This window comes from Mixophyes fleayi, chromosome 4 (genome assembly GCF_038048845.1).
Source record: "Mixophyes fleayi isolate aMixFle1 chromosome 4, aMixFle1.hap1, whole genome shotgun sequence".
Taxonomy (NCBI): Eukaryota; Metazoa; Chordata; class Amphibia; order Anura; family Limnodynastidae; genus Mixophyes; species Mixophyes fleayi.
The window spans coordinates 342,353,427-342,425,515 of record NC_134405.1 but is presented as its reverse complement, the minus strand read 5'-3'; the positions used below and the strand labels follow the sequence as shown (position 1 = coordinate 342,425,515).

At 43.5% G+C, this 72,089-nt stretch overlaps 1 long non-coding RNA gene across 2 annotated transcripts; it reads left to right on the top strand.

Annotated features, from left to right (window-relative positions):
- Nucleotides 1–31,055: 31,055 nt before the first annotated feature.
- LOC142150336 (uncharacterized) lies at nucleotides 31,056–56,654 on the top strand. 2 transcript variants are annotated; one of them, XR_012691091.1, is made up of 3 exons: nucleotides 31,056–31,183; nucleotides 32,189–32,261; nucleotides 56,477–56,654. It is a non-coding gene; the product is annotated as an uncharacterized LOC142150336 (long non-coding RNA). The 2 variants fall into 2 exon arrangements; XR_012691090.1 differs by lacking the exon at nucleotides 56,477–56,654 and adding an exon at nucleotides 37,668–37,748.
- The last annotated feature ends 15,435 nt before the right edge of the window (nucleotides 56,655–72,089 follow it).

The window sequence follows — 72,089 nt, the reverse complement described above, 5'->3', positions numbered from 1 at the left end:
AGGCCGAACGTCATTGTGACGTCGTCGGATCTCGGGACTCGGTTCTCGCGATACTTCAACTTTATAAATACACGCCTCCACAGCAATCCATCGCCATTTGACAGAGGGAGAGAGCAGGGTGTAGTCATAGGCTAATTAGAGCAGGGACAGAGAAAGAATACAATATTGTTCTTGCAATTGCTCTAACCAAAATCGCTAGTGCAGAGAGGAGGATAGAGGTTTATTATTTTTTCTTCATATTTGGCACTCCCCAGCGCTTTTGGGTTGTCCCCCATAATTGTGCATTAATATTTCTGGCTGTCAAAAGTCATATCTGTCAGCAGTATCTACTCAATAAATGTTAGCACTCCTCAGTGTTTTTGGGGTGTCCTCTCTAATTGTGCATTAATATTTCTGGCTGTCAAAAGTCATATCTGTCAGCAGTATCTACTCAATAATTTTAAGCACTCCTCAGTGTTTTTGGGGTGTCCTCTCTAATTGTGCATTAATATTTCTGGCTGTCAAAAGTCATATCTGTCAGCAGTATCTACTCAATAATTTTAAGCACTCCTCAGTGTTTTTGGGGTGTCCTCTCTAATTGTGCATTAATATTTCTGGCTGTCAAAAGTCATATCTGTCAGCAGTATCTACTCAATAAATTTTAGCACTCCTCTGTGTTTTTGGGGTGTCCTCCCTAATTGTGCATTAATATTTCTGGCTGTCAAAAGTCATATCTGTCAGCAGTATCTACTCAATAAATGTTAGCACTCCTCAGTGTTTTTGGGGTGTCCTCTCTAATTGTGCATTAATATTTCTGGCTGTCAAAAGTCATATCTGTCAGCAGTATCTACTCAATAAATGTTAGCACTCCTCAGTGTTTTTGGGGTGTCCTCTCTAATTGTGCATTAATATTTCTGGCTGTCAAAAGTCATATCTGTCAGCAGTATCTACTCAATAAATTTTAGCACTCCTCTGTGTTTTTGGGGTGTCCTCCCTAATTGTGCATTAATATTTCTGGCTGTCAAAAGTCATATCTGTCAGCAGTATCTACTCAATAAATGTTAGCACTCCTCAGTGTTTTTGGGGTGTCCTCTCTAATTGTGCATTAATATTTCTGGCTGTCAAAAGTCATATCTGTCAGCAGTATCTACTCAATAAATGTTAGCACTCCTCAGTGTTTTTGGGGTGTCCTCTCTAATTGTGCATTAATATTTCTGGCTGTCAAAAGTCATATCTGTCAGCAGTATCTACTCAATAATTTTAAGCACTCCTCAGTGTTTTTGGGGTGTCCTCTCTAATTGTGCATTAATATTTCTGGCTGTCAAAAGTCATATCTGTCAGCAGTATCTACTCAATAATTTTAAGCACTCCTCAGTGTTTTTGGGGTGTCCTCTCTAATTGTGCATTAATATTTCTGGCTGTCAAAAGTCATATCTGTCAGCAGTATCTACTCAATAAATTTTAGCACTCCTCTGTGTTTTTGGGGTGTCCTCCCTAATTGTGCATTAATATTTCTGGCTGTCAAAAGTCATATCTGTCAGCAGTATCTACTCAATAAATGTTAGCACTCCTCAGTGTTTTTGGGGTGTCCTCTCTAATTGTGCATTAATATTTCTGGCTGTCAAAAGTCATATCTGTCAGCAGTATCTACTCAATAAATGTTAGCACTCCTCAGTGTTTTTGGGGTGTCCTCTCTAATTGTGCATTAATATTTCTGGCTGTCAAAAGTCATATCTGTCAGCAGTATCTACTCAATAATTTTAAGCACTCCTCAGTGTTTTTGGGGTGTCCTCTCTAATTGTGCATTAATATTTCTGGCTGTCAAAAGTCATATCTGTCAGCAGTATCTACTCAATAATTTTAAGCACTCCTCAGTGTTTTTGGGGTGTCCTCTCTAATTGTGCATTAATATTTCTGGCTGTCAAAAGTCATATCTGTCAGCAGTATCTACTCAATAAATTTTAGCACTCCTCTGTGTTTTTGGGGTGTCCTCCCTAATTGTGCATTAATATTTCTGGCTGTCAAAAGTCATATCTGTCAGCAGTATCTACGCAATGGATTCAAAGCAGTCCACATATGATCTAAATGAGCAACCAGGTTCTGTCACCAGTCCTGATGTTAGTGTTCCCAGTACGTCATCTGGCCAAGGCGATGTCAAACAACAGAGTGTTTTCAAATTAGTGCAAAAAACAAAAACCAAAAAACAATTTACTGTATTGAAGCGAAAAAGAAGTGTAACTGAGCAAAAGTTAAGTGACGATAAAAAAAAAATTGCAAGCATGCCATTCTACACACGCAGTGGCAAAGAGAGAATGAGGCCTTCACCTTTGGCTATTAGTGGCAGATCCCAAAAAGTTACCCAGCCTACAATTGGTGCACAACTACTGTTACGCGTCAAAGCCGAGCTGCAAGATAACAGTGAGGCATTACAGGAGAATATTTGCTCTGATTCACAAATGACAACAATCCCTGTGGAGAGTCCATCCAACAGTGGGATGTCTAATCGTGAGCATTCTGCTGATGTGTGCCTTAATAGCCCGAGTGTAGCCGGTGATACAGAAATTGAGGATGCCACTTTGGAATTAGAAGAGGATGAGGGGGAGATTTGTGTAGGCGACGAGGGCGCTAATGATGATGTTGATGATTATGATGCAGACAGATACCAAATTGCCTTTCTCAATTTCTATTTATATTCTAGATTATATAACGGCTGAATAGTTTTCTATTTTACTCCTAGTGGAGAGAGGATCTGATGCAGACAGATACCAAACTGCCTTTGTCCATTTCAATTTATATTGTACAGTATATAACGGCTGAATTTGTTAGTATTTTATACAAGTGGAGGGGGGCCTAGAGAGGTGGAAACCAAACTGGCTTTCTCCATGTCAATTAATATTGTACAGTCTATAACGCTGGATTTTTTGGTATTTTATACAAGTGGAGGGGGGCCTAGAGAGACAGAAACCAAACTGTCTTTCTCCATGTCAATTAATATTGTACAGTCTATAATGGCTGAATTTTTTAGTATTTTATACAAGTGGAGGGGGGCCTAGAGAGACAGAAACCAAACTGGCTTTCTCCATGTCAATTAATATTGTGCAGTCTATAATGGCTGAATTTTTTGGTATTTTATACAAGTGGAGGGGGGCCTTGAGAGACAGAAACCAAACTGGCTTTTTCCATTTCTTTACATATTTAACTATAAGTGTAGGGTGTAATATACATTCAAAGACGATGGCTGCATTGCCAATATGCATAGATGGAGAGGAAGACAATCTGTTTTGTGTGTAGAATAGGCCTACCAACGAAGAATTAAACTGTTTTTTTGGATGATTTATTACCTCAACAATTAGATTACTTGTCTCTAAAACAGTTGGAGCACTAAATTGGGTTAATTTAGGCCCAAAAACATGGATTTTCCAAAAAAATAGCAAAACAAAACCAAACAAAACCAAAACCAAAACCAAAACACGCAATGGCAGTTTTGCAAAACCAAAACCAAAACCAAAACACGACGTTAATCCAGATCCAAAACCGAATCCAAAACCAAAACACGGGGGTCAGTGACCATCTCTAGTCTCTACATTGGCTGCCTGTATTTCAACGAATCCAATATAAAATTCTTCTACAAACATACAAGGCCATCAACAAAATTGCACCGACATACATTTCCTCACTTGTCTTGAAATATCTCCCTACTCGACACCTCCGTTCTGCACAAGATCTACGTCTGTCCTCCACTCTCATCACATCCTCCCATTCTCGGTTACAGGATTTTTTCCGGGCTGCACCCACTTTGTGGAATTCCCTCCCACGCACAGTAATACTTCCTCTAGTCTTCAAACCTTCAAGCGTTCACTGAAAACCCAACTCTTCAGACAAGGTTATGATATTCCTCAACCATCATCTTATATATACCTAGATTACCCTATTACCATCCTCTACACTGCTAACACAAGACAACAACCTTCTGACCAACATTGCAACACACATAGCCCACTCAGTACTTTTACCTTTGCAGTCTGGCTGGTCCATTGTGCAATATGATGTAGCACATGCCCTTGTGTTTCTAACTCCCATTGTCCTATAGATTGTAAGCTTTCGAGCAGGGTTCTCTTACCTCTCTGTATGTATTACCCAGTAATGTCTTTTTAATGTTAGTTCCCAATTGTAAAGCGCTACGGAATTTGCTGGCGCTATATAAATAAATGTTGATGATGATGATCAGCGCTGGGCTCATGAGTTCAATTCCCATCCAGGGCCTTATCTGTGTGAAGTTTGTATGTTCTACCCTCTGGGTGCTCCGGTTTCCAGGTATGACCATCGAAAAGGACTCAGAAGTCCATGTTCAGCAGATTTACATTAATGGTGAGAACACGTTTTCATGATTATTATCATTAATAAGCATCTGTTTTCCCCAGTAAGCTGCCTCTGCTAGAGGGAATGAAATCCAGCATCAAGCTGCCCCCGGGTCTGCCAGAAGCGAGGTAGAAAAAGCAGCAATGTCTGACATTATATAGAAGTCTAAACAGAGCAGTATATCATCATCATCACCATTTATTTATATAGCGCCACTAATTCCGTAGCGCTGTACAGAGAACTCACTCACATCAGTCCCTGCCCCATTGGAGCTTACAGTCTAAATCCGTAACACACAGGCAGACTAGGGTCAATAACTTGTTAGCAGCCAATTAACCTACCAGTATGTTTTTGGAGTGTGGGAGGAAACCAGAGCACCTGGAGGAAACCCACGCAAACACGGGGAGAACATACAAACTCCTCACAGATAAGGTCATGGTCGGGAATTGAACTCATGACCACTACCTGTGAGGCAGAAGTGCTAACCACTGAGCCATCATGCAGTATATTAGGTGAAGGATGTAAAAGTAGTGGAAATTAATGAATAGGGGGAGGGGGGGGGGGGGGTTAGTTATGTGTTACAAGTTTGGATGTTTCTCTCTCCACCTTACACAGGTGAATCTGTATACCTGAAAACAGTGCTTTTATAGGGGCAGTTCCAAAACCCAGAATAAATGGAGCACTGTAGGAGTGTTCTTATGTGAAGGGGGACAAATGGAAATGTATTACACCCCACATAGTCTGCAGTTTGTAAACAATGTTTATTGTCAGACATCCCCGCTCCCCAATCATTGATAATCATTCCTTCTGCTTTCATCATCATCATCATCATTTATTTATATACTTTCCTCGTGATAAAACTAACTACGCCCCCTATCTACGCAGCCATGACTCTGGTGGGGACTGTCCTACATAACCAGGGACTGCCGGGGCATATGGGTAAGGCCATAGTTGTCCTTCCCCTTTGGAAATGGGCCCATATAGAGTTCTCTAATGTGGTGGATTAAACCCTGTGGACTCTGGGTGGAGATAACGTCACCCCACTCCATGTGTCTCACTCTGAATTCCATAATATGTACTGTGGGCCCTTCCTGGACCTTAATTGTCATCAGGAAATACAGCAACCCCTTCACCTATGATATATATTCCATATATTCAACAATGAACATTCATCATCATCACCATTTATTTATATAGCGCCACTGATTCCACAGCAATGTACAGAGAACTCACTCACATCAGTCCCTGCCCCATTGGGCCCCAGAACTGTGAGGCAGAAGTGCTAACCACTAAGCCACCGTGCTGCCCACATTAAGAACATATCCCCATGTTCATTGGAACATGGGCTGAGCTCCACACTCCAAGGTCATTCTTACACAACTGAGCTTGGATGGGCAGCTCCTAAACACCCCCATTATAATTTGCCACAGCAGTGTCCCTATTTTATCAGGTCTGCCTCTTTCAACAGGATCTGGTGACATCACGCACTGTGATATCACGCACTTGACATCATAGTGAGTGACCACACTGCCCAGGGACAGTGCAGAGAGGCAGCTCAGAGAGAGCGAAGAAGTCATACACACAGTTGTGTTTTTCATAAGTCTCTCTATTGAAAGCTGTTTACAGGAGTTATGAGGTGAGGTCTAATTGTGAAGGTGCATGTGATAAGTATGAGAGAACCTGTTAATGTTTAGAGCACAGCACAGAGTATATCAGGAGATGAGTGATGTGTCAGTGAGGTCAGGACTGCATGTGACAGGGGCAGTGACATGATGTGTGGATGGGAATGGAGGCAGCAGGAAGCCACAGACTGAGAGTTATATAGTAGAAGGAGCAGGTGCCCCAGCAGCACAGAGTATTTAATTAGATGATTTTGTGGAAGTTGTGGTTGGCAGTGACCTGTCCTCTCCCTGATAATAATATATAGCCCACTGCCCAGTGTAGATTCTCCTTTCCTGTATGTAAGTTTAAATATTTGTTTTATTTTATGTTGCACATTTTAAACTGCATTGAATGTGAATAATTAAATGTAAATATTCCATCATTCGCTCTTTACAGAGATGATTTCTATTACGTGCTGTTTCTGAACCCTGCTATCATCTTATCGCAAAGGGGAAATATTTGTATTATCAGCAGACATTAAAGTGATAACGCCACAAAAAGCTAAAATTATATTATAATAAAAGAAAAAAATGAAACGTACCTGCACTCACCCAATCTGGTGCGTCCTGTGATGCCTGTAACGGCTGAAACAGGAAATCCCTTATTATGGTCGGGGTGGGATTTTTTTTCAAAGTTCTAGTGGTGTTGTCAAGGGCCCTCCCCCCGTAGTTGTCACACTCACAACCTGTAACTGATAGTTATTTGTAGCCACGGATCCCTTTTCCTGTTGCTCACAGATCGGAGTATGCCTGGCTGTTTGTCTGGCACTAGTGTACATTAAATAAGCAGGTAAATAAGAATGTATTCTCTACTTGTCTATCCAGGTCGAATAATGATGAGCTTGAGACCCTGTGGAAACAACTGAGGGAGAGCAAGCAAGTGGAGGCAGAAGAACTGTGGATCAAGCAGCAGTTGGTATGACAACTATCTATAACCATTTTTCTACATACAAACATACACGTACAGAGGTAATCACGACACGGAGTGGTCATGCCAGGCTGAGGGGCGTGTGACGGTCTCTGGGGCCGTGCTAAGCGCTTCTGAAGCATTAGGCTGTCTCCAATTCCCCTCCTCTAACAAACCCCCCAACTTGTCTGGGGACAAACGTGCCGACTGGTGGAATGGCGGCACAGTGGCGTCAATTCGTGACTGTCCCACCTAAATCAGGACATCTGGGAGGTATGATTGGAATATGGCCATTGTGATACTATGAACCATGTGTGTGACATGTCATTGTGCATGATCCCACGCTATATCTTCATGTGTAGCCTCCAGCTTTCAGGAGCGCTTTATATATTTATATATATACATATATATATATATATATATATATATATATATATATATATATATATATATAGCGGCAACATATACACATTACTCTTACGGAGACTATATACATTCACATCAGTTCCTGCTCCGACATCCGCGTGGAAGTGGGACACTAAAAGGTTAATATCCCTCACCATGCGAACGGCTGGAAACTGACTCACGGTACAGATTCAGTTTCAATTTTTCACATTATAGACGGGATTAATAATGTGATGCCCACTGTCTGTACTGAAAAATGAAAGTACGGAAAGTGTGACATACATTTATCTGTCTCTCTCTCACTCTCTGTCACTCTCTCTCTCTCTCACCCTCTGCCTCTCTCTCTCTCTCTCGCCCTCTGTCACTCTCTCTCTCTGTCTCTCTCTCACTGTCTGTCACTCTCTCTCTTTCTCCATCTCTGTCTCTCTCTCTCTCACCCTCTGTCTCTCTCTCACCCTCTGTCTCTCTCTCTCTCTCTCTCTCTCTCTCTCTCTCTCTCGCCCTCTGTCACTCTCTCTCTCTGTCTCTCTTTCTCTCTTATTTCTCTCTCACACTCTAAAACTGACCTTATATCTGCATTATTCCCTGGACAGGAAAGAAAATGCGACATCCTTGAAGGAAGAGAGGAGCTGCTATCAAGCCTGGTCAGTCCATCATTATATCACTTAATATTCCAATGTGATGATAGTCACAGCCGTGGTGCACTCTCTCCTCGCAAGTGTCCCATAAGACCAAAACTGAAGCTTTGTCCACACACTTTATTACTGTAGTATATACAGCAATCACCCCGGGTGTATTATATACCCAGCAATCACCCCGGGTGTATTATATACCCAGCAATCACCCCGGGTGTATTATATACCCAGCAATCACCCCGGGTGTATTATATACCCAGCAATCACCCCGGGTGTATTATATACCCAGCAATCACCCCGGGTGTATTATATACCCAGTAATCACCCTGGGTGTATTATATACCCAGCAATCACCCCGGGTGTATTATATACCCAGCAATCACCCCGGGTGTATTATATACCCAGCAATCACCGTGGGTGTATTATATACCCAGCAATCACCCCGGGTGTATTATATTATATACCCAGCAATCACCCCGGGTGTATTATATACCCAGCAATCACCCCGGGTGTATTATATACCCAGCAATCACCCCGGGTGTATTATATACCCAGCAATCACCCCGGGTGTATTATATACCCAGTAATCACCCTGGGTGTATTATATACCCAGCAATCACCCCGGGTGTATTATATACCCAGCAATCACCCCGGGTGTATTATATACCCAGTAATCACCCTGGGTGTATTATATACCCAGCAATCACCCCGGGTGTATTATATACCCAGCAATCACCCCGGGTGTATTATATACCCAGCAATCACCGTGGGTGTATTATATACCCAGCAATCACCCCGGGTGTATTATATTATATACCCAGCAATCACCCCGGGTGTATTATATACCCAGCAATCACCCCGGGTGTATTATATACCCAGCAATCACCCCGGGTGTATTATATACCCAGCAATCACCCCGGGTGTATTATATACCCAGCAATCACCCCGGGTGTATTATATACCCAGCAATCACCCCGGGTGTATTATATACCATGCAATCACCCCGGGTGTATTATATACCCAGCAATCACCCCGGGTGTATTATATACCCAGTAATCACCCCGGGTGTATTATATACCCAGCAATCACCCCGGGTGTATTATATACCCAGCAATCACCCCGGGGGTATTATATACCCAGCAATCACCCCGGGTGTATTATATACCCAGCAATCACCCCGGGGGTATTATATACCCTGTAATCACCCCGGGTGTATTATATACCCAGCAATCACCCCGGGTGTATTATATACCATGCAATCACCCCGGGTGTATTATATACCCAGCAATCACCCCGGGTGTATTATATACCCAGCAATCACCCCGGTGTATTATATACCCAGTAATCACCCCGGGTGTATTATATACCCAGCAATCACCCCGGGTGTATTATATACCATGCAATCACCCCGGGGGTATTATATACCCAGCAATCACCCCGGGTGTATTATATACCCAGCAATCACCCCGGGGGTATTATATACCCAGTAATCACCCGGGGTGTATTATATACCCAGCAATCACCCCGGGTGTATTATATACCATGCAATCACCCCGGGGGTATTATATACCCAGCAATCACCCCGGGTGTATTATATACCCAGCAATCACCCCGGGGGTATTATATACCCAGCAATCACCCCGGGTGTATTATATACCCAGTAATCACCCTGGGTGTATTATATACCCAGTAATCACCCTGGGTGTATTATATACCCAGCAATCACCCTGGGTGTATTATATACCCAGTAATCACCCCGGGTGTATTATATACCCAGCAATCACCCCGGGTGTATTATATACCCAGCAATCACCCCGGGTGTATTATATACCCAGCAATCACCCCGGGTGTATTCATATAAACACATCAAGTAGTAATATCTCCCAATTTCATAGAACATAAACACTCTCAACCATACTTGCCTACTTTTTAAATCTGTAATCCAGGAGATCCAGAGTACAGGTCATGTGACTGAGGGTAGGAGGAGGCGTTGCAACATCGTTACGTCACTATAGCCCCGCCCCTACTATAAAATACAGAAATTCAAGGCATTGAATAGTGGGACTTAATGACACGATTAAGCCCTGCCCCCGCTATTCAATGCCGTGAATTTCAACATTTTACAGGGTCCGGGAGGTTTGCCTACTCTTCCGAGAGCTTGGGAGGACTCCACGAAATTCTGGAGCCTCCCGGAAATTTCGGGAGAGTAGACAACTAACTATACTCTCAACCCAGAGCTTTATTTATCTCTTTTCAAGGTCTTCCACAGTAGTTTGCATGGAGAAGCTCTATCCTCTGGATTATTGCCCCAGTGTCCTAACTGCTATTGTATCAGGGCCCATCGTTCTCGTTATCCTACAAGACAGTGCACTGAATCTGTCTCCTCCATCTAATGCCCACATTGGGCCTTACTAGCATAAAAAAGTCATAATATCTGGAATAAATGGCTGCAGTGATTTATAAGTAGATATTTATATAATATCACATCAGAATATGCTACAGAACTCCAGATATAATAATAGTTGTACAGTAAAATTCTACAGTAAAACAGTGTTACAGTAAAATTGGTCAAATTCTGTCATTTGTTTAATAAAATAGAGGACATCCAGGTGGTCTTACGTTTACTCCGTCCAAAAAATCCCCTACGTAGTCTTCTGTTTGCCAAATAATGTTATACAGTGACAGAGAACGATCCGCACTTATTCTGTTCATTTATAGTCTGATTTATGGTACAAATGAAAGCCTCCTAGAAACTTGGACACAGCGGCGCAGCAACATAACCATACCTTGCAAATAAGCCCCTTTGTGCGAGGAGAGGGCACTACACAATGTGTTACACAAATATACAATATGGTGTGCGCTACGTATTCATATACTCAGATCTAAATGTAATTCTCTCTATATTGCAGCTCAGCAGCTATATGCGGGAGAATGATCTCCTGAAGAGTAGGCTCACCAGGCTGCGGCTGCTGGCCACAGAGCAGGAGGTACAGTATAACAGTTACTATAAAGAGGTGGCGCTCAGGTGGTGGCTTTGCTTACATTACCCGTGGTGCCGTCACTTCAGAGCTGAGGGTACATTTTACACGGCACTCAGTTCATAGGTGCAGAGAGAACATGACACAGCTGTGTGACCAGTAAATAACATGGACTCATGTATGTAGTAACTGATAGCCGGGCGGGATGGAGGAGCAGGTGCTTTGCTGCCGGAAATATTTTATTGTGTTTATTACATGTGTGCCCAGTGTAAAGTGTACAGACATGTAAATGTGTAATGTATTTATGTATAAACAGTAGAAGAAGTGGCGATATGGCGATACCCCCATATACACCCCACATCCACCTCTGTGTATACCACTTATGGATTCCACTCACCCAGTGGTCCAGTAGAGATCTGGGGGGCCCAGTGTAGATGGTGCTAGACATCAGGGACAAAATAATGTCAGTCTGGGTGAGAGATATTCTGCTCCATCTATAAGATCCAGCTGTGTCCTGGGACCAACAACTTACCATTTATTCCCTCTCCTGTCTACCTGCGTTCAGCTACCCGGCAGTACCAATCCAATGTAAACGGTCAGAAGGTTTTAGCAACCAGCAAAGAGGTGCTGCAGCAGCTACACCCCCCAGAGAAGTGTAAGTGGCTCCTGGTAGGCTGGTGATGGAGCTTGGTGGTGACAGTGATTACCCACCTAAAACACGGGATACGTTTAGTTTAGTTTGGCCAATGGGGAAACTAGGATTAATCAGTGACAACAAGTTGCTGAAAACCAGCAAAAATTATAAAGCGTAAAGGAGGACGGGGCGTCACAGCACAGACAGGGACTTGTCGCTTAAAGTTTTTGTGTAATCAATGGCGAAACGTTTTTCATAGTCTGGATTGGTTGTCCCACAATAGGTCCACGTTCCAGTATCTGATATATCAGATATAGAGATCATACTGGATGTCTGACCTGAGTGATATTTATATGGTTGTGTAATCCTGCATAATATCAGAGTGGGTTCTTGTTTCATGTTCTATATAAGTTGCTGTTAAATGAACTCTTCAAGACAAATTTCTAGACCAAATCAAAATATATTTTTTTTTATTAAGACCAATTTGTTAATTTTTCCATTAAATTATTTTCTCTTGTTCTGCTGTAAAATGTATAGTAACCTGGTAATAACCTGCGGGGACAGACTGTGGCCGGCTTATTCGAGTCCCATGGAACTTGTCCTAAAGATTTGTTGTGTATAATTTATTTCACTCTGTGTCTCTTTCCCTAGATTATCAACAGGAACCTGCGGGAGTGGCAGCCGCAGCCAGAAGCACCTTCTCTGTTAGTATCTATATGGTTTATTCCATGTACACATACATTCTATACGGTTCTAAAGAGGAACATTTGTGTATATAATCAGTGCTGTCCATACTGCAATAGAAATATCAGGAAGTCTTTAAGTCCTGTACTGGTGACTCCAGACAGGATCTGTCTATACTGTTCTATTAATTGCATTCAGGCTCTGTCTGTAATTTTCTAAAAACTCCAGAAATATCTATTATATACTGTTAAATTGTTGCTCATCCTACATTAAAAAAATCGTATAAGAGAAACCTCCAGATAGGAACTATGACCATGGACTGTGTCAGTAACTCTTGTGAATAGAAGACATAAGATTAAATAATAATATTTTCTGGTCCTTCAGGATGAAACCTGTGGAGGAGGCTGCGGAAGATCCTGCAGAGATGGTGAAGACTGAACTGGTGAGTCCATGTCATCAGCCCCTTTCTCTATGTTATATAAAGTAAGATCATATTTACTGTGAGCAGTAGGACATTTGTACCTGCCACCTCTGTCACAGGTCATCTTTTGTTACTACTAAACATCTTCTATCAGAAAGAAAGGTTCCCATCCCAGGAGAGGGACAGATAGCTAAGACGCTCTGTGTGCTAATAACATACGTGCTCTGACCCTACCTCACCAGGTCTCCTGCACCACACCAGAGCTCTCACTAGTATAGTGCATTGACGTGGAGCAGGAGGCCAGCAATGGCAGTGATTAGCATGATACCTGGTGGTTACAGTCATTACCATGAGGAAGGACTTCTCTTTCTTTTCCCTACAGGCTGTAAGCTCTCTAAGCTGGGCGTACATTGCAGCAAGACCACCATCAACAAAATTGTGGCCAAGATCCAGGCACTCTGGCCAAGCAGCCAGTTTACCTCTGGCTTACACTAGGGTCTGTTAGTACAGTTGTATGATGACTAGAAACACCTAACCATGCAGGATATTGAACTAGTTGATTTCAATTGGATTATTAGCAAATAATGTGCTGTTCATTTTGGGGCAACTTGCTGCAATATGGGACCAAATGGTCAATATCGTAGCATGGCCGGCCAACTCTGACTTCCCTAACTTCAGTGGCTGATCTTGTGTCGTACTCCTCATAATCCCACCACTGATTTTCCTTTAGGAGCGGCAACTGCAGATGAAAAGTGCTGTAAAACGTAAAGAGCAGAAAAGGAGCAGCATTGCAGGACTGAGGTAAATTATTCTCCTATTATTATTTCAAAATGATTGCAACTGTTCATCGCTATAACATAGTTTCTCTTTCAGATTGCTATTTAACATCATATGGAATCTCATGCGCTGGTCCTGCAAGCTGCTGCTCCTGTCTGGCATTCTGCTCCTGCTCTTCTATGTGCTTCTGCAGACATACGCGACCGTTACCACCAACTGCAGGAGCTGCACTAGAGGGATGATGGAGACTATGGAGTTAATCCTGAGGCCCTACCTTGCTATCAAGGTTGAGGGCCCAGTTCCCATATAATAGCTTGTCCCATCAGGAGAAAGGGTGCAGGCTCCTCTACCTGGTTGGTCTACTCCTTGTCCCCCAGTCCATACGGTGTAGATGTCCTGCTGCAAGGAGGCAGTGACCAACAGGAGAGGTTGTCGCTCTCTGTAGAGACCCATTCGTTCCAGCTCCAGCTGGGACGTATGGATCTCTACAGAGAGTGACGACCTCTCCTGTTGGTCACTGCTTCCTTGCAGCAGGACATCTACACCGTATCAGATGACTAAGGTAAGAACTGGACCTGTGAGTCAGACCAACCGGGTAGAAGACCCAGCACCCTATACTTTCTGCACCTCCCTCTAAAACATCTGCACCAGCATAGGAGATCCATACCATCTGCAGGAGCTCGCACAGGAGATCCATACCATCTGCAGGAGCTCGCACAGGAGATCCATACCATCTGCAGGAGCTCGCACAGGAGATCCATACCATCTTCAGGAGCTCGCACAGGAGATCCATACCATCCGCAGGAGCTCGCACAGGAGATCCATACCATCTGCAGGAGCTCGCACAGCAGATCCATACCATCTTCAGGGGCTCGCACAGGAGATCCATACCATCTTCAGGAACTCGCACAGGAGATCCATAACATCTGCAGGAGCTCGCAATAAACCCATTGAACCAGAGTCTAGTACTGTTTCTTTCATACTGTCATTTATTGTTGCAATGTCTAATTAAATATATAGATATACATTTCTTTAAAGAAGTTCCTCTCCCCAATCATTAACCAGCGCTACAGCTAGAAGCAGGCTCCCACTAGAGCAGGGGGGGGCGGGCAATGAGCATGGAGACCCCCTCTCATAATGTGAACCAATACCACCCCACTCTTTTTTTATTATTATTTTTTTTTATTTCCGAGGTACATGACTCGGAATCACCCGGTGCAGTGCAAACTGTGCTGGGGAATTGGGACTTTGGACCCTTCCCAAAAGGGAAAGGGCCCTGTGCCTCCCCATCCTGTAGAAGCCAAAAGGCCACAGAGAGGGAAAAAAAGGGAGATCTTCAGTCCCTCCTTTGCTGAAGCTAGGGAGGGCCCCTTTATATCACCGACATAAAAGGCTCCCTCCAAAAGGAGGGAGCCTCAGATGACTTGGGGAAAGAGGGTCGCCCATAAGATCCTATACCCAAACCCCTACCAAATGTGGCAAAAACAAAGACACATAATCAAAAGAGTGCTTGGTACCAAGTGTAATAAATAAATAAATAAATAAGTGCTATTAAAGTAATTCTATCGTTTTAAAATAAGCATTGCCCAATCAATTGAATGTGTGTCCAAAGCACAAAGTGATTTATTTTTAACAGATGTAAATAGTCAACAATTCAATACATTATTATATCATGATAAAGTACAGTACAGCACAGCCAATACCAAAAGATAAGTACATACCAAATGCAATCGCTTGCGCACGCTGCGCACCCACCGGACCCGATGGACAATATTCTGTATAGAATATTGTGTCAGAGTTGACTGAGGCCCCAGTGAGATGCAACTAATATATATACAGTCAGTGTTTCATTGTGAACAATAGAGATGACGTAGATTGTTTCTATAGGTCCAGACGTTGGGTGGGTCCAGGCCAGACAGGTAATAGGTTGATTCAATCTAAGGAATCCAAAGGTGGGGGTCTTCTCTCCAGGGGGTCTGCTCCTTTTCATAGCCAGTATCATACAAAGGTTTTACTCTCTAATATCAATAACTAAAGTATGCAATGTGCGATCTCTTCGCCGACTGCACCGGACAGCTGCTGATGATTAGGGCTTCAATATGATATCAGGCATGACACCTTTCCTATTACCTAAACCTTTAATAACACTACAATGTACATATAATCAACATATATATATATATATATATATATATATATATATATATACATATATATAGACTAATAATAAACCGAATACTATCTGCTCCTGAATTACAGTGTAACAGAACCAATATGAAATTATATAAATAACTAACTGTTGTAATGCGAGTGTGTGCGTGCGTATTTTACCGTGCGAACGCACCACGTCACGTAACACGTGGCGTACGCTTCGCAATACGCACGGCAAACCAATATTAAACCAATATACTTTCGTTCATCCAATTATACGACTTCAACAGTCCACCCTTTGATAGTACAATAAACTATCACCTTAAAGATGTTATAAGCAGGATCTCAGTACCACGTTTCATTGTTATGTAATACAAATCCCCTTTGGTGTATGTCCACACTGTTTGTAGATCTAAACAAGTTATCATAAGAGAGAGTCTTAATCCTCTAAACGACTTCTTCTTTTACTATAAACCGTACACTTCTGGAGCTTGGAGATAACCTTTTGTATGCCCTTCAAGGGTGCAATAAAACACTTAATACATTATTTGGAAAGGTACAAGGCACAGTAGAACGTGTATCAGCTATACAGAATTCTCTACTACAGTTCTTCAAGTTTAACAGGTTCTTCTGTCCAACGCATGTCTTTAAGCTCAGAATACATTTAAACACTTCATGTTCATCAATAGCATCATCCTATGTCTATCAATAATGTCATATGCAATCTCCTTCAGCTTACGTTAATATACACACATCTAATAATGTCACCAGTTCTTTTCATCAACACTTGTGGGCGGGCTATTGTCTGTTCGTTCTTCCCAGTCTCTCAATACTCAGATTTAACAGTGATCAGCTTGTAAAGCATTGGGAGACTTCAGACTAAGGGACCTAGGTGTCCTACTTTTTCCCCTAGTGACCTCCCACCCATAGTTCGGGTACCTCAAGAATATTTAGTGGAAAGAGAACTAATCCTACTTGATATAATCACTGAGGCACGCGTGAGCACGCCCAGCACTTTGTTTGGTCTAAAACCTTACCCTCCCAAGAATGATAATCATTCTCAAGGATGCCTGCTCGAGTCCGGATATTACTGGACTGGCATTGCTGGGTGTATCTCTTTTTTTTTTAACTATGGGGTCGCCGTACTTACGGACGTAATGCTACTCAGACAATAGCCCCTCGCACTTTCTCCAAGCTCCAAGGTTTCCAAATTTTCCTTTACCCCTGAATTGAATAGAGTAATTGGCCGGACTGATTATGCCACTAACTTCTTCCTCCCTAATACCTCCTTATCATTACCTGAACCAGTCTCTGTCACCTGCTAATAATCAAAAGAATTAACCGTCCTGAGAAGAGAGTGAAATGAGAGAACACAAAAGAGGAAAAACTACAACTTCATGCTGGACAACAGTCTTAGCCTTTGGCTCAGGTGCTACTAACTGCATCCGAGGCCTTCCAGTACAGACTCATGAGTGCCCTTAGACCCTTCTCTGAGTGTTGGCCCCTCTGCAGTGGGTGGTATGGGCACCAGTGTGTCTCTGCTACCCTTGAAGCCGTGAGGCTGGTAGCCTACACCTGGTACCTGTCTGGCAAATAACCTAAGCTTAAGAAATTTCTGCTCCACAACTTACTCTCCCGATCCAACATCCTGACAGTTAGTGTGACCTTTCAGGAAACAGTGTTTCGGACGTTCTCGGTTGCTGTCTCACTATTTACCTTCTCTCAAGGTCTAACCTAGCCTCCCAGTTACAATCTCATCTCACGAGGGGTCAAGAACATTTCAAAAACTGACAGGTTAGGAGTCTGCCCAGGGGTGATCTCTTGGTAGCGGAAAAGGACTAGTGGCACTTCAATCAAGTTCCAACTCTTATTCTATTCTATTCATTCTACCGAGTACCACTACTTTATGTTCACACTGGTTTATGGCTAATTGAAAGTATGTGATTTGTTACCACTACTCATACATTATACATCTATTATCAATAACATGAATACCCCTATCATCTATTATAACTCTAGGACTATCACATTGAATAACAAAAGCTTTGAGTATGATACAGTAATGCATTAGACACATTTCAATACACCTCTACCCAGACATTTTTCATTGGTACACCTGTGTATACTTGAGGATCCTGCATGGTGGTAATTGGATGACATGTATTTGTTTTACCTGGAGGAAAACCCATCAGCAGGAGGGATATGGGATGGCTCTATTGGTCTACCTTGTCCATCTCTCCAGAGTCCACCAGACTCCTCACCTTCCAGACAGTTTATCCCTCAGGTAACACAAATCTTCCTATATTAACCAATATGTGTATGCGTGCATGTGTGTGTGTGTTCACCTTTTTAAAACTAAAACAATACAACAAAGAACAAAACAAAACATAGATTTGTTAGCTGTCACATAAAACCCTGCTGTCTATTTGACAGCTATGTTCTCCCTGGTGTGACAGCCATGTATGGTTGTGCGTGTAAGTGTGGACCTTACTAGCAGCTACTTCCGTTGGTAACTGTGTCCCTGTATAAAGTCCTCTATGTAGTGTCCTAATCATGTGCTGGTATTGCTATAAAACGATTTCTCAGTCACCTCAACATCGCCCTCTAGACTAGAAAAATGCTAAAGACCAATGTATATCAATCGATTTTCCCGCTGCCAACTCACATGTCATTCTCAGTACCTCATATTCAGCTACTTGACTAAGTGGGAAAGGCAAAGAGGTCTCTTTCTATAACACTTTCTTCAAATATAACAGTATCCAGTACATGCCTGTCTAACAGTGAAAATTATAAAACATGAAAATTCTACATTTTCTAGGGTTTCACATTATGTCGTATCTTGTGGTAAAAATCCTACTCCAATGTTCTATACAGAGATGCATATCTGTATGCCTCACCTTTAGCATTCTTCTGTCCTCCTGTCCTGCCCACCCTTTGTGCATCCATATAAAGGCACATTTTTGTACAGGAGGCACGAGCCAAAACAAAAAAACAAAACAGATATGCAATCTATAACACATGAATCGTATTTCCACAACAGAACCTTTCTGCTTAAAATCAGCAGTTTCTATACACATGAAAACAAAACCCCTGACTGTTTCTGTAACTCATGTCAATCTAGTGTGTGTATCTCTGAATTTGTCTTATGTAAAAACATAAAAATATGTTTTAGCCCCATTGTTGAGACTGTGTCTGATTTTATCTCTACCAGAGCAGAGAGAGAGAGAGAGAGAGAGAGAGAGAGAAAGGTGGAGAGAGAGAGAGAGCGGGAGAGAGAGAGGTAGAGAGAGAGAGAGAGGGAGAGAGAGAGAGAGAGAGAGGTAGAGAGAGAGAGATGGAGAGAGAGAGAGAGAGAGAGAGAGAGAGAGAGAGACTAGCGTTTGTGTAAAGAATGAGAAATAGGAAAGCAATGAATGATGGGAATACAAAGGTTTGAATACAAACATACATGTAGAAAGGGAGATTTTTTTACAACAAAATGACAGCTGGATTGGACTCTGACTCTATGGGGAAATGGCTGTATTCATTCCACTGTTCCCCTTAGCTATTTGCTAACTATGACCCCTCCCCATACTTGACTAGGGGTTCTTAACAGTGCAATCCAGTGTCGTCCGTCATTTGTTCATTAAGAACTCGGTATCTCATTGACTACATACCTTTTCAACGGACTTTTCTAACTTATAATAGAGAAATGTGAAAATGTACTCTTAGTGACTCATATTTTCTCTGAGATACATAAAACGATATTTTGGAGCAAAGTATGTACATACTTCATTGTTGGATAATGATTCTCAGCCAAACAAATTATCATGAGTCACTGCAACCTAAAACAACAGAGTGTCCCAATTGTCTACTGTTAATTAGTCTTTCAAGAGTAATTCTTCTATTTCTCTATCTAACCCCTTTTAAACACTTGTCTATACTTCTTTTGTGTCCCCTCTATCTGTGAAAAGAAAAACAAGATAGTTATCTTAAAACAGCAAACAAAACAAACATTTCTATTCTTTGCCGTCGGCTAGCAATTTAGGACAACAAACATTTCACAACATAAATGAACAAACATAATCAACCAAGGTTACCTTTTAGAAATCAGTTTCTTGTACACTACTACTTACCACAGTTTAAACCCCACCTGTTTGTAGGACTACAGGTCTGACCTAACCTCCAGGGTTGACTATGGTTCTCCCCCAAGGCATTGGCTGCTATGAGGTGCACAGGAAACTGTTGAGAAGTCTCCGAGACTTGTGTGCGCCGTCTCTGTGGGTGTCTATGTGATTCCCCCTTAGGTGGGCCAAGTCTCTTTGCTTCGTGTCCCATTTTCTTAGCCTTGGCTCTAATATTTTCTTTGCAATCTTTCCTCAAATGTCCCTTTTTAAGACAGTTAAAACACTTCAAAGATTTCTGTTTCTTTCGTCCCTTATAGTGGTTTTTATAATTCTGAGGTTGTGGATGTAGTTTTTCTAATGCCTGGATACTCAACATCATTAACCTATCACTCTGTGCTTTTTCCTTTTTACATATATTTTTATCATGTTTTATAGCATGCTCTCTAATATCAGTTACCGTGCGACCTCTCCAATTAGGAAAAGAGGTTTGTATCCAGGTCCTTAGATCCTCCCGGAGGCCGTCCATTAGTACTGCAACAGTTACCTCCCTGTAATGTGGATTTACCATTATATCCCATATTCCTGTGTACTTAATAATGCCCGCTAGCGCCCTTGAAAAATAATCAGTTGTATTCTCATTACCTTTTTGTTTGATGTTGCATATTTTGCCCCATTCCACAGTCACTGGAAAATATACGGCCAACTCTTTGATTATACATCTAATATTATGCTGATTGTTATCCTCAGTTAAGGGTTTATCCTTCTCCAAATTACAACCCTCAATGAACTTCTGTATATCAGTATCGAGAGGAAGACAAGCTCTAAACAGCACTCGCCAATCTTTATTAGTAGGTTCATGTGCATTACCTAAATGTCTAATAAATTTCTGACACTTGGCCAAATCTTTTCTAGGATCAGGGAAATCAGACATAATTGTAAATAGTTCCGTCTTAGTCCATGGAGAATACACTGCTACTTGTTTCATGGGAACTACACCATCTCTGTCCGCTTTCCCATTGGGAACTGCTGTTCTGCGGATGGGATATAAGCCTACCAAATCACTCTGTTCTGACCTAGTTGCTGGAATTGCTGTTGCAGTACAATGAATGTCTCCCCCTGTGTTAACCTTTTCATTATTCTCACCACTTTCAGCAGCTGCCCCTGCTGGTGGGACCGTTCCTCTTCTTTGTCCTGAAACATTACTTTTAACATTACTTAAAACACCATACAAGTTACTAGTTACCATTTTTACATTTTTGGTATTAGCTGTACTTCCCGCCCCGACCGAATTTATCGGGGGCGTGTTTGCGCTCAGTTCGCCACGCTTTGCAACGCACACTTCCGGAATGCTTGTTTCCGGTACGCTTACTTCCGCTGAACACGTGTTTTTCCTTACACTCACTTCCGCTGTGCGTTCGCTGCTCTGCCACGTGTTACCTTCCATTTGCCACAATTTTAAACAGTCATCATGTTCAATTCTCGTTTTTGTTGATTTAATCAACCGCACTTTATCTCTAACATTATTTAACACCTCTGAGTCAAGAGTACCTATGTTTGGGAAAGGTTTCACACACTCCCGGGTCATCTTGACCCATTTGTCGCAATATGCCGTAGCATACGCACCGTATTTATTATACATAACATATTTTGCCGAACCAACCGGCCATTCATTAGGCAGCACAACATGAACTATCTCTAGCGTTTGCTTCATATCCATTGTGAAAACAACCTATTTCTCAACGCTACACAAAAAGACTTTTACCTGTTCTCTTTTGAAACAGAACTTACTAGAGATTTTTTTTTTATTCATGGACGTTTTCAACAGGCACGTCCCCTTAAGATATCAATGCCCTTCCTAGTTTGAGTACTTTACCACTGTCAGCACCAGATATCAATCAAGAATATCAGTGGTTGCAGCGTATTTCCTCCCACATCTCCCAAGTCGCAATCACGGCTGCACTAAATCAACCATGCGGTCCGATCGCACCGCCTACGGATACTAACTATCGGTAAGCTTTGCGATTAATATTTGGGAATGCCGCAAAAACCTGTTATTTTCGCTTTGAGTATACCTGCCAAGTATACTCTGTGGTGTCTCTTTATCACCTGCTCTTTGTTAGAACAGAACACCACTCACACAAAGGTTTCTTTATATCCTGCTCAGCCCTAGAACAGAACCTTTGTTGTCAGGTCACCTTTTTTTAACATGCCCCGTCAGACACACCTGAACTAAAGCGCTATCAATTTTCAAATAGTACCACACTGCCCTCCCAATACTCAATCACGGCCTTGCCATGCGGTCGATTTGCACAGCTCAATGATTCATTATGCGGACCACAGATAACACTGCCATGCTCTGTCCTTTCCAGCAAACAATACCCTTTATCAGTGAATGTCGTGATTAGTATTGGGTGCATGTGTGAAAACCTATAGTTGCCTATAGTTACCAGTATATTTTTGCCTTTATGTATTCATTCACATACACACACATAACCTTTGTTTTCTGTACAGAAAATAACTTTCCCAAACAATGGCACTATCTTTTCAGAGACTTTACCAAGTGCTTACAGTATGCATATAACAACTATCAAAACTATTGTTCAACCACGTGGCAAATCTACCGGAAGTTCGCGTACGCACAGCAGGAACTACACATACGCACAGCAATGCAATACACTTTTAAAACATAAAACGACAATAAAAAGAAACATTTTTCTTTCTTGTCCCTAGATTCTAATTAGCGTTCCTTCAGTCTATGCAACAACGGACATTCGGTTTCGCAACACACAGTGAACCACAGGTATTAGACGTATTACGTTCTTTCCTGCTTTATACGACGCGTCCGTCCATCCACCCTTTGTTGAGGAACCGAATTATCGTAAGCGTTGCATACCTGCCGGTAACGTAATTCCTAACTCACGAGCCCCCATATTATTAAAGTAATTCTATCGTTTTAAAATAAGCATTGCCCAATCAATTGAATGTGTGTCCAAAGCACAAAGTGATTTATTTTTAACAGATGTAAATAGTCAACAATTCAATACATTATTATATCATGATAAAGTACAGTACAGCACAGCCAATACCAAAAGATAAGTACATACCAAATGCAATCGCTTGCGCACGCTGCGCACCCACCGGACCCAATGGACAATATTCTGTATAGAATATTGTGTCAGAGTTGACTGAGGCCCCAGTGAGATGCAACTAATATATATACAGTCAGTGTTTCATTGTGAACAATAGAGATGACGTAGATTGTTTCTATAGGTCCAGACGTTGGGTGGGTCCAGGCCAGACAGGTAATAGGTTGATTCAATCTAAGGAATCCAAAGGTGGGGGTCTTCTCTAAAGGGGGTCTGCTCCTTTTCATAGCCAGTATCATACAAAGGTTTTACTCTCTAATATCAATAACTAAAGTATGCAATGTGCGATCTCTTCGCCGACTGCACCGGACAGCTGCTGATGATTAGGGCTTCAATATGATATCAGGCATGACACCTTTCCTATTACCTAAACCTTTAATAACACTACAATGTACATATAATCAACATATATATATATATATATATATATATATATATATATATATATATATATATACATATATATAGACTAATAATAAACCGAATACTATCTGCTCCTGAATTACAGTGTAACAGAACCAATATGAAATTATATAAATAACTAACTGTTGTAATGCGAGTGTGTGCGTGCGTATTTTACCGTGCGAACGCACCACGTCACGTAACACGTGGCGTACGCTTCGCAATACGCACGGCAAACCAATATTAAACCAATATACTTTCGTTCATCCAATTATACGACTTCAACAGTGCCATAAGGCCCCAGCCTTTCGGACGGAAATATAAAAATGATGCTTGCACTCGGCCAACAGGCTAGGGCGAAAAAAATGGTGCTGCCTGAAAATTAAAGGTGCAGAGGGCCTTACTCTGTGCACAGGTGCCTCTTTCTCCACAATGCATTTTTGGGCATGTAGCAACTCGGGCTCCAGGCAGCCGGCCTCTTGGCCAGAGGACCAGGTGACGGCCCATCGCCTACAGGGGGGTGTCTTTAAGCCCCACTGCATCCATGGGCATGTACACCTACTCTTAGCCAAAAGGCCAAGAAGCACCTGTGTACCTGCTCGTTAATGCAAATATCTAATCAGCCAATCATGTGGCAGCAACACAATCATAAAAGCATGCAGACAGGCTGAAAAGGTTCAGTTGTTGTTCAGACCAAACACCAAAATGGGGAAGAAAAGTGATCCAAGTGAATTTGATCGTGGAATGATTGTTGATGCCAGACCGGGTGGTTTGATCATCTCAGAAAGTGCTGATCCCCTCTGGAGTTTACAGAGAACGGTGTGCAATGGTTCAAGCTCACAGGGTGGCGTCAGTAACTCAAATAACCAATGTGTTATAGCGGTGGTAGGCAGAGGGGCATGTCTGACTGCACAGCGTGTAGAACCTGGAAATGCATGGGCTGCAGCAGCAGAAAACCGCACTGGGTTCAACTCCTGTCAGCTAAAAACCCTTTGATGAACAAGCCCGGTTATAATTATCATAACAAAATAACACATTGCATAATGGCTAACAGTACAGAGAGAACAGTTTTATATGTAAATTATATGCACAAAAGGGCAATCATGTGAAATCAAACTTCATCAAGACCTCCTAGTGTATGTTTAGCCAGTGCTTTCATTGTAATGTAGATTGCTGTATAACGATGGACTGTACTTAATAACGTGGTTGACCAGAGAAGAGGTGTTTTCTTTCATCCATGCTACTTTCCAAAGGGGAACATCAAGCGTCGACCCTTTTTCATATGTTTCCGATTAAACAATACTGAGTAACTTACAAAACCTGGGAGAACCAACCTTCTCTATTTAAGTAGCTTTTACTGTCACATCATTTATACGTTTCCTGCGGCCAGAAATCGATGCGCTATGAGAGTTGAGGTGGAACAAGAACATTTCGAACTCGTTTTATTGCTCTTCATTGGGGAGTTATTACAGATGATCGAAATCCCCCCAAATCATGAAACATTGTTCAAAAGATGCAGATTGAAAATTGTATATTTATTTTATAATGCTATTTGTAAATTATACTAATCAGGATCCATATATACCATCCATTTGTGTCTGTTATATACAGTGTTATATAAAAGTGTTCACCCCCTCCCCCACTCTTCCCATTTTATTTTATTTTCTTCTCTTATATTATGTAATCAAAATGAATTTATATGGTAATTCTTAACACCGATCTAAATACCGTATATACTCGAGTATAAGTCGACCCGAATATAAGCCGAGGCACCTAATTTTACCACAAAAACTGGGAAAACTTATTGACTCGAGTATAAGCCTAGGGTGGGAAATGCAGCAGCTACTGGTAAATTTCAAAGTACATGCGACAAAAACAATCACAGTAATGGATGAAAATGGGCAGCCAGAGGAACAGAAAGAAGGGGTGGTCTCGAACCCCTGGGAATACAACAACAATGGATTCTCCAGCGCAATAGATACAAAGGAAAGTGTAAATAAAAAGCAATATGAAAAATAAAAATATGTAGATTGTAAAAAATGCAATATTGGATAAAACAATGGTGGACTAAACGTGGACTTACTCATAAAAAACAAGCAGGCATCTCTAGAGGATGTGATATCCGTTTGTATGTATGGGGCTGGTTACTGATTGCATATGTCCTCACAATACAATATAGCAACCGCCAATCTAACGGTGCTGTTAAAACATTGTCACAATAAAAACAAAGGGCCACGAGTCTGGGAAGGTTGGATAGTGCACTTACCTCCCTCCCCAGATGGTGTGTCCAGGTAGTCTATGCAAAGGTCCTCCTTCCAGGTAGCGATCCTGCTCCTGGCCGGTGTTTGCTTCTAACGATGTACCAGGAAGCAATCTCAAAGTCTCTGCATACAAGTGAATAACAACGGCATAGTCGGTAGGACAATACCAAAAGTTTATCCAGGCAGTGAGAAACTGATGTGCTCGGGACCACTGTGCGGCTGCCGTAAATCCCGATGATGTGGTGGTATTCCCCTGTGTAAGCGCTGTGCGCTCCGTGTCTGGCTCTGTTGCCGGATGTGCTGGTGATGCAACCCGCGCATGCGCGGTAACCGGTGTTCGGAGTCCTGAGCATCACTCGAGTATAAGCCGAGGGGGGGCTTTTTCAGCACAAAAAATGTGCTGAAAAACTCGGCTTATACTCGAGTATATACGGTACATTTGACAAATATAAAATACATCTCTAAAGCTTTAGTTTAAATAATTGCAAAAAAAATGACTGCATATATATTCACACCTTTATTTTTATACTTGGTAGAAACTCATTTAGCAGGAATTAAAGCCGTGAGTATATTTGGGCAATCTTCTACCTGCTTTGCACACCAAGAAACTGCAATTTTCGCCAATTCTGCTTTGTCATTTTCGGTTACAAGAGGACCCTTGGTGGGGAATTTTCAAACCATTCCACAGATTGGGAATGTGACTTAGCTTTGACCGGGCTACTCTGGATCAATGATTTGCTCGGTATTTAAGCCACTCCAATGTGGCATTTGCTGTACGCTTCGGCACACTGAACGGCTGTTGACTGCAGCAGGTTTTCCTGCAAGATTTGGCTACATCTTAGTCCACTCATTTTGCCCACGATTTTATCAAGTTTTCCAGTCCTTGATGCAAAGGAAAAATCCCATAACATTATACCACCAGCATGATTCAATGTAGGGATCGTTCTTTTGGAATCACGTGCTGCGTTAGATTTCTGCCTAGCATTGAAGCCAAACGTTCAATCTTGGTCTCATCAGGACAGATAATCTTTCTCCACTTGGTATAAAGATCTTCCCCATGCTTTCAGACAAATTCTAGGCAAGATTTCATGTAGCCAGGCTACTGTTGTCCTATGGATAGTTTCTATCAACTCTGCAATGGAAAGCTAAACTGACAGAGCTGCCAGGCTCCTCTTGGTGGGTACCCTCACAAGTACCCTTCTCGGAGGGATATTCAGTTTTGTTCTAGACAAATTCACAGTTGTGCCACATTATCTTAATTTCTTTATGATGGATGTGATAGTGCTCTGGGGGATGGTAAACAGTTTGGAAATCTCATTATAACCTTCTTCTGACCAGTGCTGATCATTAACATGTTCTATTTGAATTTTCTTTGAACTTCATGATGAAGCTTTGACCAACTGTAGGACCTCTCACAGACACGTGTGTTTATTTTCAGATTACGTGAAACACTAATTGTACACAGGTGGGATCCAATTACTTATGTGACCTCTGAAGACAACTGATTACAGCAGGGTTTACTTGGGCAAAATGCTCAAGCAATCGTTGTCTGTTTTATATTTCTAATTACTTAAGAAAAATGTTTAGCTATTTTGTTTTGGCATTGTGAACTGTTATGTTTTTATCAGTGGGAGGGATTCTGGGATAAATCCATTATGATTCTATGATGTTAGAAAGTAAAATGTGTAAAAATCTCAAAGTGGTAAATACTTTTAATAGCCAAAAAGAGATGGCAAAATAGGAAAAATGAAAATCATGTGTTTTCCCTTGTGATCATTTTACGACACCATTTACATTTCAAATCCCTCCTCCAAATGCCACACTTGCCCCTCTTCTTCAAGGATACTGGTCATGCATACTGCAGATACCCCAGACTGTTTGTGACTATTACACTGTTTCAATGTGAGCATATGTCTGCGACTCTCTAAAGCTAGTCTAGTCTGTGGATTATGGCAGATTCCAGGGGACTTGGGTTGTGGAAGTGAAGCTTGGGAAGGAAGACTGTTTTCAGTACAGAGGAATGCAGTTGTCCAGGGTATTCCATCTCCTATGGTCAGTAATGTGGATAAAAATGAAGCATCTAAATTGATAGCTGTGATTCAGGTCCAATCAGGAGCCTCATTCAATGCACACCTTAGGTTTGAGCCATTAAGGAACGTATCCCGCAAATGGGTGCTATCGTCAGCAGAAAATACCCTGCGCTTGCCCAGACTCGGACGGTATGCAATAGAACGCAGCCACGTCCAAGTCACCTCTGAGTGCAAAGACACTTACTACAGCCACCGATTTAGGGGAGTGAACAGGGTGGGGAATGGGCGAACTCACGTAGGCAATATACAGTAAGGGTGTTCTCGTACAGTCATGTCCAAGACAAACTCAGGTGCACACAGAAGTACGCTGGTTTACTGATGTATCTCTTGCTCCAACTAGGGGACTAGTTTAAGTTCCGAATACTAGTGCGGACGGCTGAGTACTCCCAGTTCTGAGCTGGTGTAAAATTAAAATTCTTTTGCAGAGTGGGAAAGGCCGCACCTGGCAAGGGACACACCTCATTACAATCATTTCAAATCTCGTTCATGCGCTGCTCTGCAAAATGAGGTGCATCGGTGTACCTACTCTGTGACGCGCCAGGAACCGAACGCCCTGACTCCACCAAACGCCTCCCCGTTGTGTGCAGATGTCAATTCCTCTATAACTGTGACCATTCTGCCCTGCAAACCTATAACATTAACTGAGACTGCAGCTGCAAAAACCACTGCGGTTCCAGAGCTGCATTTGTGCCGCCGAAACTTCAATTTGCCCATCGTAAATCAAGAGGTGATGGCTGGAAACTAAAATATAGTATATTTATCTAACTCACATTTTCACAAACCATCCGACACCCATTTCACCTGCTACAGAATAGTCTGCTCCCAACTGCGGTTCCCTGTGTTAAATTAATTCATTAATGTTAAGAAAGACATCTACCATAAACATTTGTATATGATTTGTGTACATTATAAAAGACAAATATTTTCATTTTAAGCATTATTAGATTATTAGAGCTACCAAAGTAAATACCATTTATATTTTATATCTGCACCAAGAAAGTTGGCATTTTGAAAATAATAATAATTTTTGTTCTATTGCCCCCTAAATATTGCTGCCTGCGACAGCTGCCCCAGTTTGCCTCCCCCTATGTACTCCCCAATCTTTAATAAATGTCATTATATCAGGACAGGGACCAAGAATTGGAAAAGAAATGGGCAAGAAATTGACCAGCGAGAGGATGGGAGTATTTATAAAAATATTCAGAGGACATTAACTTTTCAGTATATTTTCTACCCAGAAAATAATGTGGATCTTGGAGGGGAAAACACAGTAAGCTGCGTATTACACCTGTAATAATGCAGTTTAACAAAACATCAATGTTGTAATGCAGTTACATCACAGATTACAGCATACATGCCTACTTTCGGCAAGTGTAGTCCATGAGAGGGGTGTGACTAGAGGGCTGGATGGGACCAAACACGTCATTTTGGCCCCGCCCCTGCGACGGAAATGCCGGGGTTAAAATAACGCGATTCACCGCGAATCGAAAATTTTGAGAGTCTCCTGGACATTTCGGGAGAGTTAACAAGTATGGATTAAAGGATAATCAGATTATCAGCAGTTGCAGATAAATGACACCAATATACATGATGTCTGTACTGAGTGCTGTTCTGCTATGCAGGCGCTCCTAATTAGTTACATTCATTTCATGTCATCTAATAAAAACTCATATTCCACAGTGTACCCATCTCTTGCACACACTGGACCTCAGTCACATTGTGTACCAGAGCACACCAAATACCACTTTGGTTTTGCACTTGTCCGATTATATGGCCTGTTCAGCGCTCTACAAGGTGCAATTTGCATGTCTGTTTTACGGTCTTTGAAGACACCTCCGCAAACTAGAAGGGCGAGCGCCGTGCAAAAGTGTACTGTCACGTCCCTACTCCTAACACTTTACAAATATCCCTTTTATTAAATATAACTTTCGTTATCTCTCTAAAATATTGCTCGTTTTAGCCTTAAATAAATCATAAAGTCAGGAGATGTTGGGACTGTCTATTTTACATGTGACACCTTTGTGTGTTTTAAGATTTTCATTTACGTTGTTTAACGGGAACCTCATTATAAGGGCAGGAAACTATGGACTACAGCGGCACAGGCTCACCAAAACTGGACATTTGAAGACTGGAAAAACATTGCCTGATCTGCCGAATGTCGATTTCTGCTCCTACATGTAGATGGTATCCATCCCGCCTGTGTCAGTGGTACTCTGGCTTGATATGATTTATATGTTATGCTAAATATTTTCTATGTTCTTTTTAATTAATATAATTTCTCTTTCATCCCGTCTGGGGGACACTGCTTACCAAGGGTTGTGGAGGGAGCTTGGGGAGCTGCCGACAGACCCCTCCCCTCTACAATCCCCGAGGACTCTTCAGTTTTTTTCAGGTGCCCTGGAGTTGGGCAGCGTTTTTTTTATCCTAGTATAATTTTAAAAGATTTTATTTCTTTTATTTTTTTTTTTTTTTTTTATTCTCTATTACAGGTGGCAGCGCTGGAGTGTGTTCTATAATAGAGAACACACTCACAGCCAGCAGCGCAGGCATTCTCCTGTTAGATGGGAGCCAGAGGCTCTCACTGGCAGGGAAACTTAAAAAAAAGGTGCCTAAACTGAGGAGTGACAAGCGGTCTCATGGACCGCTGCACTCCTCCAGCCTCCCCGATAACCGGCGCTGCCATTACAGGCAGAGAGTGCCGGTTATCGGCATTACAAGTAGCGGCGGCCATCTTGGATTTTCGGGCCAGCAGCGCTACGGAGAGAGGAGGAAGGGGGCTATACCACGGTTCCCCCCTCATGCATAGGAGGAGGGCGCCGGGTATGTCGCTGCGGAGACCTCTGTATAGAGGTCTCCACTATCTGCCACGCTCCAATTTTTTCTTTTTTTCTTAAAAAAACGATTTGGAGCTATTGAAGGGGGGGGGGGGGAGCTAATACATAGAGTTCCCCCCTCCTTCCACAGAGAGATGGTATATCCCAGTCTTCTGGCGCCAAAGGAAGCCCTGGAAGAGAGAGCAGAGCTGAGGGAGCAGACACTGGACAAACTGCCGTGGACTTCTCTCCTTTATGGCCCTGGGCTAAGTATTGCCTTTAAACACACATATTGTTTATTTCTGTGAAAAAAAAAGTAGGCTTGTAAGCAGGCCCGGCGCTTCCATTAGGCAACCTTAGGCAGTTGCCTAGGGCGCCGGGACCTGCAGGGCGCCGCTGACTAGATTTTGTAATCTAGTCAGCGGGTTGGGGACAGAGGTGCAGCGTGGAGGATGGATGCGCCCAGGCAGCTGCACTCACACATGATCACTGACTGTCAGTGATCATGTGATCTCTCTTCAGCGGCGCCTCTGTCCAATGTGCTCTCCTGTCCCTGCTCCTGAATTGATCTCACACTGTCTGTCAGTGACAGTGTGAGTAAAGTTATTTCCCCACGCCCCTCCCCTTCCAGCATGCACTGCTCCACCCTCTTTCCTCTGTGTGAAGCAGCCGAGGAGCAGCCATTGCAGAGATAAAAGAGAAGAAGGAAAAGGTTTGAAGAGCCCCCCCCCCCCCCCCTGCTTCTGCTGACCAGACCAGACCAGAGAAAAAACAGTGAGTAAATGCAATCTAATTATTTATTTATTTATTTTTTTAAAAGAGGGTGCACAAAGTCCAATATAGGAAGTAGGGGGGTAAAAAAAAATGGGGGAGGGGGGGGGGTAAAATTACTTTTCTTGGCACCTTGTGCTCTATATTTGACTTGCAAACTATGGGGTAAAATTTCTACCCCATAGTTTGCAAGTGATGCAGAGGGGGGTGCAGTGGGTGTGATGCAGAGGGGGGTGCAGTGGGTGTGATGCAGAGGGGGGTGCAGTGGGTGTGATGCAGAGGGGGTGCAGTGGGTGTGATGCAGAGGGGGGTGCAGTGGGTGTGATGCAGAGGGGGTGCAGTGGGTGTGATGCAGAGGGGGTGCAGTGGGTGTGATGCAGAGGGGGGTGCAGTGGGTGTGATGCAGAGGGGGGTGCAGTGGGTGTGATGCAGAGGGGGTGCAGTGGGTGTGATGCAGAGGGGGGTGCAGTGGGTGTGATGCAGAGGGGGGTGCAGTGGGTGTGATGCAGAGGGGGGTGCAGTGGGTGGGATGCAGAGGGGGGTGCAGTGGGTGGGATGCAGAGGGGGGTTGCAGTGGGTGTGATGCAGAGGGGGGTGCAGTGGGTGGGATGCAGAGGGTGGTGCAGTGGGTGGGATGCAGAGGGGGGTGCAGTGGGTGGGATGCAGAGGGTGGTGCAGTGGGTGGGATGCAGAGGGGGGTGCAGTGGGTGGGATGCAGAGGGTGGTGCAGTGGGTGGGATGCAGAGGGGGGTGCAGTGGGTGGGATGCAGAGGGGGGTGCAGTGGGTGTGAAGCAGAGGGGGGTGCAGTGGGTGTGATGCAGAGGGGGGTGCAGTGGGTGTGATGCAGAGGGGGGTGCAGTGGGTGGGATGCAGAGGGGGGGTGCAGTGGGTGTGATGAAGGGACATGTTAGGACCGTTCATTGCCTTTAACAAGTGCATAATTTATAGACTTATTGTGTCAAGTTTTTTGTTCCGAAATCTAACACCTGGATACCCCCCCCCTCTAGAAATCCTGTGTCTGCAGTGGAGTCTGGACAGCGTTCTGCATCAAACATCACTGCATCTGGACCACTGGAGGAGGTAGGGCTTATCTTTTTTTCTTTTTTTTTCAAACACAAAAGCACAAAGTCAAGTATGTAAAGGTCTGTGAGCAGGGGCGGACCCAGACATTTGTCCTACCCCGGGCGATTTTAGGGGGGGGCGATTTAGGCCCCTCCACCTTTCTAATTTCTAAGGCTGCCGGCGGCTGCACACTGTCACTGCTGAACGGACCTGTACAGTGTGCAGCCGTCAGCAGCAAGCCCCTGCTAGGGGGGGCCCCCCCCTGGATCCGCCACTGTCTGTGAGGCGGGTATTTGTTGTGTTTTCTGGGGGGGGTGTATTTTGAAATTTTGCCTAGGGTGCTGAGAACCCTAGCACCGGCCCTGCTTGTAAGGTTTACATTATAGTCTCCTACTTGCCTACAAACAATTGGTGTTTAATTATTACAAGTACAACTTTTATTATATAGATTAGTTGTTCTTGTTATATAATCTGTTTTCCTGCATACATATCTCTCTCTATTCTCTCTGTTTACACAGCTAGATTAACCCTTTAATCTGTGTGATTGGTGTGCCTTCCTTTATAAGAATGACAGATAAGGGAAAGGGCCCTATTGCAAAATATTTCACTTGTTCAAAATGTCAAGTTAAATTACCTTGTGGTCAGGGGGACCCTAAATTGGCGCTCTGTTCTGCCTGTGATGCAGGGGCTTCCACTGTGCAGACTCATCAGTCCACAGCCCCTCTGACGGAGAAGCCGGCCTGGGTGGCCTCCCTGACACAGTCGGTTTCCTCCTTAGCTCAGATGGTATTACAATCTAACCAATTGCTATCTAATATGGCTACTTCGGTGGCTACTAATAATAGCACTCAGCTGGGCCTCCCTGTTACCACAGGGTCCATTGGAACGTCTTTACCAGGACCTTCCTCTTCCTTTTCTGACCAAACCCCTATCCCCACAGAAGCGGCATGGTCTACAGCTTTCCTTAAAGGTTTAAATAAGCTTAACTTGTTGCTTGAGTCCCCAAACATCCCGTCCGCTAAAAGAAAGAGACCTAGATCGGATAACCCTATCATGGTCCTTTCAGATTCTGAGGAATCTTCTGAGGATGAGGGGGCAGTTTATTCCGATTCTGACCAAGTTCAGTCTTCGGAACAGGAGGATAGTTCTAAAAGCCAATTTGTTAATGATTTGGTTTTTGCAGTTAGACAGGCGTTGGACCTCCCAGAACCGGAGGATCCTACGCCTAGAGACAGAATTCTTTTTAAAAAGGCCAAAAGAAAGGCTTGCCGTTTTCCCCGTCTAGGGAACTCGTAGACATTGCAGAAGGAGCATGGAAACTACCTGAGAAGAGGTTCTCAGTTCCCAAAAGATTCTTCTCCTTGTACCCCTTACAGGAGGAGGAGGTAATTCGTTGGGAAAGTATCCCAAAAGTAGATGTTCCCATAGCCCGTTTGGCTAAACACACCTTACTTCCAGCTCCTGGTTCAGCGTCCCTCCCGGATGCCAGTGACCGGAAGGTTGAATCCCAACTGAAATCTATTTTTGCGGCTGCAGGTTCGTCCTTTAGACCCACATTCGCTTCAGCTTGGGTTGCTAGAGCCATGGAAGTATGGGCAGACCAGCTGGCAGAGGCCTTACAGGGTTCTGAATTACTCCCCCTGGCCTTACATTTAAAAGAGGCATCGGGGTACATTTATGAGGCGGCACAAAATTCAGCAGCTGTCTCCTCCTCTATACAGGCTGCATCCATTTCAGCTAGAAGAACTCTATGGCTGAAATCCTGGGAAGGAGATGCAGAATCAAAAAAGTCTGTTGAAATCATTCCTTTTTCAGCAGCAGGTTTGTTCGGTCCGGAATTAGATACCTTGATATCCCAGGCAACTGGGGGCAAGAGTACTTCCTTGCCGGTTTTCCCAGGTAGAAGCAGGAAACCCAGGTTCAGCTCCTTCCGTCAGCCCTTTCGAGGATCCTCCTTGTCCAGGGGACAGTCTTTTAGGGGTAAACAGCCCAATGCCCGAGGCTCCTCCTCTAGAGGAAGATCCTCTTTTTCGGCCAGGCGCCAGGCCTCCAAGACTCAGGAGAAGCCTGCGTCCTGACGACCACTCGTTTCCCCGGGTGGAAACCCGAGTGGGAGGTCGTCTGTCTCTTTTTCTTCAACAGTGGACAGAGTCCTCCCAGGACTCCTGGATTCGGGGCATCATATCAAGGGGATACAGGATAGACCTGCTGGGTCCCAGACCCCATCGGTTCTTCGTAACCCCCCTACCCCGAGATCCATTCAGAAGACAGGCAATACAGGATTGTGTCGCCTCTCTTCTCTCTCAGAAAGTTATCTGCAGGGTTCCAGAATTCCTAAAGGAACAGGGTTTTTATTCAAACCTGTTCCTTGTGAAGAAGCCGGAAGGCTCCTTCCGACCCATTTTAAACTTAAAGAGCCTCAATGTGCACCTAAGAGTCGACAGTTTTCGGATGGAATCTCTGAGGTCGGTCATAAACGGTTTGGAGAAAGATCAATTTATGGCTTCCATAGACATAAAAGATGCATACCTCCACATTCCCATTTGGAAGGGCCATCAGTCCCTCCTCAGATTCACTGCAGGACCCTCCCATTATCAGTTTCGGGCCCTCCCCTTCGGCCTCTCCACAGCGCCGAGGGTTTTCACAAAAGTCATGTCGGTTATGGCAGCTCGTCTTCACCTTCTGGGCATCCAGGTCGTGCCTTATCTGGACGACCTGCTCTTCAAATCCTCCTCAGAGAGTTGTTTGCGTTATCACTTATCCGTTGCCTTGGCGGTTCTCAGGAGCCACGGATGGCTCATCAACTTGAAGAAATCACAGATGGTTCCGTGTCAGCGCATGGTCTTCTTGGGCCTCATCATGGACACCAGCCAGCAAAAGGTGTTTCTGCCTGTCGAAAAGGCCACCTCAATTCAGAGTATAACTTCCCAGGTCTTGTCCTCTCCCAGACCCTCAATCCACTTGTGCATGCGGTTGCTGGGAAAGAATGGTGGCCTCCTTCGAGACCATTCCCTTTGCTCGAGCCCACTCTCGCTGTTTTCAGTGGGATCTGTTAACATAGTGGTCAGGATCCCACCTACGCCTGGACCTACAGAAGATCTCTCTATCCCCGAGATCCAGAGAATCTCTCTAGTGGTTGCTGATTCAGGATCACTTGACAGTGGGCAGATCCTTCTCTCCGGGGGCGTGGGTCATAGCAACGACAGACGCCAGCCTGAATGGTTGGGGGGCGGTAATCCTTCACCTTCGGCTTCAGGGCCTTTGGTCGGTTCAGGAATCATCCCTATCCATAAATGTGTTGGAACTGAAGGCTATTTTCTTAGCCCTCAAAGGAGGACAATCCCTCCTCCAGGGCCACCCTGTCAGAATTCAGTCCGACAATGCCACGGCTGTGGCATATGTCAACAGACAGAGAGGAACCAAGAGTGCAGCGGCAATGAAAATTGCAGCCCAGATTTTGTCTTGGGCAGAACTTCATGTTCCGGCAATATCGGCTGTATTCATCCCAGGAATACGCAATTGGGAAGCAGACTATCTCAGTCGCAACCAGATAATGCCAGGGGAGTGGACTCTGCATCCGGAAGTGTTTCAGTCCCTGGTTCAGAGGTGGGGCCTTCCGGACATAGATCTCATGGCCTCCAGACACAACAGGAAGGTTTCCAGGTTTTGCGCAAGGTCAAGAGACCCCTTAGCCGTGGCAGTAGACGTCATGACCATGCCATGGGAGTTCAGGATGGGATACCTATTTCCTCCTATCTCCATGCTTCCTCGCGTTCTCAGACGGGTCAGGCAGGGGGGTCTGCCAATAATTCTGGTAGCTCCCTCATGGCCACGCCGAGTCTGGTACACGGACATAATCTCCATGGCAGAAGGACCAGGGTTTCGTCTACCATCTCAAGACGACCTTCTCCTTCAGGGTCCATTACTACACCAAAATTTACCTCAGCTCAGTTTAACGGCATGGCTGTTGAAGCCAGCCTCTGGAGGGCTAGAGGTTTCTCCTCAAACGTGGTAAACACCCTCATGCGAGCTAGAAAACCAGTTTCAGCTCGCATCTATCACAGGATTTGGAGAGCTTACATTAGATGGTGCGAAGGTAGGACTTGCCACTCATCCTCCTTTCGCCTCACTCGCTTATTCGCTTTCCTTCAGGATGGCCTGGAGGCAGGTCTCAGGTTAGGTTTCCTAAAGGTCCAGGTATCGGCACTTTCGTTTTTTTTCCATATGAAATTAGCCGATTTACCGGATATTAGGACTTTTCTCCAGGGAGTACTGCATATTCAGCCTCCCTATGTTCCGCCGACAGCACCATGAGATCTCAACCTGGTACTTGAAATGCTTAAAGGGCCTCCTTTTGAGCCCTTGCGTGTGTCAGAATTAAAGTGGTTGACCTGGAAGGTCCTCTTTCTTTTAGCTATCGCTTCTGCTCGAAGCGTTTCGGAATTAGGAGCCTTGTCCTGTCGGGAACCATATTTGGTTTTCCACGAGGACAGAGCGGTCTTAAGAACCCTTCCTTCCTTTGTTCCGAAGGTAGTTTCGGCTTTTCACCTTAACCAAGAAATTGTAGTTCCGGCTTTTTCATCCTCTTCCCAATCTGATCACCAGATTATGGAAAAGTTAGATGTGGTTAGGGCTCTGCTCATCTATGTAAAAAGAACTTCTCAACTTAGACGTACAGATTCTTTGTTTGTTCTCTATGATGCTAATAAGAGAGGCTGGCCAGCCTCAAAACAGTCCATCGCTAGATGGATTACGGCAACCATTAGACATGCTTACATAAAGGCTAACGGTCCTGTGCCAGAGAGACTTTCGGCCCATTCCACAAGATCGGTAGGGGCGTCGTGGGCAGCGAGAAATGGGGCTTCTGCGGACCAGCTTTGCAGAGCAGCCACCTGGTCCTCTGTCCACACGTTTACAAAGTTTTACCAATTTAATGTATTTGCATCTACGGATGCAGATTTCGCTCGTAATGCTTTGCGAGCGGGATTTTCAGAGTAGTCCCACCCTTAGGGGGCTGCTTTAGAACGTCCCCATGGTAAGCAGTGTCCCCCAGACTGGATGAAAGAGAAAAGAGGATTTATGTACTTACGTTAAATCCGTTTCTCTGATTCCGTCTGGGGGACACTGCGATCCCTCCCTTCTTCTGTTCTTCTGTGTGCTCTTGTTTCACTGGCTTTACTCCTAGGGCTTTTTAATAAACTGAAGAGTCCAGGGGGATTGTAGAGGGGAGGGGTCTGTCGGCAGTACTAAAACTTAACTAGTTAGGTGCCAACTCCCCAAGCTCCCTCCACAACCCCATGGTAAGCAGTGTCCCCCAGACGGAATCAGAGAAACAGATTTAACGTAAGTACATAAATCCTCTTTTTTATTACTACTTTTTTTTTAAAAAAAAGAAATGTTCTGTCTCCTTTTCCTGACATATAGGAGCTTCTTGCAGAAACGGACGATTATTATGTGATTCAGCAACACTTCAGCTGTAAGTATAATCTAAATATATAAAACTAAAGCTCAACTAAACAAACTAAAAATAATGCACATTGTCCAATTCTATCCTTGCCCACAGATATATAGGAATTGATGGCCTAAACCATTGAAATTTGGAATGATACTTTTAGTCCATGATGTATACACGCTGCAGGAGAATGTGGCTGTGATGTGTTTATAGCAGATTCTTTAGCAAAAAAAATTCACAATGGACTCAACACATGTTTCACTATGCAGTATATATTTTATCTACTCATCTGAACATGTTGCCCATCATGACTATGAACAACCTGTACTCTCATATGGACGAAAGCACTTAGACGCATATATATGTGGCAGTAAGTGAGGTTAACCTTACCTGCAAGTAAGATGCCACATCCCAGGCCGACCAATGAGGAAGGAAGGGGAGTGCCTGGAGATCTGTCTATATAAGCCCTAGCATGTCACATGCACTTTCTCATTCACTGCTCGAGATCCCACCCACCCATGCCCTTTATAGACCTCCCTGCTTCCGTGGCGTATGAGTTTTAACCTGGTTCCTCCCCACGCCACAGAGCAGGCACAGTTGGTAGGAAGTCACTGTGAGCAGTGGCTGATCGTTACAGCGTTATCGCTGTTTGACCACAGGTGCTATCCCCATCCAGGAACGTGACGCGGTCCTTTTTGATGAGGATCCCTTGGTCCGCATCTGAGGGGGGCCATTGCGTAGTCGGGAGGGGGCTTAGTCACTCTGACGTCAGAATTAGCGATGGCCAGGCAGTTTAGGATGTGTCTCGGGTACGTGGATTCAGCCATCCACGCTTGGTTCCAAATATCGGTTTGATTTAGCTGTCTCACAGTTCACTTTCACCGCCATTTATTTAATAATTAATAAACTGTGACCTTCTTTAGCCACTTTCATAAGTCTCAGTGTCTTTATTGTTAGATAAGTTAAGTAAGCTTGTATATGTCATTAGGAGGTTATGGTTAAGAGAGTGAAACACATCCAGGTTATGCAGTTTATAATTTTTATATATTTTTGCAATATGTTGCTGTTATTTCAGCTTTCTGTGCCTTATCCCCTCAGGGACCCCGCACCTGTCTCGGTGCCTCCCGAGCTCTGGGGGCTGTAGGAGCAGAGCCAGGTCCTGAGTCCTCTGCTTCCTTAGGCTCAGGCTCACTGGGGTCACATGTGGGGAGCCACGGCGAGCAGCCGATTCAGTATGGCTGCAGGGATTGGCCAAACCCATTTATAGCGTTCAAAATGCTCTCCATCAGGCCCTTCATCTCCGTGTTAATTGGCTCTCCTTCCTGGTGCTTCTTCTACCGAAGGCTGCGATTGATGGTTATTAGGAGCTCTTTGGTGGTCTTGTCCCATTTATCTATGGCTTCCAGTGACCGCACAGATGGACAATATGCAGGACCAGCAGGCGGTGAGGAGGGCGGGGTCCCTGGCAGCTCCGCCTCCTGCTCCTCTGACTGGTCACTCACAGTGGGTGGTGGCTCCGCATCTAAGAAAAAGTGAATAAAATATCTTAAACCAAATTGATTTGGAGTTATCCATTTAATCCTGGAAAAGAAAACAAGGGTAGAGAGTGAACAATGGTACAGGAGTATACACAAGTCTAGTGGTGTTATATTCTATACTGTACACAATAAGGGTAATTACCTGATTCTGTTTGTTGTGGTTTTGCAGGGGGGCCTGCGACACTCTAAACTCGCCCCCGATCACCTCATCTTCCTGGACAGCTATGCAGGCTAACGCGGTCAGCTTGAGAGACAGAGGTCCAAAGAGACAATGGGACAACCGTGATGGGGCTGCTACCAGAGTTTGTTTTGTCACCTGGTAACAGAAGAAAATGTAATTAATTGACAATGTAATGTATTGTTTTCTAAGACTGAAGTAATGTGGAGATGTTTCAATCAGCGGCTAATTCACACGATGGTATCGCTGATTGGCCGCATGTCACTACCCCTTCGAAGCACCCTGGCTCTTGGTCCCTTTGTGTGGGGGACCCCTCGTCCTGCTTTATGGGGGCACGTCCTTGTAAGCCCGGGCTGATTCCTCCCGCCGCCACCATACTTTTATTATTTAAAAAACTGGGACCTGTTTTTTTTGTCAAAATCAAGTTGTTGTCAGTGTGATTATATTATAGATAAGGTTTTAGGTGTTAAGTTAACAAGTAAAGAGGTTTGGTGCAATAAAGAGGTAAATCAATGGTATGCAGTTTAATACACAGTACAGAGATACATCCCCCAAACACCTATCAGATACTCTTATCTGCATGTGAATGTGACATTCATAAAAATGTAAACTAGGCGGAGTACAGCAGTTCCATCCCATTACTGATGTGTTCTGGTAAATAAATGTTCGTAGTGTATCCGATACTTTAAGAGATGGCTGATAGCGGGTGCTCACTGTGGCTCAGATATATTCAAAGTAGAATGGCTGCAAAGCCAGTGATGGCTGCATAGTTAGTGTGTATAGTTCTAAGTGTGTATAGATACAAGTGTGGAACAAAAAATTTAAACAGCATAATTCGGAGTTATACCGGAGTTGAACAGGAGGAAACAGGAGAAGAACTTTCTGCCTATTAACACAGCTTCACAAGGACAACTGTCAGTATTCACCTGAAACTCCATATTCCACCTCTGATGTTTTCAACTCTCCCTGGCTACAAGCTACATGCAACATGAGGACTGTTTTGGACTCTGATCTCATTTTCCTCTCATCTCATAAAAGTTTGTTTTATTGATCAGTCTGCTTTCAATGCAAAATCCACTCTGTTTAATCAGACTGCTGTACTACTTGCTCAACCACTCCCTACCCATGCTACAGTTATTTTAGTCCCCTATCTTACCACTGTACTTCAACTTTATTTAAGCTTTGTTTACCATCACAAGTAAGAAGAAATTATACTGTCTTTCAACCCCTCTCCTCCCATGATTCTGCAAAATCTCAGCTATTCAATTACCTGCTCTTTATTACTCTCCATTCAACACTTCCACCCACTCCCCCACATGGCTCCCCACATCATTACGTTATACTATCCAGACATCCAGGAATACACTACATTTGCTGCATCCTAGCTCTGCACTACTTATCTGATTACACTGGACATTGCAATTAGGCAATTCATTTAATTCCTCATTTTTGCTATTTGACTAATAGTCCCAATGCTTGCCAAAATATTTTTCTTTATCTCTTTTCATGGCATTATCTTTAGGACTATATCATCCCTCACTCATCCTGCAACACACACCTCTGTCCACATTGCCCCTTCATTACTTCACTCACCTCTAGTGAACACTCATGAACTCTTTTCCTATTTAAATTCAATAACTTTAACAGCCTCACCCTGCCGCCAGAAACTAAAAGGACACACATCTTACAATCATCTTACATACCTTTCTTCCTTCCTGCTTCTATTAGCTGGTGATATATCACCTAATCCAGGTCCCCCTCACTTCTCCCACACACATATATCTGAACACTACAGAAATCTGGCAAACTTCAAACACATAACCTGTCTCCCCTCTCTTCCAAAGTCCTTTAAATGTGCCCTTTGGAATGCACGCTTTGTTTGTAACAAACTTACCTCCGTACATGATCTCTTCCTCTTAAACAACCCTAAACCTTCTGGCAATAACAGAAACATGGCTCACGCATTCAGACACTGCCTCACCTGCAGCCCTTTCACATGGTGGCCTCCATCTCACCCACACCCACAGACCAGGAGGCAGACAAGGAGGGGAGGTTGGACTACTTCTCTCCCCACAGTGCACATTCACAGTTATACCAAGTGTCCCATCACTCACATTCACATCTTTTGAAGTACATGCTGTTAGGATTTTTAACCCATTCTCTATGCATGTTGCTGTCATCTATCGCCCCCCTGGTCCACACCATCAATTTCTTGAACACTTCTCTGCATGGCTCCCTCACTTCTTATCTACTGATATCCCCACCATCATCATGGGTGATTTCAACATCCCTATTTCTAATCCACGTACCAATGCTGCTTCCAAACTACTCTCTCTAACCTCCACACTTGACCTCTCCCAGTGGATTGAATCCGCTACTCATCCGGATAGCCACTGTCTTGATCTTGTTTTCTCTAGACTATGCTCAGTTTCTGATTTCCTTAACACTCCTTTCCCCCTCTCGGATCATCACCTTATTAGATACTTGCTCACCCCCAGTTCTTTACCCTCCCTAGTGTCAAACTCTTCCAAGCCTCCTCGTACCCGCAGGAATATCAACTCTATTGATTTTCAACAGTTTTCCACCTCTCTCCAACACCTTCTCTCCCCAATTTCTACATTCTCCTCCCCTGATTGGGCAGTACCCCATTTTCAACAAACCCTAGCAATTGCCCTGGATCAAGTGGCTCCAGCGACACTACATATTTCCCGTAGAACTCTACAAAAACTTTCTCGTAAAGCAGAACGTCACTGGCGTACATCTTGTGCCTCTAATGATTTCATAACATATACTGATATCTACCACTCCTACAGAAATGCTCTGGACATTGCTAAACAAGCATTCTACCGATCTCTCATCTATGCTCAGGCTTCTAACCCCAAACGCCTCTTTAACACATTTAACTCTCTTCTGAATCCTCCTGCCCCAAATCCTCCAACTAACATCAGTGCACAGGATCTTGCTTCCTATTTCAAGGACAAAATTGATAAGATCAGGCTTGAAATGGTATCTCCCTTGACAAGCAATCTGCTCAATTCCTTTGTAGCACCCTCTGACACTCTCTCTTCATTTGATCCCACAAATGAAGAGGAAGTTTCTACTCTCTTCTCATCTTCCTACTCTACCTCCTGTCCTCTTGATCCCATTCCCTCTCAAATTGGTATGTCCCTGTCTCCTGTACTCATTCCCCCTCTAACTAAAATCTGTAATCTATCTCTTTCTACTAGTATTTTTCCAGCACTTTTCAAGCATGCAGTGATTACTCCCATTTAAAAAAAACAGAATTCTGACCCTAACTCTCTCATAAATTACTGCCCCATCTCCCAGCTCCCATGCCCCCCCAAGCTTCTTGAGAGAATTGCCTACACCCGCCTCACACACTTTCTTACAGCAAACAACCTATTGGATCCTCTTCAGTCAGGCTTTCGCTCTCAACACTCCACAGAGACTGTGCTGACCAAAGTTGTCAATGATTTGATCACAGCAAAAAATAATAACCAATACTCTCTTCTAATTCTCCTGGATCTCTCTGCTGCATTTGACACTGTTGACTACTCTCTCCTCATACAAACGCTATAATCCCTAGGTCTTGAAGGCACTGTCCTATCCTGGTTCTCATCCTACCTATCTAATCGCTCTTTCAGTGTTAATTTCTTTGGATCCACCTTTGCTCCGCTTCCTATTGTCAGGAGCCGAGGCGGCCTTGGGCACCGCCGCGACTCACTTCCGGTGTCAGTGAACGTCCCGGCCGTCCCCATGACGACCGGGGCGTCACTTCCGGTTTCTCGGGCCCGACCGTTGCCAAGGCAACGGCGGACGCCGTGTAAAACAAGCGATGCGCCCCGGCAAGTGAGGCAGCCGGGCGCATGCGCTAGTGTAGCCTGCGGGCTAATTTAGCTGGGTAGCGCACCTGGGATGTATTTCAGGGCTAAGCCCTGATTGGCCAAGCTCTGTATATAAGGCAGGGAGGGCTTAGCCTCCCTGCGGGTTATAGCGTCCAGTTTCTGTCTGCTTAATCTGCTCCTGTTCCTGCTGCTGCCTGAAATTGGTGAAAACCTGTTGGACTGTTACCCGTGTATGACCCTTAGCTTAGATTTGGACTTTGCTTGTGAATCTCGTGACCCTGACCTCTGGCTTGAATACCGACCTTCCTGTCTGCTCGTGACCCCTGACCTCAGCTTGTATATTCGTACTGTTGTCTGCTGCCGGCCCCTGACCTCTGCTTGGATTCCACTCCGCTTGCCTGGGTTCTCCCCAGCCGGTGCACACTTCACGACCCTCTGTCAGTCTGCAGCCCAGTCTGTCCCCACCATCAGGGGCTCCAGTGAACACCTGACTGGCAGAGTAGACTCCGGGCTATGTTGTGTCGGCTGGAGGGGTTCTTAACACCTATCAGTTGGAGTTCCACAAGGCTCAGTCCTAAGTCCTCTGCTATTCTCTATCTACACCACTTCTCTTGGAAAACTAATAAGCTCCTTTGGATTTCAGTATCAACTCTATGCGGATGATACACAAATTTATCTATCCTCTCCTGATCTTTCACCATCTGTGTTGTCTCGCATTACTGACTGTCTTTCTGCCATTTCATCTTGGATGTCTTCTCGCCAACTCAAACTCAATCTTTTAAAAACTGAGTTAATAATATTCCCACCCAAAAACAGAAGCTTCCTGCCTGACATTTCTATTTCTGTTGATAACATGAATATAAATCCCACCCCGCAAGCTTGTTGCCTAGGTGTAAACCTTGATTCACAACTGTCGTTTATTCCCCACATCAACTCTATATCTAAAGCATGTTACATACACCTAAAGAACATTTCCAGAATACGCACATATCTGACGCAAGACACCGCAAAAACATTAATTCATGCACTCATCATCTCCCGCATCGACTATTGCAATTCCCTCCTTACTGGTCTTCCCAAAGTCAGACTTGAACCCCTACAATCTATTTTGCACGCAACGGCTAGATTGATTTTCCTTACAAACCGTTATTCCTCTGCTGAGCCACTCTGTCAGTCTCTACATTGGCTGCCTGTATTTCAACGAATTCAATATAAAATTCTTCTACTAACATACAAGGCCATCAACAAAATTGCACCGACATACATTTCCTCACTTGTCTCGAAATATCTCCCTACTCGATATCTACGTTCTGCACAAGATCTACGTCTCTCCTCCACTCTCCTCACATCCTCCCATTCTCGGTTACAGGATTTTTTCCGGGCTGCACCCACTTTGTGGAATTCCCTTCCACGCACAGTAAGACTTCCTCTAGTCTTCAAACCTTCAAGCGTTCACTGAAAACTAGAGATGGGCGGGTCCGGTTCTCCGAGAACCGAACCCACCCGAACTTTGGGTATCCGAGTACCGAGCTGAGCAGCTCGGTACTCTCCCGCCAATTCCGAATCCAAATCGAGGCCGAACGTCATTGTGACGTCGTCGGATCTCGGGACTCGGTTCTCGCGATACTTCAACTTTATAAATACACGCCTCCACAGCAATCCATCGCCATTTGACAGAGGGAGAGAGCAGGGTGTAGTCATAGGCTAATTAGAGCAGGGACAGAGAAAGAATACAATATTGTTCTTGCAATTGCTCTAACCAAAATCGCTAGTGCAGAGAGGAGGATAGAGGTTTATTATTTTTTCTTCATATTTGGCACTCCCCAGCGCTTTTGGGTTGTCCCCCATAATTGTGCATTAATATTTCTGGCTGTCAAAAGTCATATCTGTCAGCAGTATCTACTCAATAAATGTTAGCACTCCTCAGTGTTTTTGGGGTGTCCTCTCTAATTGTGCATTAATATTTCTGGCTGTCAAAAGTCATATCTGTCAGCAGTATCTACTCAATAATTTTAAGCACTCCTCAGTGTTTTTGGGGTGTCCTCTCTAATTGTGCATTAATATTTCTGGCTGTCAAAAGTCATATCTGTCAGCAGTATCTACTCAATAATTTTAAGCACTCCTCAGTGTTTTTGGGGTGTCCTCTCTAATTGTGCATTAATATTTCTGGCTGTCAAAAGTCATATCTGTCAGCAGTATCTACTCAATAATTTTAAGCACTCCTCAGTGTTTTTGGGGTGTCCTCTCTAATTGTGCATTAATATTTCTGGCTGTCAAAAGTCATATCTGTCAGCAGTATCTACTCAATAAATTTTAGCACTCCTCTGTGTTTTTGGGGTGTCCTCCCTAATTGTGCATTAATATTTCTGGCTGTCAAAAGTCATATCTGTCAGCAGTATCTACTCAATAAATGTTAGCACTCCTCAGTGTTTTTGGGGTGTCCTCTCTAATTGTGCATTAATATTTCTGGCTGTCAAAAGTCATATCTGTCAGCAGTATCTACTCAATAATTTTAAGCACTCCTCAGTGTTTTTGGGGTGTCCTCTCTAATTGTGCATTAATATTTCTGGCTGTCAAAAGTCATATCTGTCAGCAGTATCTACTCAATAAATTTTAGCACTCCTCTGTGTTTTTGGGGTGTCCTCCCTAATTGTGCATTAATATTTCTGGCTGTCAAAAGTCATATCTGTCAGCAGTATCTACTCAATAAATGTTAGCACTCCTCAGTGTTTTTGGGGTGTCCTCTCTAATTGTGCATTAATATTTCTGGCTGTCAAAAGTCATATCTGTCAGCAGTATCTACTCAATAAATTTTAGCACTCCTCTGTGTTTTTGGGGTGTCCTCCCTAATTGTGCATTAATATTTCTGGCTGTCAAAAGTCATATCTGTCAGCAGTATCTACTCAATAAATGTTAGCACTCCTCAGTGTTTTTGGGGTGTCCTCTCTAATTGTGCATTAATATTTCTGGCTGTCAAAAGTCATATCTGTCAGCAGTATCTACTCAATAATTTTAAGCACTCCTCAGTGTTTTTGGGGTGTCCTCTCTAATTGTGCATTAATATTTCTGGCTGTCAAAAGTCATATCTGTCAGCAGTATCTACTCAATAAATGTTAGCACTCCTCAGTGTTTTTGGGGTGTCCTCTCTAATTGTGCATTAATATTTCTGGCTGTCAAAAGTCATATCTGTCAGCAGTATCTACTCAATAAATTTTAGCACTCCTCAGTGTTTTTGGGGTGTCCTCCCTAATTGTGCATTAATATTTCTGGCTGTCAAAAGTCATATCTGTCAGCAGTATCTACGCAATGGATTCAAAGCAGTCCACATATGATCTAAATGAGCAACCAGGTTCTGTCACCAGTCCTGATGTTAGTGTTCCCAGTACGTCATCTGGCCAAGGCGATGTCAAACAACAGAGTGTTTTCAAATTAGTGCAAAAAACAAAAACCAAAAAAAAATTTACTGTATTGAAGCGAAAACGAAGTGTAACTGAGCAAAAGTTAAGTGACGATAAAAAAAAAATTGCAAGCATGCCATTCTACACACGCAGTGGCAAAGAGAGAATGAGGCCTTCACCTTTGGCTATTAGTGGCAGATCCCAAAAAGTTACCCAGCCTACAATTGGTGCACAACTACTGTTACGCGTCAAAGCCGAGCTGCAAGATACCAGTGAGGCATTACAGGAGAATATTTGCTCTGATTCACAAATGACAACAATCCCTGTGGAGAGTCCATCCAACAGTGGGATGTCTAATCGTGAGCATTCTGCTGATGTGTGCCTTAATAGCCCGAGTGTAGCCGGTGATACCCAAATTGAGGATGCCACTTTGGAATTAGAAGAGGATGAGGGGGAGATTTGTGTAGGCGACGAGGGCGCTAATGATGATGTTGATGATTATGATGCAGACAGATACCAAATTGCCTTTCTCAATTTCTATTTATATTCTAGATTATATAACGGCTGAATAGTTTTCTATTTTACTCCTAGTGGAGAGAGGATCTGATGCAGACAGATACCAAACTGCCTTTGTCCATTTCAATTTATATTGTACAGTATATAACGGCTGAATTTATTAGTATTTTATACAAGTGGAGGGGGGCCTAGAGAGACAGAAACCAAACTGGCTTTCTCCATGTCAATTAATATTGTACAGTCTATAATGGCTGAATTTTTTAGTATTTTATACAAGTGGAGGGGGGCCTAGAGAGACAGAAACCAAACTGGCTTTCTCCATGTCAATTAATATTGTACAGTCTATAATGGCTGAATTTTTTAGTATTTTATACAAGTGGAGGGGGGCCTAGAGAGACAGAAACCAAACTGGCTTTCTCCATGTCAATTAATATTGTACAGTCTATAATGGCTGAATTTTTTAGTATTTTATACAAGTGGAGGGGGGCCTAGAGAGACAGAAACCAAACTGGCTTTCTCCATGTCAATTAATATTGTACAGTCTATAATGGCTGAATTTTTTAGTATTTTATACAAGTGGAGGGGGGCCTAGAGAGACAGAAACCAAACTGGCTTTCTCCATGTCAATTAATATTGTACAGTCTATAATGGCTGAATTTTTGGGTATTTTATACAAGTGGAGGGGGGCCTTGAGAGACAGAAACCAAACTGGCTTTCTCCATGTCAATTAATATTGTACAGTCTATAATGGCTGAATTTTTTGGTATTTTATACAAGTGGAGGGGGGCCTTGAGAGACAGAAACCAAACTGGCTTTTTCCATTTCTTTACATATTTAACTATAAGTGTAGGGTGTAATATACATTCAAAGACGATGGCTGCATTGCCAATATGCATAGATGGAGAGGAAGACAATCTGTTTTGTGTGTAGAATAGGCCTACCAACGAAGAATTAAACTGTTTTTTGGGATGATTTATTACCTCAACAATTAGATTACTTGTCTCTAAAACAGTTGGAGCACTAAATTGGGTTAATTTAGGCCCAAAAACATGGATTTTCCCAAAAAATAGCAAAACAAAACCAAAACCAAAACCAAAACACGCAATGGAGGTTTTGCAAAACCAAAACCAAAACCAAAACACGACGGTAATCCAGATCCAAAACCGAATCCAAAACCAAAACACGGGGGTCAGTGACCATCTCTACTGAAAACCCACCTCTTCAGACAAGGTTATGATATTCCTCAACCATCATCTTAATTTCCCTAGATTACCCTATTACCATCCTCTACACTGCTAACGCAAGACAACAACCTTCTGACCAACATTGCAACACACATCGCCCACTCAGTACTTTTACCTTTGCAGTCTGGCTGGTCCATTGTGCAATATGATGTAGCACATGCCCTTGTGTTTCTAACTCCCATTGTCCTATAGATTGTAAGCTTTCGAGCAGGGTTCTCTTACCTCTCTGTATGTATGTATTACCCAGTATTGTCTTATTAATGTTTGTTCCCAATTGTAAAGCGCTACGGAATTTGCTGGCGCTATATAAATAAATGTTGATGATGATGATCAGCGCTGGGCTCATGAGTTCAATTCCCATCCAGGGCCTTATCTGTGTGAAGTTTGTATGTTCTACCCTCTGGGTGCTCCGGTTTCCAGGTATGACCATCAAGAAGGACTCAGAAGTCCATGTTTAGCACATTTACATTAATGGTGAGAACACGTTTTCATGATTATTATCATTATTAAGCACCTGTTTTCCCCAGTAAGCTGCCTCTGCTAGAGGGAATGAAATCCAGCATCAAGCTGCCCTCGGGTCTGCCAGAAGCGAGGTAGAAAAAGCAGCAATGTCTGACATTATATAGAAGTCTAAACAGAGCAGTATATCATCATCATCACCATTTATTTATTTATATAGCGCCACTAATTCCGCAGCGCTGTACAGAGAACTCACTCACATCAGTCCCTGCCCCATTGGAGCTTACAGTCTAAATCCATAACACACAGGCAGACTAGGGTCAATAATTTGTTAGCAGCCAATTAACCTACTAGTATGTTTTTGGAGTGTGGGTGGAAACCGGAGCACCTGGAGGAAACCCACGCAAACACGGGGAGAACATACAAACTCCTCACAGATAAGGTCATGGTCGGGAATTGAACTCATGACCACAGTGCTGTGAGGCAGAAGTGCTAACCACTGAGCCATCGTGCAGTATATTAGGTGAAGGATGTAAAAGTAGTGGGAATTAATGAATAGGGGGGGGGGTTAGTTATGTGTTACAAGTTTGGATGTTTCTCTCTCCACCTTACACAGGTGAATCTGTATACCTGAAAACAGTGCTTTTATAGGGGCAGTTCCAAAACCCAGAATAAATGGAGCACTGTAGGAGTGTTCTTATGTGAAGGGGGACAAATGGAAATGTATTACACCCCACATAGTCTGCAGTTTGTAAACAATGTTTATTGTCAGACATCCCCGCTCCCCAATCATTGATAATCATTCCTTCTGCTTTCCTCGTGATAAAACTAACTACGCCCCCTATCTACGCAGCCATGACTCTGGTGGCGACTGTCCTACATAACCAGGGACTGCTGGGGCATATGGGTAAGGCCATAGTTGTCCTTCCTCTTTGGAAATGGGCCCATATAGAGTTCTCTAATGTGGTGGATTAAACCCTGTGGACTCTGGGTGGAGATAACCTCACCCCACTCCATGTGTCTCACTCTGAATTCCATAATATGTACTGTGGGCCCTTCCTGGACCTTAATTGTCATCAGGAAATACAGCAACCCCTTCACCTATGATATATATTCCATATATTCAACAATGAACATTCATCATAATCATCACTATTTATTTATATAGCGCCACTGATTCCACAGCAATGTACAGAGAACTCACTCACATCAGTCCCTGCCCCATTGGGCCCCAGAACTGTGAGGCAGAAGTGCTAACCACTAAGCCACCATGCTGCCCACATTAAGAACATATCCCCATGTTCATTGGAACACAGGCTGACCTCCACACTCCAAGGTCATTCTTACTAGAGATGGGCGGGTCCGGTTCTCCGAGAACCGAACCCACCCGAACTTTGGGTATCCGAGTACCGAGCTGAGCAGCTCGGTACTCTCCCGCCCGTTCCGAATCCAAATCGAGGCCGAACGTCATTGTGACGTCGTCGGATCTCGGGGCTTGGTTCTCGCGATACTTCAACTTTATAAATACACGCCTCCACAGCAATCCATCGCCATTTGACAGAGGGAGAGAGCAGGGTGTAGTCATAGGCTAATTAGAGCAGGGACAGAGAATACAATATTGTTCTTGCAATTGCTCAAACCAAAATCGCTAGTGCAGAGAGGAGGATAGAGGTTTATTATTTTTTCTTCATATTTGGCACTCCCCAGCGCTTTTGGGGTGTCCCCCATAATTGTGCATAAATATTTCTGGCTGTCAAAAGTCATATCTGTCAGCAGTATCTACTAAATAATTTTTAGCACTCCTCAGTGCTTTTGGGGTGTCCTCCCTAATTGTGCATTAATATTTCTGGCTGTCAAAAGTCATATCTGTCAGCAGTATCTACTAAATAATTTTTAGCACTCCTCAGTGCTTTTGGGGTGTCCTCCCTAATTGTGCATTAATATTTCTGGCTGTCAAAAGTCATATCTGTCAGCAGTATCTACTAAATAATTTTTAGCACTCCTCAGTGCTTTTGGGGTGTCCTCCCTAATTGTGCATTAATATTTCTGGCTGTCAAAAGTCATATCTATCAGCAGTATCTACTAAATAATTTTTAGCACTCCTCAGTGCTTTTGGGGTGTCCTCCCTAATTGTGCATTAATATTTCTGGCTGTCAAAAGTCATATCTGTCAGCAGTATCTACTAAATAATTTTTAGAACTCCCCAGTGCTTTTGGGGTGTCCTCCCTAATTGTGCATTAATATTTCTGGCTGTCAAAAGTCATATCTGTCAGCAGTATCTACTAAATAATTTTTAGCACTCCTCAGTGCTTTTGGGGTGTCCTCCCTAATTGTGCATTAATATTTCTGGCTGTCAAAAGTCATATCTGTCAGCAGTATCTACTAAATAATTTTTAGCACTCCTCAGTGCTTTTGGGGTGTCCTCCCTAATTGTGCATTAATATTTCTGGCTGTCAAAAGTCTTAACTGTCAGCAGTATCTACTAAATAATTTTTAGCACTCCCCAGTGGTTTGCGTTTAGAATGGATTCAAAGCAGTCCACATATGATCTGAATGAGCAACCAGGTTCTGTCACCAGTCCTGATGTTAGTGTTCCCAGTACGTCATCTGGCCAAGGCGATGTCAAACAACAGAGTGTTTTCAAATTAGTGCAAAAAACAAAAACCAAAAAAAAATTTACTGTATTGAAGCGAAAAAGAAGTGTAACTGAGCAAAAGTTAAGTGACGATAAAAAAAAAATTGCAAGCATGCCATTCTACACACGCAGTGGCAAAGAGAGAATGAGGCCTTCACCTTTGGCTATTAGTGGCAGATCCCAAAAAGTTACACAGCCTACAATTGGTGCACAACTACTGTTACGCGTCAAAGCCGAGCTGCAAGATAACAGTGAGGCATTACAGGAGAATATTTGCTCTGATTTACAAATGACAACAATCCCTGTGGAGAGTCCATCCAACAGTGGGATGTCTAATCGTGTAATCGTGAGCATTCTGCTGATGTGTGCCTTAATAGCCCGAGTGTAGCCGGTGATACCCAAATTGAGGATGCCACTTTGGAATTAGAAGAGGATGAGGGGGAGATTTGTGTAGGCGACGAGGGCGCTAATGAGGATGTTGATGAGGATGAGGTTGTTTGTGTAAGTCCTGCACCAGTGGCAGCAGTTCTGGCACGTGACAAGAAAAAGGCCATTGTCATGCCTGGGCATAAAACAAAAAAATCCACTTCTTATGTGTGTAATTATTTCTACCCAAATCCAGACAACAATTGTATAGCCATTTGTAGTGTATGTCAAGCCACAGTCAGTCGAGGGAGGGACCTTAACCATCTTGGAACCTTGTCTATGTTACGCCATTTAACGAGAGTTCATGGCAAAGTGTTGGGAAAAGCTGAAAGTTCTTCCCAAAAGAATACAAGCACTCCCTCATCAGCTAAGACCCTCCGCTCACCGACATACTGACGGCTACAAAATACACCCACCACACCATCCTCATCAATATCCTCAGTAGCGCTCGGAGTTAGCCCAGCATCCCACTTAAGGCTGGATGACTCCGGCACTATTATTGATTCCTCTGAAGAAAGCGTTAGTCCTGCTGCTGCTGTTGCTGCTGCTGGGGGTGAATCGTCATCCCAGAGGCAGGTTAATAAAATGAGCAGTCCTACATTTCAGCAATTAACTGTGAAACAATCATTTGCGAGGGGAAGCAAATATGACAGCAGTCACCCAGTCGCCAAGTGAATCACAGATGCCATGGCTGCAATGTTAGTGTTAGATCTGCGTCCAATCTCCACAATAAACGCAGCTGGTTTTTCACAGTTAATTGAGGTTTTGTGTCCGCGTTACAGAATTCCATCGCGACACCATTTCTCCCGTAAAGCTATTCCACAATTATACCAAAAAGTGTGTAAAAATGTAGAGATTGCGCTGAAAAATGCCATTCTGCCCACTGTTCACTTAACCACAGATATGTGGACAAGTGGAAGTGGCCAAACCAAAGACTATATGACTGTGACAGCCCACTGGGTTGGTCATTCACCTTCACCAGCAGGAACAGCAGCAGCATGTACACCACTACGTAACATTTGTCACAGGCAGGCCACTCTTTGTATCACCGGCTTCACTAACAGGCATACGGCTGACAATTTGTTACGCAAACTGAGAGATGTGATTGATGCATGGCTTATACCACTCGGACTCTCCCCAGGGTATGTCATTTCAGATAACGCTAACAATATAGTGCGAGCATTACAGCTGGGTGATTTCCAACATATTCCCTGTTTTGCTCACACCATCAACTTGGTGGTGCAGAGCTTCCTACGAAATAACCGTGAGGTGCAGGAGATGCTTTCGGTGGCCCGTAAAATTTCAGGCCATTTCAGGCATTCAGCCACAGCATGTAGGAGATTACAGCAGCTCCAAGAGCAGTTTAACTTGCTCTGTCACCAACTTAAGCAAGAGGTGGTAACTCGGTGGAATTCCACCCTGTACATGCTTCAGAGGATGGAGGAACAGCGCAAAGCCATCCAAGCATATTGCACAAGTCATGACATTGGGAAAGGAGGGGGGATGTATTTCACTCTTGCACAGTGGGGAATCCTTTCAGTGCTGTGCAAGGTGCTGAAACCATTTGAAGTTGTGACATGTGAGGTCAGTGCAGACTCTGCTAGTTTGAGCCAAGTCATTCCTTTAATTAGACTATTGGAAAAGCAGCTTGAGAAAATGAAGGAGGAGCTGAAAGCAAGCAATTCAGCAAAGTATGTTGGCCTTGTCGATCAAGTACTTAATTCGCTTCACAATGATCCTCGAGTTATTAAGATCTTGAACTCGGATCAGTACGTTTTGGCCACTGTGCTTGATCCAAGGTTTAAAACCTACATTGAGTCTTTACTTGTAAATGAGCGAGATGTGAACTTTTGCAAGGAGCTATTGCTCAGCAAGTTGGCCGCTGAACTGGGCCTCGGCTTGACGACGTGTCCTCCTTCACTTTCTCAAGCTGTTGCTCGTAAAAAATTAAATTTCCAAAAAAGAAGCAGGGAAGACACAGTGGGCAGACCAGAACAATTTAACATCTGGGCTGGTTTGAAGGATTTTTCAAAAAAATGTGTCACTTTGCCCATAACTCCATCCAATATGAGTATAAACATGCAAAGGATGGTGGAGGATTACTTTCAAGAGGTAGTTGATATGGAAATGTCAGACAGTCCCTTTCCTTACTGGGAAGAAAAGCAGGCCATTTGGAAACCCATGTACAAACTTGCTTTGCAATACCTAAGCTGCCCACCCTCCAGTGTGTACTCTGAACGAGTGTTCAGCACAGCAGGGAACTTAGTCAGTGATCGCCGTAGAAGGTTACTTCCCAAAAATGTGGAGAAAATGATGTTTATAAAAATGAACTACATCTTCCACGAGGAAGGCCTTCACCATCCAAGACATCCAAGCACTGACTGTTCTCTAATGGCGGATTCAAGCGGCGATGAATTGATAGTCTGTGATGATGACGTACACACTGATGAGGGTGAGGATTAAGCTGAAGATGATGCCGATAACATCTTTTTAAAACTTTCTATGTAAGTGTAGGGTGCAATCTACCCCCAAAGAGGAAAGGGACTTGTGGCAGTTCCATATCACATACCATCTTGAAAGGCTGCTGTTAGGGCAATTTATCCTTAAGGGTAGGGTGTCATAGACAGAGTGACCCTAAACTGGCTTTGTCCATTTTTCATAATATTGTACAGTCTATAATGGCTGAATTTTTGGGTATTTTATACAAGTGGAGGGGGGCCTAGAGAGACAGAAACCAAACTGGCTTTTTCCATGTCAATTAATATTGTACAGTCTATAATGGCTGAATTTTTTGGTATTTTATACAAGTGGAGGGGGGCCTAGAGAGACAGAAACCAAACTGTCTTTCTCCATGTCAATTAATATTGTACAGTCTATAATGGCTGAATTTTTTAGTATTTTATACAAGTGGAGGGGGGCCTAGAGAGACAGAAACCAAACTGGCTTTCTCCATGTCAATTAATATTGTACAGTCTATAATGGCTGAATTTTTTGGTATTTTATACAAGTGGAGGGGGGCCTTGAGAGACAGAAACCAAACTGGCTTTTTCCATTTCTTTACATATTTAACTATAAGTGTAGGGTGTAATATACATTCAAAGACGATGGCTGCATTGCCAATATGCATAGATGGAGAGGAAGACAATCTGTTTTGTGTGTAGAATAGGCCTACCAACGAAGAATTAAACTGTTTTTTTGGATGATTTATTACCTCAACAATTAGATTACTTGTCTCTAAAACAGTTGGAGCACTAAATTGGGTTAATTTAGGCCCAAAAACATGGATTTTCCAAAAAAATAGCAAAACAAAACCAAAACCAAAACACGCAATGGCGGTTTTGCAAAACCAAAACCAAAACACGACGGTAATCCAGATCCAAAACCGAATCCAAAACCAAAACACGGGGGTCAGTGACCATCTCTAATTCTTACACAACTGAGCTTGGATGGGCAGCTCCTAAACACCCCCCATTATAATTTGCCACAGCAGTGTCCCTATTTTATCAGGTCTGCCTCTTTCAACAGGCCCTGGTGACATCACGCACTGTGACATCACGCACTTGACATCATAGTGAGTGACCACACTGCCCAGGGACAGTGCAGAGAGGCAGCTCAGAGAGAGCGAAGAAGTCAAACACACAGCTGTGTTTTTCATAAGTCTCTCTATTGAAAGCTGTTTACAGGAGTTATGAGGTGAGGTCTAATTGTGAAGGTGCATGTGATAAGTATGAGAGAACCTGTTAATGTTTAGAGCACAGCACAGAGTATATCAGGAGATGAGTGATGTGTCAGTGAGGACAGGACTGCATGTGACAGGGGCAGTGACATGATGTGTGGATGGGAATGGAGGCAGCAGGAAGCCACAGACTGAGAGTTATATAGTAGAAGGAGCAGGTGCCCCAGCAGCACAGAGTATTTAATTAGATGATTTTGTGGAAGTTGTGGGAGGCAGTGACCTGTACTCTCCCTGATAATAATATATAGCCCACTGCCCAGTGTAGATTCTCCTTTCCTGTATGTAAGTTTAAATATTTGTTTTATTTTATGTTGCACATTTTAAACTGCATTGAATGTGAATAATTAAATGTAAATATTCCATCATTCGCTCTTTACAGAGATGATTTCTATTACGTGCTGTTTCTGAACCCTGCTATCACCTTATCGCAAAGGGGAAACATTTGTATTATCAGCAAACATTAGAGTGATAACGCCACAAAAAGCTAAAATTATATTATAATAAAAGAAAAAAATAAAACGTACCTGCACTCACCCAATCTGGTGCGTCCTGTGATGCCTGTAACGGCTGAAACAGGAAATCCCTTATTATGGTCGGGGTGGGATTTTTTTTCAAAGTTCTAGTGGTGTTGTCAAGGGCCCTCCCCCCATAGTTGTCACACTCACAACCTGTAACTGATTGTTATTTGTACCATGGATCCCGTTTCCTGTTGCTCACCGATCGGACTATGCCTGGCTGTTTGTCTGGCACTGGTGTATATTAAATAAGCAGGTAAATAAGAATGTATTCTCTACTTGTCTATCCAGGTCGAATAATGATGAGCTTGAGACCCTGTGGAAACAACTGGGGGAGAGCCGGCAAGTGGAGGCAGAAGAACTGTGGATCAAGCAGCAGTTGGTATGACAACTATCTATAACCATTTGTATACATACAAACATACACGTACAGAGGTAATCACAACACGGTGTGGTCATGCCAGGCTGAGGGGCGTGTGACGGTCTCTGGGGCCGTGCTAAGCGCTTCTGAAGCATTAGGCTGCCTTCAATTCCCCTCCTCTAACAAACCCCTAAAATTGCTGCGTACCTCCCAACTTGTCTGGGGACAAACGTGCCGACTGGTGGAATGGCGGCACAGTGGCGTCAATTCGTGACTGTCCCACCTAAATCAGGACATCTGGGAGGTATGATTGGAATATGGCCACTGTGATACTATGAACCATGTGTGTGACATGTCATTGTGCATGATCCCACGCTATATCTTCATGTGTAGCCTCCAGCTTTCAGGAGCGCTTTATATATTTATATATATACATATATATATATATATATATATATATATATATATATATATATATAGCGGCAACATATACACATTACTCTTACGGAGACTATATACATTCACATCAGTTCCTGCTCCGACATCCGCGTGGCAGTGGGACACTAAAAGGTTAATATCCCTCACCATGCGAACGGCTGGAAACTGACTCACGGTACAGATTCAGTTTCATACTATTCACATTATAGACGGGATTAATAATGTGATGCCCACTGTCTGTACTGAAAAAATAAAAGTACGGAAAGTGTGACATACATTTATCTGTCTCTCTCTCACTCTCTGTCACTCTCTCTCGCTCTCTCTCTGTCTCTCTCTCTCTTACCCTCTGTCTCTCTCTCACCCTCTGTCTCTCTCTCACCCTCTGTCTCTCTCTCGCCCTCTGTCACTCTCACACTCTCTGTCTCTCTCTCTCTCTCGCCCTCTGTCACTCTCTCTCTCTGTCTCTCTGTCTCTCTTATTTCTCTCTCACACTCTAAAACTGACCTTATATTACTGCATTATTCCCTGGACAGGAAAGAAAATGCGACATTCTTGAAGGAAGAGAGGAGCTGCTATCAAGCCTGGTCAGTCCATCATTATATCACTTAATATTCCAATGTGATGATAGTCACAGCCGTGGTGCATTCTCTCCTCGCAAGTGTCCCATAAGACCAAAACTGAAGCTTTGTCCACACACTTTATTACTGTAGTATATACAGCAATCACCCCGGGTGTATTATATACCCAGCAATCACCCCGGGTGTATTATATACCCAGTAATCACCCCGGGTGTATTATATACCCAGCAATCACCGTGGGTGTATTATATACAGCAATCACCCCGGGTGTATTATATACCCAGCAATCACCCCGGGTGTATTATATACCCAGCAATCACCCCGGGTGTATTATATACCCAGCAATCACCGTGGGTGTATTATATACCCAGCAATCACCCCGGGTGTATTATATACCCAGTAATCACCCCGGGTGTATTATATACCCAGCAATCACCGTGGGTGTATTATATACAGCAATCACCCCGGGTGTATTATATACCCAGCAATCACCGTGGGTGTATTATATACAGCAATCACCCCGGGTGTATTATATACCCAGCAATCACCCCGGGTGTATTATATACCCAGCAATCACCCCGGGTGTATTATATACCCAGTAATCACCCTGGGTGTATTATATACCCAGCAATCACCCTGGGTGTATTATATACCCAGCAATCACCCCGGGTGTATTATATACCCAGTAATCACCCCGGGTGTATTATATACCCAGCAATCACCCCGGGTGTATTATATACCCAGCAATCACCCCAGGTGTATTATATACCCAGCAATCACCCTGGGTGTATTATATACCCAGCAATCACCCCGGGTGTATTATATACCCAGCAATCACCCCAGGTGTATTATATACCCAGCAATCACCCCGGGTGTATTTTATACCCAGCAATCACCCCAGGTGTATTATATACCCAGCAATCATCCCGGGTGTATTATATACCTAGTAATCATCCCGGGTGTATTATATACCCAGTAATCACCCCGGGTGTATTATATACCCAGCAATCACCCCGGGTGTATTATAAACCCAGCAATCACCCCGGGTGTATTATATACCCAGCAATCACCCCGGGTGTATTATATACTCAGCAATCACCCCGGGTGTATTATATACCCAGCAATCACCCCGGGTGTATTATATACCCAGCAATCACCCCGGGTGTATTCATATAAACACATCAAGTAGTAATATCTCCCAATTTCATAGAACATAAACACTCTCAACCATACTTGCCTACTTTTTAAATCTGTAATCCAGGAGATCCAGAGTACAGATCATGTGACTGAGGGTAGCAGGAGGCGTTGCGACATCGTTACGTCACTATAGCCCCGCCCCTACTATAAAATACAGAAATTCAAGGCCCGGGAGGTTTGCCTACTCTTCCGAGAGCTTTGGAGGACTCCACGAAATTTGGGAGCCTCCCGGAAAATTTCGGGAGAGTAGCCAACTAACTATGCTCTCAACCCAGAGCTTTATTTATCTCTTTTCAAGGTCTTCCACAGTAGTTTGCATTGAGACGCTCTGTCCTCTGGATTATTGCCCCAGTGTCCTAACTGCTATTGTATCAGGGCCCATCGTTCTTGTTATCCTACAAGACAGTGTGCTGAATCTGTCTCCTCCATCTAATACCCACACTGGGTCTTACTAGCATAAAAAAGTCATAATTTCTGGAATAAATGGCTGCAGTGATTTATAAGTAGATATTTATATAATATCACATCAGAATATGCTACAGAACTCCAGATATAATAATAGTTGTACAGTAAAATTCTACAGTAAAACAGTGTTACAGTAAAATTGGTCAAATTCTGTCATTTGTTTAATAAAATAGAGGACATCCAGGTGGTCTTACGTTTACTCCGTCCAAAAAATCCCCTACGTAGTCTTCTGTTTGCCAAATAATGTTATACAGTGACAGGGAACGATCCGCACTTATTCTGTTCATTTATAGTCTGATTTATGGTACAAATCAAAGCCTCCTAGAAACTTGGACACAGCGGCGCAGCAACATAACCGTACCCTGCAAATAAGCCCCTTTGTGCGAGGAGAGGGCACTACACAATGTGTTACACAAATATACAATATGGTGTGCGCTACGTATTCATATACTCAGATCTAAATGTAATTCTCTCTATATTGCAGCTCAGCAGCTACATGAGGGAGAATGATCTCCTGAAGAATAGGCTCACCAGGCTGCGGCTGCTGGCCACAGAGCAGGAGGTACAGTATAACAGTTACTATAAAGAGGTGGCGCTCAGGTGGTGGCTTTGCTTACAGTACCCGTGGTGCCGTCACTTCAGAGCTGAGGGTACATTTTACACGGCACTCAGTTCATAGGTGCAGAGAGAACATGACACAGCTGTGTGACCAGTAAATAACATGGACTCATGTATGTAGTAACTGATAGCCGGGCGGGATGGAGGAGCAGGTGCTTTGCTGCCGGAAATATTTTATTGTGTTTATTACATGTGTGTCCAGTGTAAAGTGTACAGACATGTAAATGTGTAATGTATTTATGTATAAACAGTAGGAGAAGTGGCGATATGGCGATACCCCCATATACACCCCCACATCCACCTCTGTGTATAACACTTATGGATTCCACTCACCCAGTGGTCCAGTAGAGATCTGGGGGGCCCAGTGTAGATGGTGCTAGACATCAGGGACAAAATAATGTCAGTCTGGGTGAGAGATATTCTGCTCCATCTATAAGATCCAGCTGTGTCCTGGGACCAACAATTTACCATTTATTCCATCTCCTGTCTACCTGCGTTCAGCTACCCTGCAGTACCAATCCAATGTAAACGGTCAGAAGGTTTTAGCAACCAGCAAAGAGGTGCTGCAGCAGCTACACCCCCGAGAAGTGTAAGCGGCTCCTGGTAGGCTGGTGATGGAGCTTGGTGGTGACAGTGATTACCCACCTAAAACACAGGATACGTTTAGTTTAGTTTGGCCAATGGGGAAACTAGGATTAGTCAGTGACAACAAGTTGCTGAAAACCAGCAAAAATTATAAAGCGTAAAGGAGGACGGGGCGTCACAGCACACACAGGGACTTGTCGCTTAAAGTTTTTGTGTAATCAATGGCGAAACGTTTTTCATAGTCTGGATTGGTTGTCCCACAATAGGTCCACGTTCCAGTATCTGATATATCAGATATAGAGATCATACTGAATGTCTGACCTGAGTGATATTTCTATGGTTGTAATCCTGCATAATATCAGAGTGGGTTCTTGTTTCATGTTCTATATAAGTTGCTGCTAAATGAACTCTTCAAGACAAATTTCTAGACCAAATCAAAATATATATTTTTTTATTAAGACCAATTTGTTAATTTTTCCATTAAATTATTTTCTCTCGTTCTGCTGTAAAATGTATAGTAACCTGGTAATAACCTGCGGGGACAGACTGTGGCCGGCTTATCCGAGTCCCATGGAACTTGTCCTAAAGATTTGTTGTGTATAATTTATTTCACTCTGTGTCTCTTTCCCTAGATTATCAACAGGAACCTGCGGGAGTGGCAGCCGCAGCCAGAAGCACCTTCTCTGTTAGTATCTATATGGTTTATTCCATGTACACATACATTCTATACGGTTCTAAAGAGGAACATTTGTGTATATAATCAGTGCTGTCCATACTGCAATAGAAATATCAGGAAGTCTTTAAGTCCTGTACTGGTGACTCCAGACAGGATCTGTCTATACTGTTCTATTAATTGCATTCAGGCTCTGTCTGTAATTTTCTAAAAACTCCAGAAATATCTATTATATACTGTTAAATTGTTGCTCATCCTACATTAAAAAAATCATATAAGAGAAACCTCTAGATAGGAACTATGACCATGGACTGTGTCAGTAACTCTTGTGAATAGAAGACATAAGATTAAATAATAATATTTTCTGGTCCTTCAGGATGAAACCTGTGGAGGAGGCTGCGGCAGATCCTGCAGAGATGGTGAAGGTTGAACTGGTGAGTCCATGTCATCAGCCCCTTCCTCTATGTTATATAAAGTGACATCATATTTACTGTCAGCAGTAAGACATTTGTACCTGCCACCTCTGTCACAGGTCATCTTTTGTTACTACTAAACATCTTCTATCAGAAAGAAAGGTTCCCATCCCAGGAGAGGGACAGATAGCTAAGACGCTCTGTGTGCTAATAACATACGTGCTCTGACCCTACCTCACCAGGTCTCCTGCACCACACCAGAGCTCTCACTAGTATATAGGGCAGCACAGTGGCGTAGTGGTTAGCACGTCTGCCTCACAGCATTGGGGTCATAAGTTCAATTGCCGACCATGGCCTTATCTGTGTGGAGTTTGTATGTTCTCCCTGTGTTTGCGTGGGTTTCCTCCAGGTGCTCCGGTTTCCTCCCACACTCCAAAAACATACTGGTAGGTTATTTGGCTGCAATAAAAAAAAAAAAAAAAATTGACCCTAGTCTCTCCCTCTCTGTCTGTCTGTGTGTGTGTGTGTGTGTGAGTGTGTGTCTATAGTAGGGAATTTAGACTGTGAGCTCCAATGGGGCAGGGACTGATGTGAATGGGTTCTCTGTACAGCGCTGCGGAATTAGTGGCGCTATATAAATAAATGGTGATGATGATGATGATATAGTGCATTGACGTGGAGCAGGAGGCCAGCAATGGCAGTGATTAGCATGATACCTGGTGGTTACAGTCATTACCATGAGGAAGGACTTCTCTTTCTTTTCCCTACAGGCTGTAAGCTCTCTAAGCTGGGCGTACATTGCAGCAAGACCACCATCAACAAAATTGTGGCCAAGATCCAGGCACTCTGGCCAAGCAGCCAGTTTACCTCTGGCTTACACTAGGGTCTGTTAGTACAGTTGTATGATGACCAGAAACACCTAATTATGCAGGATATTGAACTAGTTGATTTCAATTGGATTATTAGCAAATAATGTGGTGTTCATTTTGGGGCAACTTGCTGCAATATGGGACCAAATGGTCAATATCGTAGCATGGCCGGCCAACTCTGACTTCCCTAACTTCAGTGGCTGATCTTGTGTCGTACTCCTCATAATCCCACCACTGATTTTCCTTTAGGAGCGGCAACTGCAGATGAAAAGTGCTGTAAAACGTAAAGAGCAGAAAAGGAGCAGCATTGCAGGACTGAGGTAAATTATTCTCCTATTATTATTTCAAAATGATTGCAACTGTTCATCGCTATAACATAGTTTCTCTTTCAGATTGCTATTTAACATCATATGCAATCTCATGCGCTGGTCCTGCAAGCTGCTGCTCCTGTCTGGCATTCTGCTCCTGCTCTTCTATGTGCTCCTGCAGACATACGCGACCGTTACCACCAACTGCAGGAGCTGCACAAGAGGGATGATGGAGACTATGGAGTTAATCCTGAGGCCCTACCTTGCTATCAAGGTTGAGGGCCCAGTTCCCATATAATAGCTTGTCCCATCAGGAGAAAGGGTGCAGGCTCCTCTACCTGGTTGGTCTACTCCTTGTCCCCCAGTCCATACGGTGTAGATGTCCTGCTGCAAGGAGGCAGTGACCAACAGGAGAGGTTGTCGCTCTCTGTAGAGACCCATTCGTTCCAGCTCCAGCTGGGACGTATGGATCTCTACAGAGAGTGACGACCTCTCCTGTTGGTCACTGCTTCCTTGCAGCAGGACATCTACACCGTATCAGATGACTAAGGTAAGAACTGGACCTGTGAGTCAGACCAACCGGGTAGAAGACCCAGCACCCTATACTTTCTGCACCTCCCTCTAAAACATCTGCACCAGCATAGGAGATCCATACCATCTGCAGGAGCTCGCACAGGAGATCCATACCATCTGCAGGAGCTCGCACAGGAGATCCATACCATCTGCAGGAGCTCGCACAGGAGATCCATACCATCTGCAGGAGCTCGCACAGGAGATCCATACCATCTGCAGGAGCTCGCACAGGAGATCCATACCATCTTCAGGAGCTCGCACAGGAGATCCATACAATCTTCAGGAGCTCGCACATGAGATCCATACCATCTGCAGGGTCTCGCAATAAACCCATTGAACCAGAGTCTAGTACTGTTTCTTTCATACTGTCATTTATTGTTACAATGTCTAATTAAATATATAGATATACATTTCTTTAAAGAAGTTCCTCTCCCTAATCATTAACCAGCGCTACAGCTAGAAGCAGGCTCCCACTAGAGCAGGGGGGGGGGGGCAATGAGCATGGAGACCCCCTCTCATAATGTGAACCAATACCACCCTACTCTTTTTTTATTATTATTTTTTTTTATTTCCGAGGTACATGACTCGGAATCACCCGGTGCAGTGCAAACTGTGCTGGGGAATTGGGACTTTGGACCCTTCCCAAAAGGGAAAGGGCCCTGTGCCTCCCCATCCTGTAGAGCCAAAAGGCCCCAGAGAGGGAAAAAAAGGGAGATCTTCAGTCCCTCCTTTGCTGAAGCTAGGGAGGGCCCCTTTATATCACCGACATAAAAGGCTCCCTCCAAAAGGAGGGAGCCTCAGATGACTTGGGGAAAGAGGGTCGCCCATAAGATCCTATACCCAAACCCCTACCAAATGTGGCAAAAACAAAGACACATAATCAAAAGAGTGCTTGGTACCAAGTGTAATAAATAAATAAGTGCCATAAGGCCCCAGCCTTTCGGACGGAAATATAAAAATGATGCTTGCACTCGGCCAACAGGCTAGGGCGAAAAAAATGGTGCTGCCTGAAAATTAAAGGTGCAGAGGGCCTTACTCTGTGCACAGGTGCCTCTTTCTCCACAATGCATTTTTGGGCATGTAGCAACTCGGGCTCCAGGCAGCCGGCCTCTTGGCCAGAGGACCAGGTGATGGCCCATCGCCTACAGGGGGGTGTCTTTAAGCCCCACTGCATCCATGGGCCTGTACACCCACTCTTAGCCAAAAGGCCAAGAAGCACCTGTGTACCTGCTCGTTAATGCAAATATCTAATCAGCCAATCATGTGGCAGCAACACAATCATAAAAGCATGCAGACAGGCTGAAAATTTTCAGTTGTTGTTCAGACCAAACACCAAAATGGGGAAGAAAAGTGATCCAAGTGAATTTGATTGTGGAATGATTGTTGATGCCAGACCGGGTGGTTTGATCATCTCAGAAAGTGCTGATCCCCTCTGGAGTTTACAGAGAACGGTGCGCAATGGTTCAAGCTGACAGGGAGGCGTCAGTAACTCAAATAACCAATGTGTTATAGCGGTGGTAGGCAGAGGGGCATGTCTGACTGCACAGCGCGTAGAGCCTGGAAATGCATGGGCTGCAGCAGCAGAAAACCGCACTGGGTTCAACTCCTGTCAGCTAAAAACCCTTTGATGAGCAAGCCCTGTTGTAATTATAATAACAAAATAACACATTGCATAATGGCTAACAGTACAGAGAGAACAGTTTTATATGTAAATTATATGCACAAAAGGGCAATCATGTGAAATCAAACTTCATCAAGACCTCCTAGTGTATGTTTAGCCAGTGCTTTCATTGTAATGTAGATCGCTGTATAACGATGGACTGTACTTAATAAGTGGTTGACCAGAGAAGAGGTGTTTTCTTTCATCCCTGCTACTTTCCAAAGGGGAACATCAAGCGTCGACCCTTTTTCATATGTTTCCGATTAAACAATACTGAGTAACTTACAAAACCTGGGAGAACCAACCTTCTCTATTGAAGTAGCTTTTACTGTCACATCATTTATACGTTTCCTGCGGCCAGAAATCGATGCGCTATGAGAGTTGAGGTGGAACAAGAACATTTCGAACTCGTTTTATTGCTCTTCATTGGGGAGTTATTACAGATGATCGAAATCCCCCTAAACTGACAGAGCTGCCAGGCTCCTCTTGGTGGGTACCCTGACAAGTGCCCTTCTCGGAGGGATATTCAGTTTTGTTCTAGACAAATTCAAAGTTGTGCCACATTATCTTAATTTCTTTATGATGGATGTGATAGTGCTCTGGGGGATGGTAAACAGTTTGGAAATCTCATTATAACCTTCTTCTGACCAGTGCTGATCATTAACATGTTCTATTTGAATTTTCTTTGAACTTCATGATGAAGCTTTGACCAACTGTAGGACCTCTCACAGACACGTGTGTTTATTTTCAGATTACGTGAAACACTAATTGTACACAGGTGGGATCCAATTACTTATGTGACCTCTGAAGACAACTAATTACAGCAGGGTTTACTTGGGCAAAATGCTCAAGCAATCGTTGTCTGTTTTATATTTGTAATTACTTAAGAAAAATGTTTAGCTATTTTGTTTTGGCATTGTGGACTGTTATGTTTTTATCAGTGGTAGGGATTCTGGGATAAATCCATTATGATTCTATGATGTTAAAAAGTAAAATGTGTAAAAATCTCAAAGTGGTAAATACTTTTAATAGCCAAAAAGAGATGGCAAAATAGGAAAAATGAAAATCATGTGTTTTCCCTTGTGATCATTTTACGACACCATTTACATTTCAAATCCTCCCTCCAAATGCTGCACTTGCCCCTCTTCTTCAAGGATACTGGTCATGCATACTGCAGATACCCCAGACTGTTTGTGACTATTACACTGTTTCAATGTGAGCATATGTCTGCGACTCTCTAAAGCTAGTCTAGTCTGTGGATTATGGCAGATTCCAGGGGACTTGGGTTGTGGAAGTGAAGCTTGGGAAGGAAGACTGTTTTCAGTACAGAGGAATGCAGTTGTCCAGGGTATTCCATCTCCTATGGTCAGTAATGTGGATAAAAATGAAGCATCTAAATTGATAGCTGTGATTCAGGTCCAATCAGGTGCCTCATTCAATGCACACCTTAGGTTTGAGTCATTAAGGAACGTATCCCGCAAATGGGTGCTATCGTCAGCAGAAAATACCCTGCGCTTGCCCAGACCCGGACGGTATGCAATAGAACGCAGCCACGTCCAAGTCATCTCTGAGTGCAAAGACACTTACTACAGCCACTGATTTAGGGGAGTGAACAGGGTGGGGAATGGGCGAACTCACGTAGGCAATATACAGTAAGGGTGTTCTCGTACAGTCATGTCCAAGACAAACTCAGGTGCACACAGAAGTACGCTGGTTTTCTGCTGTATCTCTTGCTCCAACTAGGGGGCTAGTTTAAGTTCCGAATACTAAAGCGGACGGCTGAGTACTCCCAGTTCTGAGCTGGTGTAAAATTAAAATTCTTTTGCAGAGTGGGAAAGGCCGCACCTGGCAAGGGACACACCTCATTACAATCATTTCAAATCTCGTTCATGCGCTGCTCTGCAAAATGAGGTGCATCGTTGTACCTACTCTGTGACGCGCCAGGAACCGAACGCCCTGACTCCACCAAACGCCTCCCCGTTGTGTGCAAATGTCATTTCCTCTATAACTGTGACCGTTCTGCCCTGCAAACCTATAACATTAACTGAGACTGCGGCTGCAAAAACCACTGCGGTTCCAGAGCTGCATTTGTGCCGCCGAAACTTCAATTTGCCCATCGTAAATCAAGAGGTGATGGCTGGAAACTAAAATATAGAATATTTATCTAACTCACATTTTCACAAACCATCCGACACCCATTTCACCTGCTACAGAATAGTCTGCTCCCAACTGCGGTTCCCTGTGTTAAATTAATTCATTAATGTTAAGAAAGACATCTACCATAAACATTTGTATATGATTTGTGTACATTATAAAAGACAAATATTTTCATTTTAAGCATTATTAGATTATTAGAGCTACCAAAGTAAATACCATTTATATTTTATATCTGCACCAAGAAAGTTGGCATTTTGAAAATAATAATAGTTTTTGTTCTATTGCCCCCTAAATATTGCTGCCTGCGACAGCTGCCCCAGTTTGCCTCCCCCTATGTACCCCCCAATCTTTAATAAATGTCATTATATCAGGACAAGGACCAAGAATTGGAAAAGAAATGGGCAAGAAATTGACCAGCGAGAGGATGGGAGTATTTATAAAAATATTCAGAGGACATTAACTTTTCAGTATATTTTCTACCCAGAAAATAATGTGGATCTTGAAAGGGAAAACACAGTAAGCTGCGTATTACACCTGTAATAATGCAGTTTAACAAAACATCAATGTTGTAATGCAGTTACATCACAGATTACAGCATACTTGCCTACTTTCAGCAAGTGTAGTCCGGGAGAGGGGTGTGACTAGAGGGCTGGATGGGACCAAACACGTCATTTTGGCCCCGCCCCTGTGACGGAAATGCCGGGGTTAAAATGACGCGATTCACAGCGAATCGAAAATTTTGAGAGTCTCCCGGACATTCCGGGAGAGTTGGCAAGTATGGATTAAAGGATAATCAGATTATCAGCAGTTGCAGATAAATGACACCAATATCCATGAAGTCTGTACTGATTGCTGTTCTGCTATGCAGGCGCTCCTAATTAGTTACATTCATTTCATGCCATCTAATAAAAACTCATATTCCACAGTGTACCCATCTCTTACACACACTGGACCTCAGTCACATTGTGTGCCGGAGCACACCAAATACCACTTTGGTTTTGCACTTGTCCGATTATATGGCCTGTTCAGCGCTCTACAAAGTGCAATTTGCATGTCTGTTTTACGGTCTTTGAAGACACCTCCGCAAAATAGAAGGGCGAGCGCCGTGCAAAAGTGTACTGTCACATCCCTACTCCTAACACTTTACCAATATCCCTTTTATTAAATATAACTTTCGTCATCTCTCTAAAATATTACTCGTTTTAGCCTTAAATAAATCATAAAGTCAGGAGATGTTGGGACTGTCTATTTTACATGTGACACCTTTGTGATTTTCATTTACGTTGTTTATTGGGAACCTCATTATAAGGGCAGGAAACTATGGACTACAGCGGCACAGGCTCACCAAAACTGGATATTTCAAGATTGGAAAAACATTGCCTGATCTGCCGAATGTCGATTTCTGCTCCTACATGTAGATGGTATCCATCCCGCATGTGTCAGTGGTACCCTGGCTGGATATGATTTATATATTATGCTAAATATTTTCTATGTTCTTTTTAATTAATATCATTTTTATTACTACTTTTTTAAAAAAAAGAAATGTTCTGTCTCCTGACATATAGGAGCTTCTTGCAGAAACAGATGATTATTATGTGATTCAGCAACACTTCAGCTGTAAGTATAATCTAAATATATAAAACTAAAGCTCAACTAAACAAACTAAAAATAATGCACATTGTTCAATTCTATCCTTGCCCACAGATATATAGGAATTAATGGCCTAAACCATTGAAATTTGGAATGATACTTTTAGTCCATGATGTATACACGCTGCAGGAGAATGTGGCTGCGATGTGTTTATAGCAGATTCTTTAGCAAAAAAAATTCACAATGGACTCAACACACGTTTCACTATGCAGAATATATTTTATCTACTCATCTGAACATGTTGCCCATCATGACTATGAACAACCTGTACTCTCATATGGACGAAAGCACTTAGACGCATATATATGTGGCAGTAAGTGAGGTTAACCTTACCTGCAAGTAAGATGCCACATCCCAGGCCGACCAATGAGGAAGGAAGGGGAGTGCCTGGAGATCTGTGTATATAAGTCCTAGCATGTCACATGCACTTTCTCATTCACTGCTCGAGATCCCACCCACCCATGCCCTTTATAGACCTCCCTGCTTCCGTGGCGTATGAGTTTTAACCTGGTTCCTCCCCACGTCACAGAGCAGGCCTAGTTGGTAGGAAGTCACTGTGGGCAGTGGCTGATCGTTACAGCGTTATCGCTGTTTGACCACAGGTGCTATCCCCATCCAGGAACGTGACGCGGTCCTTTTTGATGAGGATCCCTTGGCCCGCATCTGAGGGCGGCCATTGCGTAGTCGGGAGGGGGCTTAGTCACTCTGACGTCAGAATTAGCGTTGGCCAGGCAGTTTAGGATGTGTCCCGGGTACGTGGATTCAGCCATCCACGCTTGGTTCCAAATATCAGTTTGATTTAGCTGTCTCACAGTTCACTTTCACCGCCATTTATTTAATAATTAATAAACTGTGACCTTCTTTAGCCACTTTCATAAGTCTCAGTGTCTTTATTGTTAGATAAGTTAAGTAAGCTTGTATATGTCATTAGGAGGTTATGGTTAAGAGAGTGAAACACATCCAGGTTATGCAGTTTATAATTTTTATATATTTTTGCAATATGTTGCTGTTATTTCAGCTATCTGTGCCTTATCCCCTCAGGGACCCCGCACCTGTCTCGGTGCCTCCCGAGCTCTGGGGGCTGTAGGAGCAGAGCCAGGTCCTGAGTCCTCTGCTTCCTTAGGCTCAGGCTCACTGGGGTCACATGTGGGGAACCACGGCGAGCAGCCGATTCAGTATGGCTGCAGGGATTGGCCAAACCCATTTATAGCGTTCAAAATGCTCTCCATCAGGCCCTTCTTCTCCGTGTTGATTGGCACTCCTTCCTGGTGCTTCTTCTACCGAAGGCTGCGATTGATGGTTATTAGGAGCTCTTTGGTGGTCTTGTCCCATTTATCTATGGCTTCCAGTGACCGCACAGATGGACAATGTGCAGGACCAGCAGGCGGTGAGGAGGGCGGGGTCCCTGGCAGCTCCTCCTCCTGCTCCTCTGACTGGTCACTCACAGTGGGTGGTGGCTCCGCATCTAAGAAAAAGTGAATAAAATATCTTAAACCAAATTGATTTGGAGTTATCCATTTAATCCTGGAAAAGAAAACAAGGGTAGAGAGTGAACACTGGTACAGGAATATACACAAGTCTAGTGGTGTTATATTCTATATTGTACACAATAAGGGTAATTACCTGATTCTGTTTGTTGTGGTTTTGCAGGGGGGCCTGCGACACTCTCCACTCGCCCGACCCCCTCATCTTCCTGGACAGCTATGCAGGCTAACGCGGTCAGCTTGAGAGACAGAGGTCCAAAGAGACAATGGGACAACCGTGATGGGGCTGCTACCAGAGTTTGTTTTGTCACCTGGTAACAGAAGAAAATGTAATTAATTGACAATGTAATGTATTGTCTTCTAAGACTGAAGTAATGTGGAGATGTTTCAATCAGCGGCTAATTCACACGATGGTATCGCTGATTGGCCGCATGTCACTACCCCTTCGAAGCACCCTGGCTCTTGGTCCCTTTGTGTGGGGGACCCCTCGTCCTGCTTTATGGGGGCACGTCCTTGTAAGCCCGGGCTGATTGCTCCCGCCGCCACCATACTTTTATTATTTAAAAAACTGGGACCTGTTTTTTTTATCAAAATCAAGTTGTTGTCAGTGTGATTATATTATAGATAAGGTTTTAGGTGTTAAGTTAACAAGTAAAGAGGTTTGGTGCAATAAAGAGGTAAATCAATGGTATGCAGTTTAATACACAGTACAGAGATACATCCCCCAAACACCTATCAGATACTCTTATCTGCATGTGAATGTGACATTCATAAAAATGTAAACTAGGCGGAGTACAGCATTTCCATCCCATTACTGATGTGTTCTGGTAAATAAATGTCCGTAGTGTATCCGATACTTTAAGAGATGACTGATAGCGGGTGCTCACTGTGGCTCAGATATATTCAAAGTAGAATGGCTGCAAAGCCAGTGATGGCTGCATAGTTAGTGTGTATAGTTCTAAGTGTGTATAGATACAAGTGTGAAACAAAAAATTTAAACAGCATAATTCGGAGTTATACCGGAGTTGAACAGGAGGAAACAGGAGAAGAACTTTCTGCCTATTAACACAGCTTCACAAGGACAACTGTCAGTATTCACCTGAAACTCCATATTCCACCTCTGATGTTTTCAACTCTCCCTGGCTACAAGCTACATGCAACATGAGGACTGTTTTGGACTCTGATCTCATTTTCCTCTCATCTCATAAAAGTTTGTTTTATTTATCAGTCTGCTTTCAATGCAAAATCCACTCTGTTTAATCAGACTGCTGTACTACTTGCTCAACCACTCCCTACCCATGCTACAGTTATTTCAGTCCCCTATCTCACCACTGTACTTCAACTTTATTTAAGCTTTGTTTACCATCACAAGTAAGAAGAAATTATACTGTCTTTCAACCCCTCTCCTCCCATGATTCTGCAAAATCTCAGCTATTCAATTACCTGCTCTTTATTACTCTCCATTCAACACTTCCACCCACTCCCCCACATGGCTCCCCACATCATTACGTTATACTATCCAGACATCCAGGAATACACTACATTTGCTGCATCCTAGCTCTGCACTACTTATCTGATTACACTGGACATTGCAATTAGGCAATTCATTTAATTCCTCATTTTTGCTATTTGACTAATAGTCCCAATGCTTGCCAAAATATTTTTCTTTATCTCTTTTCATGGCATTATCTTTAGGATATCATCCCTCACCCATCCTGCAACACACACCTCTGTCCACATTGCCCCTTCATTACTTCACTCACCTCTAGTGAACACTCATGAACTCTTTTCCTATTTAAATTCAATAACTTTAACAGCCTCACCCTGCCGCCAGAAACTAAAAGGACACACATCTTACAATCATCTTACATACCT